Source organism: Alosa sapidissima, chromosome 24 (assembly GCF_018492685.1).
Source record: "Alosa sapidissima isolate fAloSap1 chromosome 24, fAloSap1.pri, whole genome shotgun sequence".
Classification (NCBI taxonomy): Eukaryota; Metazoa; Chordata; class Actinopteri; order Clupeiformes; family Clupeidae; genus Alosa; species Alosa sapidissima.
The window spans coordinates 5,479,372-5,551,460 of record NC_055980.1 but is presented as its reverse complement, the minus strand read 5'-3'; the positions used below and the strand labels follow the sequence as shown (position 1 = coordinate 5,551,460).

The 72,089-nt window shown below is 40.5% G+C and overlaps 3 protein-coding genes across 10 annotated transcripts in view; 2 read left to right on the top strand and 1 right to left on the bottom strand.

The window, feature by feature from the left end:
- The window catches only part of LOC121700437 (sodium-dependent neutral amino acid transporter B(0)AT2-like), an 11,930-nt gene extending 2,538 nt beyond the window's left edge, over positions 1 to 9,392 (top strand). For 4 of the 5 annotated variants that reach the window (XM_042083376.1, XM_042083379.1, XM_042083374.1 and 1 more), the window contains 11 exons: positions 1 to 152; positions 1,125 to 1,282; positions 1,456 to 1,576; positions 3,212 to 3,390; positions 3,741 to 3,851; positions 5,219 to 5,460; positions 5,590 to 5,731; positions 5,943 to 6,144; positions 7,457 to 7,616; positions 7,873 to 8,035; positions 8,230 to 9,392. The exon at positions 1 to 152 is cut by the window's left edge and continues 75 nt beyond it. In XM_042083376.1, the coding sequence (XP_041939310.1) occupies positions 1 to 152; positions 1,125 to 1,282; positions 1,456 to 1,576; positions 3,212 to 3,390; positions 3,741 to 3,851; positions 5,219 to 5,460; positions 5,590 to 5,731; positions 5,943 to 6,144; positions 7,457 to 7,616; positions 7,873 to 8,035; positions 8,230 to 8,547 (1,948 nt within the window). In that variant the 3' untranslated portion in view covers positions 8,548 to 9,392. Of the gene's footprint in view, positions 153 to 1,054; positions 1,283 to 1,455; positions 1,577 to 3,211; positions 3,391 to 3,740; positions 3,852 to 5,218; positions 5,461 to 5,589; positions 5,732 to 5,942; positions 6,145 to 7,456; positions 7,617 to 7,872; positions 8,036 to 8,229 lie in introns of all 5 variants that reach the window. The other variant, XM_042083378.1, reaches the window with a different exon arrangement.
- Positions 9,393 to 19,989: 10,597 nt separating this feature from the next.
- On the top strand, positions 19,990 to 34,191 carry slc17a7b (solute carrier family 17 member 7b). The gene is made up of 13 exons (XM_042083380.1): positions 19,990 to 20,064; positions 26,672 to 26,924; positions 27,198 to 27,316; positions 27,627 to 27,741; positions 28,664 to 28,751; positions 29,034 to 29,120; positions 29,659 to 29,801; positions 30,259 to 30,408; positions 30,726 to 30,858; positions 32,517 to 32,627; positions 32,772 to 32,899; positions 33,231 to 33,300; positions 33,614 to 34,191. Exons 1-13 carry the CDS (start codon positions 20,003 to 20,005, stop codon positions 33,913 to 33,915), a joined length of 1,761 nt encoding a protein of 586 aa, XP_041939314.1. The 5' UTR covers positions 19,990 to 20,002; the 3' UTR covers positions 33,916 to 34,191.
- Positions 34,192 to 37,462: 3,271 nt separating this feature from the next.
- Positions 37,463 to 65,731, bottom strand: LOC121700578. Of its 4 annotated transcripts, none has more exons than XM_042083643.1 (8): positions 65,616 to 65,731; positions 42,388 to 42,429; positions 41,924 to 42,136; positions 41,469 to 41,762; positions 40,759 to 41,040; positions 40,373 to 40,603; positions 39,406 to 39,879; positions 37,463 to 39,324 (listed from the first exon to the last, which is right to left on the bottom strand). In XM_042083643.1, exons 1-8 carry the CDS (start codon positions 65,638 to 65,640, stop codon positions 39,083 to 39,085), a joined length of 1,803 nt encoding a protein of 600 aa, XP_041939577.1. In that variant the 5' UTR covers positions 65,641 to 65,731; the 3' UTR covers positions 37,463 to 39,082. The 4 variants fall into 4 exon arrangements, with proteins under 4 accessions (XP_041939577.1, XP_041939579.1, XP_041939578.1 ...); XM_042083645.1 differs by having other exon boundaries at positions 39,487 to 39,879; XM_042083644.1 differs by having other exon boundaries at positions 37,463 to 39,472; positions 39,554 to 39,879.
- Positions 65,732 to 72,089: the final 6,358 nt, after the last annotated feature.

The following is a 72,089-nucleotide window of genomic DNA, read 5'->3' as shown; positions in this document are numbered from 1 at the left end:
GGTGGACGTCGCTGGTGTGGACGGTACCGAGGCGGTGGTGGCGCGTGATGGCTGGGACAGTAAGCTAGAGTATGTGCTGGCCCAGGTGGGCTTCAGTGTGGGGCTGGGAAACGTGTGGAGGTTCCCATACCTCTGCCACCAAAATGGAGGAGGTGAGCAAGTATCTGTATATTTGTCTCATTTCTGCCATTCCTGGATAACACAGAAGTAGCATAGAACTGCATCTGTCTCCTCAGAAAGGCATTTACAGTATGTGTCTGTTTACATCTGTTGTTGATGAGTGATTTATTGTGGCTGATCTTGATGAGGATGCAATACTGATGTCCTGTATGGAGCTGATTTTCATACAGGATTTGGTGTGTGTGTGTGTGTGCGTGCGTGTGCATGTGTGCGCAGGCGCCTCACAGGCAACGCAGACCATAAGGATTGTGATTAGGCAACGTAGGGTAGCCACTGCAACGAGTCGACACAGAAGCATAAACCAAGCTTTAGGGATGTATGTTAGTGTTTGCTGGAAATATGGTCCGAAATGGGAGCCTTTGTGTTGTGTCTGTGTTTGAGTCTGAGTGTGACCATCACCTCAAGCTGCCATATGCAATGCATATATGCGCTCACGTGATTTCATCTGCACTGAAACGGTAAAGAGTGGTTCCCCTTTAGAAAAGGTAAATTAGGGTTAAACATTAACTGAATTGTAAACGCTTCACACTTTGCTATATAGGCTAATGCTTAACAAACCTGTGATAAATGATGTGGAAAGGATGTGGAGGACAGCTGCAGCAGCAGGTTACTTCCATAGATATTAGAAAGCTTGATAGCATTGGGCTCCAAAACATATGTAAAATAGCGCCGCCATATTGATGGGGGCAACGGAGGCCAATGGAGAAACAGGTGTCTCTGATTGCGGACAAGTGTTGCCCATAGACAGTAAGGTGTTTGCGCCCAGCGTTATGGCGGCCGCGTTCACGTATGCCACCTAATAAAACTCAACGGACAATGCGGTATCTAGCTTTCTAATATCTATGGTTACTTCCACTTGTGCTCCCATTGGCAGTAGCGACTGATCACCAGCAGCGTGACGTTCTGTAGCCTGATGGCTGTCTTGTGTCCTGTCCTCCACCCAGGGGCCTTTCTGCTGCTCTACATCCTGCTGATGTTGGTGGTCGGCGTGCCCCTGTTCTTCCTGGAGCTTGCAGCCGGGCAGAGCATCCGGCAGGGCAGCATTGGTGTCTGGAAATGCATCTCCCCAAAACTGGCGGGGATTGGCTACTCCAGTTGCCTGGTAGGTGCAGACACCATTGTCAGCCTTCAGATTTTCCAGTATGAGCAGTAATCACTTGCGCCCATATTGGCGTCGTGTCCTGTATCCCCATTGCTCATTTTGTTTATTATTAACATCCAAGAGAGTTGTGAGTAATACCCAGAGGTCTCACTTTCTGATCTGTCTTTTGTTAGGTGTGCTTCTTTGTGGCATTGTACTATAATGTGATCATTGGCTGGAGTCTGTTCTATCTGGGGAACTCCTTCCAAAACCCCCTGCCCTGGCAGAACTGTCCAGAGGGTGCCAACGGCACAGGTAAATACCATGGAGGTATTATATTTAACTGGAGAGAATGACTAAGTCCCGCCCCCATTCATTTCAATGGCCCATGCTAGGCTAGCTACTTCAGCCAAAAAAGTTTGAAATTGACCGCAGCCATCTTTACGAAAATGGCGTTTCATGGGTGTTCGTTTCCGGCACCAGCTAGAATTAGCCTATTAGATTCCACGTTACAGACGGAGACAACGTAAGGTACAACGGTATGTCGTTGATGAAGATTGGACATTCCCTCAGAGGAAAAGAAGTTGTTCGCGAACACGCTTCACCTCGTTATAAGCGCAAATTCATTTAATTGGTTGGGATAACATTTTGTGAATGGTGGTAAAGTTTGCCCTGTTTCTGAAGTCCTAGATTATTTAATGTGATGTTCATATGTGATAATAAACAATGTGAATAAATAATGTGTCACTTTAGACTTCACAAATAATGATCCCTAAATACTATATTTGGACAGGTTGTATGACGCAATAGGCTATCCAACGAAAATGACTATTAATTAAGTAGACATGGTATGTAGGAAACATGTGGATAGCTGGGATTTTTGCTGCACCCAGTGTGAATTTGCAGCTTGTTAAGCCTAGGCTACATTTGCAGGTAGACGAAATAAAGCCAATGCCAGTTAAACTTCCGATAGAAGCGCACATCCCTCGGGTATTGTGGTTTGAGCAAGTATAGAGTCTGCAACTGTTGTTTGACATTTGGCTTTTGCCTCGACTGGCAGCCTGAACATTTAAATCAAATGTATAGCCTAATCATGTCAATGTTGCAAGAAAGCAAAGGAAATAAGTCATTGACATTTGTTTAGTTTTAAATCACTTGGGGAGACATAGGTTACATGATCCAGACGTTGCGTTCTACAGAACTACAGCCTGTGCGTTTTAAAATAGTCAATACACAACGTAACGAGTAGGCTAATAATTGGATATAGGTCATTGCTATGCATCAGCCAAAGTGTATGGTCATAGTTAGTTACTTTAAGGTAATTGGCCCCCCGCATATACGGCAAATAATAGCCTAATATGACAACATTAACATTTTTCTTTTATTTACCACATAGTCCGGTAATGCAGCCTAAACCATGTAATGTAAATCCAAGTAGTTAGTTGTTTTATTTGTCGTCTTCCAGAAATGCAAACCAACATGGACACGCGAGGACGCTCGTGCCCAACACTAAACTCGTGCATGAGCTGTCATCTACCAATCAGCATGTAAAAACTGGTGCCGGAAGTTGCAACCATGCAACGCCATGTTTTCAAAAATGTCGGCGGCCAAATGCCATGCTAAGTGGCTGAAGCTAACCCTTCAAATCCTGCCCCCCTGGTAAATACTTCCTATAGCACCAAAAGAAATGGACACACCCCCTACAGCAATGCTGTGTTTCCTCTTTTCATGTGGCTTCCTGCTCAGCGGAAAATATGTCTCCGGGGTAAAAAAAAACCAAAAGAGGCCTAACATCTACCCCCCCCTACAAGTTCATACATGCATGCTATCATTGTTGTAATACTTGTATTTGGTAGAAAGTGTTGTTGTAATAATTGTATTTTGCATGAATCATTGTTGTAATAATCATATTTTGCATTAATCCACGCCTCCTCCCTCCCTCCCTATCAGTGGTGAAGGAGTGTGCTGCTAGCTCGCCCACTGCATACTTTTGGTTCCGAAAAGCTTTGGACATAACAGACTCCATAAATGAGATTGGCCAGTTCAACTCCATCATGACCGGCTGTCTGCTTGCTGCCTGGGCAATCGTCTGCCTCGGCATGTTCAAGGGAATCAAGTCGTCTGGGAAGGTGATTTACCCTCTTTGCAATGCAGATCCCCATTTCAGCACTTACATCCACATACATATGATCCTCATTAAACCCTGAAGATTTCCAGCTCATTTCCATCTCTGAAGTGCTGTCCCCGCAAAGAGACTCTCCTCAGTTACTGTACTTGTGTGGCTTGGCCCTGATCTGACAACAAGTCTGGCCGAGCGGGAGAAATACTGCTCTGAAATGCATCCAAGATCATTACTTTAAACGGGCATGAAAATAATGACGAGAAAGTTATGTGCTGTTGGCAGTGTCTCATGTCTTGCAGTTGAACTAGATTAAAGTTTGTTTGGACCGACTCCTCATCCTTTTCCTCCCTCTCCCAGGTGATGTACTTCTCCTCCGTGTTTCCATATGTTGTGTTGCTGTGCTTCCTCATCCGAGGCTTGCTGCTAGATGGAGCAGTGGATGGCCTCAAGTATCTGCTCTACCCAGAGGTACTACCTGTGTGCAAACTCACACTTTCAGTTACTCTCACTCTCAATTACTCACAGGCCTACTAGCTTGTAGTAATTAGGTTTTGTCACCTTAGAGATGTAACTCGGCCTAACACAATGATAATATGGTGATTTTTGACTTTGTAAAGCTTACTTCTGACCTCTGTCTTTGGCAAATCGTTCACTTAGAGATATGTATCCTAGCTAATTTTCCTACTTAAGTGTCCACAAGCATTTGAGCATAATTAACAAGCTTTTTTGGTTAACCGCATGAAGCAAAAAGTCTCGTAAATTCAAAGCAAAATTTTCCCCTGTGCAATTAAAGTTTTTTTTTTTTTGTGGTTGATCCTTTATGGTAAATGAGGATGAGTTGGATATAAAGGTCACTTGCTAACGGCCATATAGCTTCCCTTGTACACCCTGTCAACAGCCCCATTGACATTGACAAAAGCTAGATAGCTTGATAATTCAGTGCCATTGTAATGTAAAAGCCCAGGGTGCGAAACTATAGTTTTTTTTTTTTTTATTTACCCCTTACAATCATATAAAATAGAATGTTTTGGGGGATGTCATATAAGCAAACGATACAAAAACAGAGAAAACGTGTAAAGTCCTACATAATGTTGGGTGTATGTATAGGGTATCTGGTTTTATAACCATGTTATGATATGTTTTGCTCTATCCTAACTGAGACCTGAGGTGGTAAACCAATCCAGCCAGTGTGGAGGAGTAGCTGCAAGGGGCGGCCATGATTATTTTCCTTTATCGCATTACAGAGGGAAAATGTGATCTGAGAAAACAAAACGGACCCCTCTAGATTGCTCTAGGAGTGTAGATTTATTATGGTTTGCCGTAATTCAAGGTCTTGTGATGGTACATTTGGTGTGAAGAGACATTTCTCCCCCAAGGTCGGATTAGTTGCATAACTTCTGTTGACTTTTAGTTCCTTTTGAGCCTTTTGAATGTACAAAATGATCAAATGCACTCACAGGAACTGTAAAGTAAATTGTAGATATCTTCTTAACAGTAATACATGAATATGGGTTAACATCTTGTTTTATTCGTTGTTTGTCAATGCTTTATGTATGGAAAATAAAATGCAAAAGTGTGCAGTGCACAGAAGATATATTTTACTTTAACTACCCACAGCATGAGATCTATGTGTATTGGCCCTTTTCACAAGTTAAAGGAGAACTGGGACAATTTCACACAGATCTCTGTTTCTCGAGGTCACTGAGGACTGTCGGTACGAGTGAAAACAATGTTGCTACCTTGGTCGAGTCGCTGCAGCCAAATAGCTAGAGTAGCCAGGCAGCTACATTGCTACACTTTGGGGGCATCTTTAAAATCATGTATCTCTCTCTCAGCTGTCGATCTGGAAGGACGTGCAAGTGTGGCGGCAGGCCGCCACTCAGGTGTTCTTTGCGCTGGGCTTGGGCTTCGGGTCGGTTATCGCCTACTCCTCCTACAACCCGCGGCACAACAACTGCCACCGCGACGCCATCATGGTGGCCTCCGTCAACTTCATGACCTCCGTGCTGGCTTCGCTTGTCGTCTTCTCTGTACTCGGCTTCAGGGCCAAGAAAATCACCTTAAGCTGTGTTACACAGTAAGTGTGTGTATGGGTTTTTGTGTGTGTGTGTGTGTGGGGTGTGTGTGTGTGTGTGTGTGTGTGTGTGTGTGTGGTGGAGGGCAGTTGCTTTGCAATCTAAAGTCAGAGTTCCCATGTGTCTTGCAGGAATCTGGAGCTCCTGAAGTTTGAGACGGGTCAACATATTAACATCACTGAGCCCGACGCCTACAATGAGTGGCTTCAGGTGGCAGGCCCCAGCCTGCCCATAAACCTGACCAACTGCACCATGGAGAGAGAGATGAATAAGGTTGAGATTTCCTTTGAGTTATCCCACTCATTCAATACATTCTAACCTTCTCGTATAGGGGACTCGTGTATCCTCTTTTGCTCTCTCTCTCTCTCTCTGTGCGTCTGTCTTTCTCTGTGCATCTCTCTTTCTCTCTGTCTCTCTTTTTCTCTGATTCTCTCATCATGAAACCGATTAACAATCCTCTGTCTCTCTCTCTCTCTCTCTCCAGGGGGTTGAGGGCACTGGCCTGGCCTTCATAGCGTTCACGGAGGCCATGACTCTGTTTCCGGGCAGTCCCTTCTGGTCAGCACTCTTCTTCCTTATGCTCCTCAATCTGGGCCTCAGCACCATGTTTGGCACCATGGAGGGCATCCTCACCCCGCTCTATGACAACTTCGCCTCCCTCGCCAAACGCAAAACCGCCTTTACAGGTACAGGCCCCCCTTACACACACATACACACACACACACACACCCACCCACCCATCTTATCATGTGGGAGCAGCGGTTTCGCCGCCGACTTACAACAACAGAAGGGTCACTCGTACAAGTGTACTTGGCAGTCTGAAACGTTCACATCCAGACCCACTGACTCCCACATGTATAAGAGAAAATACTGTCCACTTTTGTATATTTTTGATAATCTTGTACACTGTGTTAGCACTGTAAAATATTTTGTCCTGTAAGATGAGCTTTAATTCTTCAAATCGAGTTTAGGTACGTTGTCATGGAATATGATTGGTTTTTATGATGGCAACCTTTTTGTATTAGTAAAAGCAGTCTGAAGAGCAGTGCGCCAGAAACGCCATGCACATTAAAAGTATAAACTGTAGCTGTTTTTGGTGTGCAAGTTTTCATTTTTTCCTCTTAACACTTGCTTTGACTCTGCAGCCAACCACTAGTGTTTTTATGAAAAGACCTTCTTAAGTTTGTGACAATATCTTGAGTTTGGTGTGGTGAAATAGCAGGGGTTATTTTAGCTGAACATAAATAGGCTTGGCGCCAGGAGAAGAGAGTCCCATAGGGGCTGGAAGTTCAAAGCAATGGTTCTGCAGGGTCAAAAGTTGGTAGAAGGAAAATAGAATGAAGATCTAGGCACACATGTATCGCCTAATTTGGCGAAGAAGACATAGATGTTTCCTATTCTGAGTTCACAAAAACAAGTGACGTGTAGTTGAAAAGGGGTATGGAAGCTGGACAATAATAGGTTACAGCTAGCTTACTTCTTGAACTAATGCTCAAGACGCAGTCCGGATTGCTTTAAAGCTACACTTCTTCAGTATCCTTTCGCTTTGTCTGAATTATGGAGTTTGAATCAGTGGATTGAAATTTGACACAACATGCCCTCCCTTCATTTTTAATTCAGCTCAAATATACACACAAATACCTCACTGGCAGTCCTGTTAGGTACATGTGTGAAAACAATTTGTAAAAGTTCCTCATTACATTGTTATATACATTGTTAAAGGGGTGGTTCAGGATTTTGGACAAAGGACCTCATTTCCAAGTTAGCAAGTGTGATATTTATCAGTGGAGACCGTTTTCAACACGTTTCATCCAGTCCTTCTAGTTGCAGGTGCTAGGCTAGCGCAAGTCATCAGTATGTATTAGCCTGGCACTAAAAACAGTCTTACCCACTCCACAGTACACCCGAGGCAAATAAATTATAACGCCAGACTATCAATGTAAATATCTGTGTTGCCACCCCTTTAAGCTTTTCTGTTTGTGTGTTTTGTCTTGGCAGTGTTCAGCTGCACATTGGGCTTCCTCATCGGCCTGCTGTTTACCCAGCGGTGTGGTAACTACTTTGTGATGATGTTTGATGATTACTCTGCCACCCTGCCGCTCATCATTGTCGTGGTGTTCGAGACCATCAGTGTTGCTTGGGTCTACGGGGCGGATCGGTAAGAGGGCATTCGCTCGCTCTCTCTCTCTCGCTCTCGCTCTCGCTCTCTCTCTCTCTCTCTCTCTCTCTCTCTCTCTCTCTCTCTCACAAAAGGCATATTTTATGCAGCCAAAATGAAAGGCAAAGTAAATGACACTATGACATCCCTTACTTATGTACAGTTGTGCTCATAGGTTTACACACCCATGCTAAAGTTGACTAAAAAGAGGAATAAAAAATCGTTTGGAAATTGATCTCTGTAATTGTTTTGACAGGTTTCTGGATGACATTGAGAAGATGCTTCTCTGGCGCCCCCCACGGATCTATAAGTACTTGTGGAAGTATGTGTGTCTCTTTGCTATGGTTGGGTTGCTTAGTGCCAGCCTCGTACGAATGGTTTTGCAGCGGCCCACCTACAAAGCCTACAGTCAGGATTTGGTAAGTCTGCAAGAGGTGCTCCTTAGAGTTAGCCATTGATTTGAAAATACAGAAATGCAATAATAAAACAAAGAAATGGAGGCAGATATTGGAACATTTGGTCGTCATGGTCATTTTCATTGTAATACGTTTTAGCGTGATGCCTGTTTAAGTGTATTGATTCTGATCAACACTCTCTCTGTCCGTCTTGTCAGGCATCTGAGGAGACTCTTGAGTACCCTGACTGGGCCCTGGCTGTTCTGTCCATTCTCATCGTCTGTGCCACTCTACCCGTTCCCGTCTGCTTCCTCTACCACACCCTCCGTGAGCACTTCGGCCAACCGGCTGGAGGGGGTGGGACCTCCCACAGCGTGGTGAACGGCCACTACAGACCGTGCAGCACCACAGACCCAGACGCCACGCCAGTGGACGCGCGACTGATGAGCGAAGCTGGAACTCCTTTGACGCTGGCCGAGGACAGCCAAGGGCTCCTCTTTGAGTCGGAAGGGGTGGCGGAGTCAACAGGGCTGTGAGCACAACAGCAAACACTTATTTTTTTAGGAGAAGAGTGAAGGCCCAGATATGTTCAAATGAGAGGATTCTCTGTTTGTATGTGAACATAAAAAATGAGATTACATGACGGATAGTGTAGAGGACTCGGAAAAGTGTCAGTTTACTGAACCGTTGGGCAATTAAGTAGTTACAGAACCTGAAAAAGGTGCCATACTCATGTGTCTGTGAAACACTCTGTCACCTGAGGACAACAGAATGGGGATGAATGGTGCCCGTAGGCACACATTGGCATCTCTGCCAGCCACGTGGGCATCTTGGGTCTTTTTCTTGTATCCTGTTACATTTCACGGTTGCTCCGAGGGCCCAGCCACTTGAATTTCGCAACACATTTCTTGGTTTTACTTTTCCAGACATTTCCAGAGCTGCTGTTTTTGGAGAAACAAGATCTAGCTATTCTTTCCCAGGCTTTTTTCTCTCCTGGAAGAGGGTTCTGCTGTTTCAGTGTTGCATCTGAAGGTTGAGCGCTCGGCTGTTCCCAGGCCAGGCTCCCCCCCCCCCCGACACATATCCACACACACACACACACACACACACACACACACCCCAGCTGGACTCCAACTGCAACTGTGGGGGAAAGATAAAAGGATCTGATCGTTTTCTCTCTATCAGAAGAGATGTGGTTAGTCTGCCAGTGCCTTCCACCATTTTCTTTTTTTGTTGTTATTTTTATTATTATTTTTTTTAACTCCTGAAATATTTTTTTAATGTTTACATATTTGTAGATTTATACAAATATCTAAATTAACTTTTAATCACATGTGTCGAATCAATACCAACATGCAGACGCTAGTGCAGGAGGAAAAACATGAACTTTTTTTGTTGTTATTTTTATTATTATTTTTTTTAACTCCTGAAATATTTTTTTAATGTTTACATATTTGTAGATTTATACAAATATCTAAATTAACTTTTAATCACATGTGTCGAATCAATACCAACATGCAGACGCTAGTGCAGGCTAGGCTTCAAAACATGAACCTGGTCATATGCAGAATCCCAGTAGTATTACCATTAATGTGAGCCATCACTACAGGTTCATACTCAGTCCTTTTTGGTGCTTCAGCTAAGCCAGTGGTTCTCAAACTGGGGGTTGCCAAAAATATTGGAGGGTTCGCGAAATGATTTGCAGTCTGGATTAAAGACATTTAGGTTTTTAGTCAAAGGCTGCCATTGACATAATGCTTTTGGTGTTGACATAGCCTACCTATGAGCGAAGATATTTTCTGCCTCTGCTTCCAATGCCCATCTCACACAGAAGGGGGTCGCGAGACTTGGCCCGTGTTTTTTGGGGGGTCGCCAGACAAAACGTTTAAGAACCACTGAGCTAAGCTATAAAAAACAGCCTTAAGATATGTATGGATGTATGGACACTAGCCATGAACTCCAACCCTACTCTCTGTCATGCTGTTGTTAAACAGAGTTAGGTAATGCTACCATTTACGCTGGTTGAATGGAACACAACTACCATGTATTTAAAGAACATTTTTAACAACTCGGATGATTTTTCTAATGCTTTTATAGATGTTATAATTGTTTTTGTTTCTAAATATATAGTACTACATATCGCTAGTCAAGATCTGTGGGTTAAAACTCAACCGGGCCAAAATATAATGTGCTGAAAGAATGAACAGAAGTGTACTGAACCTGGACTGGACTGAAGAGGGTTTGTTTAAATGTGTTGTCAGAAGTCTGTAATGTGCCTGAATTGAATTGATCAGAATGTATATTGTGTATATTTTTTGGCCTTGATTCAGTGTCTCATTTTAAATTATTTTCAAAACTAAGTTAATAAGGGTTGTCAAGTTTTCTGTAAAATTTAGTTTTTTTATTTCTTTTTTAATTACTTTTTTTTGTTTGTTTTAAACACAAATAGAACATTGGGGTATATAATAACAAGGTTACCCAAAGGTTGGATCATGCAGTAATAATATGTACATATGTTGAAATGTTTTTCTTCTAATGTATTATAATTGACATACATTGCTTACCATAAATTGGTCCTTTGTCAAGCCAGTTGTTCCTTTCATTCTCAATGTTTTTACAGTTGAGGGATTACGATTCGCAGTATTCATCACAACTTAAAGTTTGTTGCCTTGCCACAACTGAGGAGTTCAAAATGTAAATATGCTTTGTCATATTTCAGTGTATTTTTATGTGTACTCAGTGGGATCGTATGTGAGATGTCACCCAGGTGTTATGGAGAAAAGGGGCCATTGTGGGATTCCTGACATTCCTCTCATCCAAGTGTCAGATGGGCTGTTATTGGTGCTTTCAGGTCATTGTATCGCTATCCTGCTTTTGTAAGATAAATACAGGTCTTCGTTTTCTATATTAAATACACTGAGTTTGCATTACATACCCTGGTTTATTGTGCTCTTTGTGGGTTGTCCGGATCACTTGTTTGTTCTAATTTGAGATGGGAGGTACCCCTGACGTCAACTCCCTGTTGGTTTGAAAGGAATATCCAGGATGTTCGGGGAATGCCAGACATTTTACACCTGACTGTTTGTTTAAACTTCTGGTTTAAATACTTTCCTATGTTGTCTTTTGGAATTGGACACCATAGACACTGTAAATGTTGCCTGTCAGAGGTAACTGTAGGTTATGACTGTAGGTACTGCTAACATAATGATCTGCCATTTCAGTCTTAACCCTCTGCATACAGTTTGAATTGTTTAACCATATATGTTAGTCTTCGCTATGCAGATATACTCAATTCATACCCTTCAGCACAACGTAGTGAAAATTAGGCTAATAATGGATACATCGCCCATTATTTAACACGTCACTACTCCTGAAATCCTTACGCCTTCATTTGTTCTGTATGTGAGATTTTAACTTGCACTGGCTGAAGGAGGGCAGCCTGGGAAGTGACTGTACAGTACGTTACTGGAGATTGGCTTGGGACATGCTCCATGAAACTAAGTGGCTGGGGACTGCTGTTGCCTTGGTTGCGGTCCCCACCCGGGGAATAAGGGAAGCATGAGATCCAAACGGAGACAGAAAAGAAAGGAGACATCTCACCTGGACACCTGAACAGCAGCTGTGCAAGCCAGGTGAAGGTAAGGAATCTTAAGAGGGGCCTTCTACCTTTCTACTGAAATAGCATAGTTATTGGCTTTATATGCCCATGTGTCTGTCTGTGTGTTCCAAGATTGTATTTTAGTTATACAATGTGTCTCTTGCTGTAGTTGGAATTGTGGGTATATGTACACGTTACAATGTGTTGAGATTGTGCCATATCAAGATGGTTACACTTGCAATATTGGTATATACAAGTACTATGTCACTATGACGTTTCAATGCAATACATATCTTACAGGTGGAAACACTGATTACAGGTGGTAACACTGATTATCATATTTAAACCCTTTGATTAATAACAGTGTAGTACCCATAAGTCCATGTATGGTGTTCATTTGCTGTCAACACAGTGAATTGATTACAACATTAAGGGTAGGTTACCTTAGGGCAGTAGTCTCTTGGCCAGTAGAAGGTGCTGTTTACACTATGTTTTGCACAAATGATCACTATTTGGGTTGTGCTACTCAATAAGACTGTTTCTAGTAAATAGCATTTCTATGATGTTTCTCTCGACACACATGTTGTGTGTGTGTGTGTGTGTGTGTGTGTATGTTTGTGGGAAAGAGAAAGAGAATATGTGTGTGAGAGAGAGGGAGAAGGAGAGTTTGTGTTTGTGTGAGCTGTTGACTGGTGTTTTTTCTGTCTGTGGTCAGTATGCTACTCGTGGGCCTGTTGGTGCTGGTTGCTGTGTGTCTGACTGGGACACTGGGTCAGCTTCCTGACCAGAACCCTCCTGAACTGGCTGTGAAACCAGGCGCCAAACCTCTTGCGGACTCTTTCCACCCAGGCTATGGGCAGGGTGAGACAGCTTGAGTTCTGCAGCGGTAGTGTGAAGCTGCTCACAAACAAATACAAAGCAAAAATGAAACGTGTGATGATGACATTGTAATGTACGTGTGTGTGTGTGTGTGTATGTGTACACAGACAACCATGCAGGCAAAGACAATGACAAGCTGGGTGTGTTCATTGCGGCTGCTGTGGGAACAGTAGCTCTGATGGGAGTGGTCTATTGCATCTACAGTCAGTTCTACACCAAACATCCCTACCTTCACACCGAGCTGCAAGAGGACTCAGGTACACACACTCACACACACACACACACACACACACACACACACACGCAGACTCACACACACACACACACACACACAGATCATGTGTTGGCTGCATAGCTTGTTTATAAAAAAGAAGTGCATGCAGTGCCAAACCATGTAGAATGCATAACCAGTTTATCCCTACTTTTTTCAACATATTGTTTTACTCTGGAGAAAAAGAAACCTGTTGAGCAACCAATGATATAAGAAGATTACATAAATACACAGGATTAGATGTTAAAATCCCTTGTGCCAAAATCCAAGGTAAAAACACATTCAGAAGCCCCTGCTCAAGTTTAACTTTAAAAAGCACATTACCCACAAATCCGCCATCAAATGGTCACAGACACCAGACAAATGGACCATCCAACAGCAGTATATACAGTAGTATGCAGCTTGACATTGGGGTTATCAAGTGGGCACCCTCATTCACCGATATTTCATTAAGTTAGGCCCACGACACCTCACGAAGGCTTAACAGTGAAACCAGCGTCCTGGAGACACTACCCTCCATGCTGCCAGCATATTATCACATTGAAATATCCAATACCCAAAATACTCTGAACCAGCCCAGGCATGGTCAAGGTTGGCCAGGTTGGTCCGTTCCGTTGATGTGGATTGAACCATAGCCATAAAAACCCTGGCCAACCAACCATCAACCTAGGCACTGCCCATCACAAACACAAAACAAATTAGCCAGTTAGCTTAGGCCCCATCACAAACACAAAACAAATTAGCCAGTTAGCTTAGCCAGTTAGCTTAGGCCCCATCACAAACACAAAACAACTTAGCCAGTTAGCTTACGCCCCATGTTGCCACCATATTACCACAAAAAACAAATACCCTTAACCAAACATAATAGTTATACAAAACTGTCATGGTCACATAAGCACAACATTCATTACATGCCAGAACTACAACCCCAAATCAGAAAAAGTTGGGACGTTGTGTAAAATGCAAATAAAAACAGAATATGATAATATACTCGTAAACCCATATTTAGCAGCAAAAAAGGACATAGACGACATATAATTTTTTTTGGACTATTTCATGGAAAATATATGTTCATTTTCAATATGATGCCAGCAACATGTTTTAAAAAAAGTTGGGACGGGGACATGTTTACCACTGTGCTGCTTCACCTCTTCATTTAACAACATTCTGTAAATGTTTAGGAACTGAGGAGACCATTTGCTAGAGTTTTGAGAATGCAATGTTGTCCGATTACTGCCCGATATATGGATTTCAGTTGCTCAACAGTATGGAGTATTTCTTAGTCATGTTTTTCATTCCATGATGCACCTAATTTGACAGGTCTAAACTGCAGACAGGCCATTTTAGCACCTGGACTCTTCCTCTATGGCAGTGGTCCCCAAACGTTTTCTTCCGAGGGCCCGCTCACTATGCCTGGCTCTAAGAGAGGGCCAGAGATTCGGAGTATATTAGGAAACATAAATAGCTTAGTGCTGTGAACAACAGCAGTCTACCTTAGTTGAATATTCCATTACATTTAATCATAGGCTACTGCAATTTAATACTATTATTAGCTGTGTTTATATTGCCATCATGCCATATCAGTGTAGAATGTAGCTCAAATGAAATAATACTAATAAAAAGACTTTAACATTCCCAAAAGTATTAGCAGGGAGTCCCAAAAGTGTATTTTATCCAAAATGTGTGAACTCTGAACTCTGTGTATTTGCATACACAGCTCAAGTTGTGAACAAGCAATATCCTACAAATAATTTGAAGTTCTCAAACTATGAGAGTTTTATGAAGTGCAGGCAAAAACATCTGAAATGACCACTTTCACTCACCTGATGAGAACTTGTGAATTTGTATGAACATTTGAACGAGTGAATAAAAAATAGAAATAATTATCCCAGAAAGTCCCAGAAATATGACTTGACTTAGTTAGTTATTAAAAATGTATTGATACACTTCTAGAATACTTTGAGCACTAATGCAGTCAGCCTCTTGCATTGTTTGCAGGCCACGTTTCATTCCGTTTTCGATGGCAAACGCAAAACAGCGCCAAAACAACCACCAGTGGACAAAAAGAGTATTACATGTGTACTGTTAAGACTCGCCATAGAGAATGAATGGGGGAAATTACGGAAGTTATAGTTTGACGATGTACTCCCATGCGGGCCAGATGCTATATACCGCGGACATGTTTTGGGGGGCCACCCAAAATGAGGTGGCGGGACGTAGTTTGGGGACCACTGCTCTATGGAGAAATACTGCCTAAATATGTGCAGAATTCATTTTGGCATTGGTTTCCTGAAATATTCAAGATCTTCCCTGGAAAAGACATTGCCTGGATGGCAGTAAATGTTGCTCAAAACCTGTATACATCATTCAGAATTGATTGTGCCTGGCCAGATGTGCAAGATGCCCAGGCACTAATGCACCTCCACACCATTATACAGCGGGGAAAATAAGTATTGAACACGTCAGTAAGGCTATTCGCATGAAATTTTCACCGGTCATTAGTATTAATTTAGGTAATCCACACATATATAAAAATCCAAACATTAATGTCTAAAAGTAGTTATGAGTAAAAAAGTGGAATGGCACAGGGAAAAAGTATTGAACACGCCAAGAAAATGCAGTACACAAAGGCAAGGAATGGCAAGGAACAAACTGGAATCTAGTACTTTAGAGAAATTATCCCTTCTATCTGTGCAAATTGATATAAGCTGGGTTAGTATATACTGGTAGACTATAAAAAGGTTTTTTGTTACCAAGGTGTCACACAAGAAACATTTCATGATGGGTAAAAGCAAAGAGCTCTCCCAAGACCTTTGCAACCTTATTGTTGCAAAACATATTAATGGAACTGGTTACAGATGCACTTCAAAACTTCAGAATCATCCAGCAAGCAGTATTGAAGCCATTATCTGCAAGTGGAAGGAACATCAACTGACCATGCACATGATCTCCTTACAATATTTCTGACCAGGAAGTCAGAGGGATAGTCAGAAGAGTAGCCCAAGAGCCAAGGACCACTCGGAGAAAGCTCCAGAAAGACTTGGAGGCAGCAGCCGGTACAATTGTTGCAAAGAAAATCATAGGTAATGCACTCAACCGCCATGGCCTCTATGCGCACCATGACTCTATTTCTGAAGAAAAACATGTCAAAGCTCTTGCTACACAACATTTGGACAATCCTATGAATTACTGAGAGAATGTATTCTGGTCAGGCGAGAGCAAAATTTAACTTTTCGGATGTCATACTACACACCATATTTGGAGGAGAAATGGCCCTTTGCATCACCCTAAAAATGCCCTACCAACAGTGAGGTTTGGAGGTGGTGGCATCATGGTGTGGGCTGTTTTTCATCTCATGGTACTGGCAGACTTCATACAGTTGAAGGGATGATGAATGGAGTCATTTTGTTCCGGGAGAATCTTTACATCCACCAGGATGATGAGGATGAGACATGGCTAGACCTTCCAGCAGGACAATGATCCAAACCATTCAGCAAAGGAAACTCTCAATTGGTTTCAGAGAAAGGAAATCAAGGCCCTGACTTTAATCCAATTGAACAGTTTTGGAAGTTAACTAAAAATCAGGATTCACAAGGGGGGGACCCCTGGAATCTTCAATATTAAAGGACTATCTGTTTAAAAGAATAGGCCAAAATCACACCAGAATACTTGCGTGTTCAATACTTCTTTCCTGTGTCATTCCACTTTATTACACATAACTCTACCTGTAATGGCTATTTGCCCTTACGTTAACAAAACAAAATCAAAACAAATCAAATGGCCATATCCTGGCACTGTGGATTAGGCTTTACGCAGGTCAAGAAAAACAATTCAAAGTCCATACAAGAAAAGGCATTTCAATGTTGGTTTATTCACCGTTTCGTCAGCAAGTTACAGCCAGCAAACACAGCCTTCAGCTCTCTGATCCCTGGTAAAAAACCATATGCCCCGGTGCCCTTTCAAACACATCCCACTTGACCTACATATATGTAAATTTGCACCTGACGGTCCATTCAATTAACGTAAGCTTAAATTAAACTATAATAAAAAACAAAATACAAATAATAAAGAAACATAAACCCAGTTTAACATTAACAAATAATAATAATAACAAATATGAATAATTATAATAATAATAAATCAAGGATGTTAAATACTAAAGAAAATTAAACCACAAATAGCTCCAACACTACCTATGGACTTTAATGTTTGGATTTTTTATATGGGTGGATTATCCGAGTTAATAATAATGTCTAGTGAAAATTTCATGCAAATAGCCTCATTGGAAGTATACTTACTGAAAAAAATGTTGACGTGTTCAATACTTATTTTCCCCGCTGTAGATACTGGGTTTTGAACTGTGCACTATAACAAGTTGGATAGGTTGGATACTTGGATAGGCCCTCTCCTTTTCAGCCCAGATGAGTCCATGATTTCAAAAAGAATGGCAATTTTTGATTGGTCTAACCACTGGACCTTTTTTCACGTTACCTCAGTCCATTTTAAAGAAGCTCAGGCCCAGATAAGAGGGTGGTATTTTCTGTATCATGTCTCAATACAATTTTGGCTGTTGTATGTGCACATAGACAATGGTTATCAGGGATTTTGCTGAGCCCATACAACGATACAATGACTTTCTTTACAGAAACAGGTCTGGTTTTGATGCAGTGCCATCTAAGGTGCAAAGATTTCCCTGGATTCTCTGAATGTTTTAACTATATTACTGCATGTCCTATAGATGATGAAATCCCCAAATACTTCACAATTTCATGTTAAGAAGCATTAAAATTACATTGTTTCATCATTTGTGCACACAGGTACACAGAGGGATAAATACTCCTACATCTTTACTTCTAAGAGACCCTGCCTCTCTGGGATGCTCTTTTTCATACCCAATCGTGTTGCCTTAATTACATTCATCCTTTTGTTTTCTTTATCATTACACAACTTTTCCAGCATTTTGTTACCCCCAACCTTTTGAAACATGTTGCTGGTATCAAATTCAAAATCAAAGTCAAAGTCAAAGTCAAAGTCAGCTTTATTGTCAATTTCTTCACATGTTCCAGACATACAAAGAGATCGAAATTACGTTTCTCACTATCCCACGGTGAAGACAAGACATATTTTACCAATTTAAGTCCACAGACAAACATAACATTCAAGTAAACAAAAAAGTAAGTAAATAAGAGGGCACATATAAAATGAATGAACGAAAAATGAACATATATGTTCCATGAAATAGTCAAATTTCTAATTTTCAACATTTGATATGTTGTCTGTGTCCTTTTTGCAACTAAACATGTGTTTAAAAGATTTGCAAATTATTAGATTCTACATTCAACTTTTTTTCTGATTTGGGGTTGGGGTACAACACAAATTATGAATTCCCATAATTTGAGTGTCATAGGATTACATACATTTAGAAGGAAAGAAAGGTTGTGGATGTGAAAATATGGTCACCAGACAGAGTTGTACAGTGTTTTGCTCTCATAATGCTTCATTAGGCTTACTGTACATATGTGCCATTGATGATTTGTTTTCTTTTGTCCATTAATATTCTCTATCAATCTCTTGCACGGCTGCCTCCTTCAGATACCCTTGACCTGCAAGAGCCCTACTCTCCCTCTGTCTTCCCTGGCTGCGAGAGCCGCATGGAGAAAGGCCTGGGCAGAGGAGTGGAGAGATGGAGAGACAGGGGGAGGGAGAGAGGGAGGGAGGGCTACGGAGCCCTATCCGACACCCCCTCCATCATCACGCTCCCTCCAACTCTCTCTCCCCCTCCCTCTGCCTCCTCGTTCGCCTCGCTGTCCCTCTCTCCCCCGTCCCCGTTAAAAACCATCTCAGCACAGGACCTGGAGAAGAGCTTCCTCTGAGTCGCCCCTTCAGTTGAGCTGCCACACACTAGAGTGACTGTTGTATCGGTCACTAATGTCTTGTGACCAGCAAGATTCGGTGATAAATACCAACTCTCAAGGAGTAGCACTTCTTCAGCTTTACTGCAACTTCAAGTGCTGTTGCTTACACTAATGTTGATTGTACAAAAGTAATGTACTGACTTAGCAATTGTAGTGCCTTCCTGATTGATTACACAGGCCTATAACCAAACACAGCAAATAGAGATTAAGTAGTGTTGCGTTATGTTCCGTTACAGTGCTGTCTACTTCACAGAACACCCTTCCCTTTTTCAACCAGGCTCATTACAACTCTATGGTCTGCCGCAACAATATCAGCTGACCAATAGATGGCGTTATGATGTTGCTGTGAACTTAGGAGATTTACACATACAAGATTCATGAAGTAATGTTTGCTGTTCAGTAGTTTGTAACAATGCATTTATGACAAATAAATGTAGACTTCGCTACCATCAAATACTGTATACCATCAATCTTTTGAGATTGTATGTCATGTTAAATAGCAAATTTAAGAACATTGAACTTTGTGGATTCTGAAGTGTACTGATTTGATAGGAACTCGTAAGTGAAAATGTAGGCATGCAGTTCTTGTACCTTAGCATTAGTAAGATCTGCACCTCTGTGGGCGCATTTTCAGCTTATTAATGGGTCTGTTACTTTTCTCTATGAAGTTTGGGTTCTAGTGCACCCCATGGAGTGTCCATAGCGCGCGTGCATGTGTGTTGCGAGCCGGGGTGGGGGTGAGGGGTAGGTACAGGAATAGATGTTAAGACTCAATGCTTCGCGAGCGGAAGTGACAGACCCATGGTGTAGATTTACTATCAGCGCCTGTAAGCCGCTTTCAGGACCACGGTCAGCGACAACCCACCTCCGACACCACGCTATCTCTCTTTCTAATGCCCCCCACCCGGCCTTTTGTATCCCCTAGAATTCATTTTACCAAATGTATTATTAACCCTTTTGCATAGTGAAATGATCAGGATCAAGTAGTCTACACCGTTTTTTTATTGCTTCTTCAAAGTACGTCCCTTCACAAATCGGTCACAATCACGCACAAATTTCAGAGTAATTTATTCAACTATGAGAAAGTGAAGGAGGAGTGTATCAGTCGACAGGGTGGGGGGATGGGGGTTGGAAGTTCAAACTCTGACTGGACCAACATGTTTGTTGTGGAGGAGAACTGTAAGGAACAGCGCACGGCTTAACTGTGCGCAAGTGATCGCGAGGTGAAGGGCGGGGAGAGGGGGGAGGGGGGCAGAGCTGCGTGCGCGAGCGGGAATAGGAGTGCGCGCTGGACAGCAGCACACCGGTCGGAACCTGGAGTTACAAGGATGGAGGTCCGACCAGATCGGGCAAAGGCGGTAGCGGCCAAGACACTTGGGAAATTATACAGGTGAGGTTGTTTTTCGCTTTCTTGCACAGTTGTGGATTGAAGATTGTGCACATCTTGTCAATTAGTCCCATGGAAGTTGGATGCGGCAGGTCATTAGTGGTACTTCGAGTAAGCGCAATCTCACGTCATCCCATCTACAGATACTCTACGTTCCTTTCGTTTTTAAAGTTTCATTCGTTTGATTTTCCTTCTGTTAAGACAAGTTTCACTTTTATTAGATTTCTTATTTGCTTGTGGAGAATGTCGGACGACAAAGACCTCTAGTGGAGATCAAGGTGCCGAAGGGCCCGGATTAGTGAACTGCGGGTGAGGTGACCCGACCAACAGCTGCCGGCTATTAGCTCTCATTGTGGTTTAGCCTTTCCCCCTTCTTTCATTGAAAAATAGAAATAAACGTCAATTTGTCACAATTGTTTAAGTTAATTGTTTATACAGCAATAACATTAGCCTACCCCATAATGCACATGGGTAGTTTCATTAAGCTCTGGAATATGCTTGATATTAAAATAATTGAACATTTATACATTTTCAATATATAGTCTTTCTGATATTTAATTTGTCTTGTGTGAAGTAATTAATGGGCAAACCGGACACTGGCCCTAACTAGATTAAACGCACTTTAACGCTATTAATAACGACGTCGCACAAACCTGTGCATGGTGTCACTTGGCTTGCCAAGTTTGGACATCTTTCCCTTCCCGACGAGTTATTTACCTCATTGGAATTTTAGATTACAGATGCCAGTCAATGATTCTATTGCTTTAGTTGAGGGTTTTTTTCTAAGTGCATGCATTAAATAGCCAAGTCGTTTACAAAGGCGGCATAAATACAAAAACGAAAACATAATACGCATAAGAAATGGCTCAGTCCTTTTGTCTTGAATAATAATTTTAAATAAATAAATAAATACATACATAACCGCAACAACATAGGTATAGCCGACTTGTGCAATGCACTCTGAAGCAATAGACATACAACAAAAGTGTTTTACCACACTTAAATGTATAGAAAAGTACATTATGTTCGTTTTATTATGGTGTAGACCTATAGGCCTAGATTCACTAATTTAGTGAATAACCCTGTATGCGAGCAATGAAGTTTATACCTTAGGCTACAAGGGACTTGTAATTTCCCACTATTCTGGCCGAAATTTCTTGTCAGACAAATAGGTGCTCTTAGAGAAGTTTGTTTGCCAATACATGGTGGAGAACAATGTCGGATAAATAACACAGCATCAATGCGCTTTCACTGAAACGAGCCCTCATCCTTTGATATGTTTTCAGCTATTCTACTGCATAGTCAATGGGTCAGAAAGTTAAACTGTACATGCTCATTGTATATAAAACACAGATTATTATGTTACTCAGTATTAAATATTATTCAACGAACTATAGTTTAATAAACTAACATTAAGGAGAGACCATACGCTTCTGTTCTGCAAAAAAGAGCAAATGAATTGGCTATACTGGCAACGACCACTTCTGGTGCATCTTTTATTCTAGAGAGTCTCCTAAATTAATGGCACGACAAAAGGAATATTCGGTCCTTTGCACTTTTCCATTCTTGTCTCCCCTCTCTTCTTCCTTTCTCTCATGCGGTGTAGACTTTCTGACTTTCAATAGGGTACTATCTATGCACGTGGACTTCACGATTCCCCCACCCTCGAGATTTGACGGTGTGTCTAAACGCATAAATCCGCTCCAGAAATAGACCTAGCTACCTCCCTGCTGTCGGCCATCGCAAATCCAAACCCCTCCACCAATCTCTCTCTCTATCTCTCCCTCTCTCTGTTGTTGCTCTCTTTCTCATCCTTGCACGACACCTCCCTTCTCACTCACGCGGGATTACCATAACTTTGCGGGCGTGGCCGTGGCTCTGCACAACCATTCTTTCCTCTCCATAAGCAGGTAGCGTACATTTTTGAGCGATAAGGAGTCGCCCTTTTAATGATTATGTTTCATATATCATATCGTCGATCGATCACGGCTGGTTACCTATTTAAAAACCCTAGCCTACTCCTTGCCTAAAGCCCATTAGGTATTGTTTTGGCATTAACAGGGGATTCCAGCTAACTTGGCACAGTATGAGAACACGTTTAGCCTACTTCAGCCTCGTCTTAAGGGTTGCTCCCCATGGCCTATATCAAGACCCATTTCCACCGAGGGAGTGGTCCCTTGGTAAAAAAAAAAAAAAAAAAAAATCTATTTGTCCAACTGAATCTCGGACCTTCAGTCAGGCATTGCTCATGTTGTACTAACCGGCCTGGCATTAGTTGAGCTGAGTTGATTTGGCGGTGCACGAGCCAAAAGTAGAAGGGCGTGGGTGTGGGGGCAGATTTGTGATGCCATTTCAGTGTATACTCAAGTTATTATCTATTTATACATTCTTGAGAAAAAAAACCTTTCAGAGGTGCAGCAAACACTTCAGCTCCATAGAGAACTCAATGTCCCACCTCTCTCTTCTCCCCTCTCACATCCCCCTCTCTCCTCCTCTCTCCCATTCCCTCTCTCTCATTCCCTCTCTCTTCTCCTCTCTCCCATTCCCCCTCTCTCCTCTCCCATTCCCTCTCTCCTCTCTCCCATTTCCTCTCTCTTCTCCTCTCTCCCATTCCCCCTCTCTCCTCTCCCATTCCCTCTCTCCTCTCTCTCATTCCCTCTCTCTTCTCCTCTCTCTCATTCCCTCTCTCTTCTCCTCTCTCCCATTCCCTCTCCCTTCTCTTCTGTTATCTCCTCTTAAAGGTGTCATATTCCTTAGTTTACAATGGTTGTTGGCATTGTTGTTGGCAAAAGATGTTTTGGTTGTTGGGGTTAGTTTAGATGAGAGTGTACTGCATTGGTGAGCACTATAGTCAAGTGAGAGAGGCCTCCTATACAAAAAATAAACAGTCTTTTCAAGTTGTTGAGAAATTCCTTGCCGTTCATATGTTGGAATGCAGTATTTTGGACATGGAAAACTGCATTGCAAGAGCATTGTACTACACTTTACTGTGTAATTCCACATTTGTCCTATAACTGCAGTTATTTTTTAACGTTATAGGGAAGCCTATGATTGGCATTATGTTCACAGTGACAAAGGGTAGTTGAAGAAGAGACTAATGAACCTCTTAATATGATAGATTTGTGAGAAAGAAAGATGGGGGAGGGGAGAAGTAACAGAAATAGGAGTTGAGCAGATTAATAATGCATCTGCAGAGGAGCATTACTATTTAATCAATGTTAAAAAAAGCCAGCAGCAACCCCATGTTAACCACTTGTGTACATTAACTGAATGTCTCTGTGTGTGCCCATGTCCTACCACTTGTGTTTGTATTTGTGTGTGTCTGTGTGTGTGTGTGTGTGTGTGTGTCTGTGTGTGTGTGTGTGTGTGTGTGTGTGTGTGTGTGTGTGTGTGTGTGTGTTTGTCTGTGTGTGTGTGTGTGTGTGTGTGTGTGTGTGTGTGTGTGTGTGTGTGTGTGTGTGTGTGTGTGTGTGTGTGTGTGTGTCTGTTTGTCTGTCTGTGTTTTTGGTTAGATCTTAAAATTTGCAGTATCGTTGTGTGTTGTTGGTGTGGCATCATCTGTATGTGAAAGGTATTGTAGGAAACATATTGCTGTGTTTTATGTAAATAAGTGTTTATGGGGAATAACTGTAAAGTGTTAATTGTATAAACTAAATTTAATATGAGTAGTTTTGGGGTGATTCTCCAAAAAGTGTATACATCATTAAAAGTATACGTTATTATTTCCGCCCTGTGAAAAGTAACCCGTTTCACTACTCTTTACATTACTTTGGCATTACTCAGCAACATGGCCTGAGGATGTAATGTCACATAATTGCCTGTTACTGATAGCCTGTGACATTAACCTTTCCAAATAGTATCCTAATATTTTACAGATTAATAAAGTAGCACTATCCTTGTACTATAAAAGTGATTTTGAATTTATGATCAGTAATGTGTTACAGTACAGCGGAACAGACAAATGTAATGTGATTACAGTGACATATTCCTCTGGAATGCTATGCCATACTGCTTTCAAAGCATTTTCTATAGAGGTTGTATAGTATTTGGTATTAAAGTTGTTTTTCTCATCATTATGGTCAGTGGGTAACTGACAAACTGTTCAGACAAATATTTTCTTAGTTGTTTGTTGTTAGACTTAAGGTGAGTGAAATGCAAGAGAAGTAATGTATGATGATGATGATGATGATGATGATGATGAAAGGTGCTGACGTGCAGTATAATAACAAGATGTCAGGTTTTTAAGGTACATTTATGAGGTGTTTTTGTGGATATGATTAACTGAATAAAGTTATGAAATAACATTTACTCACTGTAATTCTGTCCTCTTATTCTAAATTTGTTTATATATAAGTTTGTCATTGTGTTTGTTTATTAATTTCAGACACCCCGTTGTGGGGTGTGGAGGAGCATTATTATGTTCTATACCTCCTTCTTGATTTATTTACTCATTTAATATCATAATTTTTAGGTATTAACTTGATGTCAGCTTTAGGTGTTGGTATGGTTACTTACCAGACATAACCGCTAATGTGGTTGCATCTGTTTGAATCAATGGCTCATTTCAGTGTCTTTCTCCACTGAGGACTCAGCTGTTATAAAGATAGGAGCTGTTTATTTAACTGCAATATATCATCTTTCAAATGATATAGGGTTTCCCAAGCACTGAAGACGTGTCTTTTCAGGGTAATGGATAATACGTTTTATGTGAAGTACATTTATGGTGGAACTGGTGACACACTATTAAAACACAGTGATACAGTGACAAGCAAACAACCAAGTTAAACAGACACACTGTATCGTACAGTGTGTCTGTATGGAATTGTAGAGATAGTCATTGCCTAGCTTTACTATACAGTATTTCTATATGAATGTTCTAGGGATAAGGATGGATGAGATAGTAAGTACTGAGGTTTGTGTGGGTCTTAGATGTTTGAAATTAATGATGGGTAATTGTTAGATTGTTGGTGTTGAGGTTTGTCTATGTAGTTGGTATGAGGGTCCTGAATGGTTTGTGAGGATGTGTGGTGTTGGTTTGGTAAGTGGTTTGGTGTGATTATGTTGGCGTTGATTAGTCTGGTCTGAGGGCTATTTTCTGAATGGGCGGTATCTGCCAGGGCTCTGGCTATGTGTGGTGCTGTTGCTGAGTGTGCAAGTATATTTGTGAGGCTGTGAGTCTTGAGGTGTGTTGAGGCTTGCCCGGCCTCATGTCTAATGCATGGCTCTGGCTGGCTGACAGCCCGATACATATTTGATGGCTCCCAGACGGGCTCCTGGCAGTGAGAGTTTGTCTGCTTACCCAGTCAGCCACAGAGCAGGAGTCAGAGGGGCCACGGGAGAGGAAAAATGGAAGGAAGAAGAAAAGAAAGCATCAAGATTTCATGTCAACAGAAAGACAGACTCTACAAAGTCTGCTAGACAGACACAAAGAAAAACAAGATTGAGAGACTGAAAAGAGGCAAGGATAGAGATAAGATATCGACAGATTTGATGAAGAGATGAAGAAACAGGGAGAGAGAGAGAGAGAGGGCCAGAGACAAGATGGAGAATGCAAGATTGTGAAGGCAGGGGAAGTGGAGGAGGGTCCTGAGGTGAACTGTGCATCTTAACAATCCGATCAGGCACACACAGAGTCCTCATGGGCTGCAGAGCTAGTCTCCCCGCAGTGCAGCGCTCTAAAACACGACCCAGCATCATCCACTCCCATACGCTAAAAATATCCGCTATACACGCGCTGGAGCGCCACCATTACTGATGCTCAACCACTCAGAGTACACATCAAAGCTTTATCGACCCGCAAAGATACAGCCCAAAAAGTTTTTTTCCCTTTAAAAAAGCAAGTGAATGGTCTCTGATTTCTGAGGATATTTCATGTGTCAAATAAAGTGTATCTTTTTTGTGTAAATGAATGCTAATTCTCTGTGGATTTTTTTTCTCTTTGCCTCTGGGCATGAATGTTCTCTTTTTGAAAAGTACTAGAGTTTTGATATTGGCTGTTACCACTGAAGATTTCTGCCCCTTGTATTAACTAATATGGATACACAGTCAGGTTTCCCACAAATAGGAAAGGTAAAATTTACATTCCAGGTCCTTGGATGTAAATACTGCTGTGCTACATATCAGATGCATTTTTATATGTAAAACTATCACTATTTTAAAGGAAATTCTGTGAATATGCATGTATTTGATTAAACATTGGTATCATTATGGTTTTAAAAGAGGTTTCTTGGCTTGGTAAACTTGGATCATACAGAAATGGTAAACTAGTTTTTCAAATTCTTTTTGTTACTTGCCTTTTCACTGTTTTACCATCTAGCACCTACCATCTGTGTTTTATACTCAATACTGTCATTTTCTATGACGTCAACTGTGAGCTGGCCAGGACAAGACTCCTCTGAAATAGCAAACCTGTGTACTCTCCTTACTTACCAGTAGTGAGTCAAAAAAAACTCCTGACGTCAGCGCACTTAAGTAGGACAAACTTATTTATTCCTGTTTGATGTCTTCGCCAGTGATAAATCAAAGAAACAGGCCCGGATGTAAGAATCCAAAGCACCTACAATGATATACCACCCCTCTCCTTCCGCCCCTCCTCTCCTACCTCCCCCAGGGTCCTCGAGAAGCGGCAGGAGAATGGCGAGACCATTGAGCTGTCGGCGGAGGGCCGTCCAGAGCTTGTTGAGGAGAAGGAGCTGCCGGTGGTGGACTGCACCTGCTTCGGCCTGCCGCGGCGCTACATCATCGCCATCCTCTGCGGCCTGGGCTTCTGCATCTCCTTCGGCATCCGTTGCAACCTCGGCGTGGCCATCGTCAGCATGGTCAACAACCACACCATCTACAAGGGGGACAAGCCCTACATAGTGGTGAGGGAGAGCGCTGGTCTTTTGTGCCAACACTTTGTGTCAACTGTGCAAACATTCATTTAGCCCTTTCTGTGAAATGTGTTCTGCTTTGGCAATGTGAAATGAATATTTGTTACCAAAGTGCCAAAGTGATGCTTTTATAATCAAAATAGAGACTTTTGAAACAGAATCCTAAATAAAAGACAGATACAGATATCGGATACAGTATCAATGCTAGTCATTCCCTTCACACCCTCTCATAATCTCTCTCTCTCTCATTTTCTCTCCCCTCAGAAAGCCCAGTTTTCATGGGACCCGGAGACAGTGGGCATGATCCATGGCTCATTCTTCTGGGGTTATATTGTCACACAGATCCCAGGCGGATTTATTTGTCAGAAATTTGCTGCCAACCGGTGAGTTTACAATCACTGGAAACAACTGATATGCAGTCAGTCTCTGAATATAGCACACATTTATTATTATTTATATATTTATATTCACATTTATTATTAATTGTTAATAATCCACTACTCTTATTGTCACTTTGATGTCTAAGGCAAGCTGCCATTCCTATTTGCTGCCCGTCAGAGTGTATTGAATTGCTCTGTTATGTATCACCTTTCCCATGCATATAATTCCACTTATTCCTTTTTTATCCCTGTTCTCACTAACTCATTTCTCTCCTCTTAAGTCCTCATCTCTCTCCTGTGTCTCCCTCCGTAGGGTGTTTGGCTTTGCTGTAGTTTCCACTTCCATCCTGAACATGCTGATTCCTTCAGCTGCGCGGGTCCACTTTGGCTGCGTCATCTTAGTTAGGATATTCCAGGGCCTTGTTGAGGTACTAGCCCATCAGTGCTCACCTGATAATTCCTCAAGTTTTCATAAACAAGTTAATAGTGTGGTGAAGGGTAGCTTTTAACAATTCAGAATCATAGCCAAACTCAAGTCTGTTAGCCTAGCTTAGCGTAATTCTCTGCAAGAGGGTTATTCCAGTTAACTGGTATAACCCACTTCAGATGAATTATGCTAAGCTAGGCAAATGGTGTTCAACTAGGTTATTGGATGCACAGTGAAGGGTATGTGTCCTCTCATCTAAATCTGGACGGCAATTTAGCAAAACAAAGAAGTTTGTGTGTTCCTTTAAGTCTAATTTAAAAACATATCTTTTTTCTCTGGCTTACTCATGGGAACTATTTGTTGTTGGTCTATTTGTTTCCTCAACTTTATCCATATTTTATCTGCCTTTAATATTGTACATTATTTTGATTCTCATATTATATTCCTCTTAGTCTTTTTTATCTGATAATTATTAATTATTCTCATGTAGCCTATTATTTTTTGTCGTATATCATCTGTCTAACTGTAAAGCACTTGGACTCAACAAAATGTGCTATATAAATAAATGACCTTGGCCTTAACCTGACAGTCGATGCCAAAGTATGGTCGATCAGGGGCTGGAGGGAGAGGGAAAGTGTGTGCAAATGAAACAGGCAGGTGCAAGGTTAGATGTACAGTACACCATAGGGCTTTTTACCTGCCATATGTTCTCCCTTCTGTTTTCTTGTTTGAGTGTGGTGTATTGCTGTGTTGCTGATGATATGGTATTCAGAAGTACAGAAGAACCGATTGGGGCTGATGATCCCCTAAAATTCACCACAGCATGTGTGCAAAGTTCAGTATAATAGGACATTATCTAAAAGCTGCATCCCAAAATTGTGCTAAACTGTTTATGTCTCTGCTCTCTTACTTATTTATGCCAGGGTGTGTCTTACCCAGCGTGCCATGGTATCTGGGCTAAATGGGCTCCACCCCTGGAGAGAAGCCGATTGGCAACAACAGCCTTTTGCGGTAAGTGCTGATGGGTGTAGATGCCTGTTTACTGATGCCACATCTCTATGAATCTCCTGTTTTGTAACTGCTATCTCATATCGAACAGCTCACAGCTGACTGCATTTGTAAAGCCAGAATTCTGTTGCCTTTGAAACGACATTTCTTGTTCTGACACTACATGTGACACCAGTTTTATGAACTGTATATTTTGTTTGTTTGCTTACATGGCTCATCTGTCTGAGCGCTTCTGCATGTGTGTGTGTGTGTGTGTGTGTGTGTGTGTGTGTGTGTGGGCCTCAGGTTCCTATGCGGGAGCTGTGGTGGCCATGCCTCTGGCTGGTGTCCTGGTGCAGTATGCTGGCTGGCCCTCAGTGTTCTATGTGTATGGTGAGTCAGAACCACTCGCTCTAAGAGGATTAATGAGTCATATGAAGAAACGTTCCGCTCTCATTCAGAGTTGAGAGGTTAATGTCCATAGCTACAGACATAACACTTCTGCCATTCTAGGAAGGGACGTCTGGGAAGCAATGCCCACTCTATTTGTTTGTATTGTCTACAACAAGTGCTGTAGGCAGAGTATCCACGGTCCTGTAGTTGATAATCATTCATTGAAATACATGAAGACCGACAGAGCACATTCATGTTGTTGGAACTTACATCACTCTTAAAACGAATGTGTTGAAAACAACACAACTTGCGTTGTTTTTAACACATCTCTGTGTCCAGATAGGGACAACACATTCATTTTAAGAGTGATGACATAGGTGGGCCCAAGTCTGTCTATGCCTCCCCCCTGCATTGCTTTTCTTTCCTCCATCCTAATCTCACTTGTATCCTTTTTATCTGGTCTCTCCACAACACCACTCCTCCTCGTTGTGCTCTCCACCCTCCTGTCCACTCCTCCTACCCCACCTGTGCTACTCAGGGACCTTTGGGATCATGTGGTACATTTTCTGGATAATGGTGTCCTATGAGAGTCCCGCTGCCCATCCCACCATCACTGCGGAGGAGAGGCAGTACATAGAAGAGGCCATTGGAGACTCCGCTGGCTATTCCAACCCACTGCAGGTCCAAACCCTACAATGCATGTCCACCATTCATAACATATGAATTAATTTACAGCAATATGATATCTCTGTTATTATATTAATATAATACACTAGTATTTTTATTAATATGGCACAAGAGCTCAGCACTACACACTAGTAGTGGATTGTAGTGCTGAGCTCTTGTGCCACAAACTGTTGCTCTCAAGCATGGTATTGGTAAGGTCTAATAAGACCGTGGGAAAATCCAGTGCTCAGTAATTACTTGTATCACTGAGTGCAAGGCTTTGAGAGGATGCTGCATCTCTAATAAATAATAATCTATCTAACGCACAAATTCACACTAAGTTGTGGGAGTAGATTTGTGCTCACATTCACTTATACTGCACACTCAATGAAGGTGTGTGCAAGTATTAATAAGCATTATACACTATGTGATGGCTTGTGAGTGTTTACCTCTTCTCCTCTCCGCTGTGTAGAAGTTTAAGACTCCCTGGAAGCAGTTCTTCACCTCCATGCCTGTGTATGCCATCATTGTGGCCAACTTCTGCAGGAGCTGGACCTTCTACCTACTGCTCATCAGTCAACCAGCATACTTTGAGGAGGTGTTTGGCTTCGAGATTAGCAAGGTAACACACGCACACATACACGCACACATACACGCACAGGCACACATACACACACACACACACACACACACACACACACACACACTCTCTCTCTCTCTCTCTCTCTCTCTCTCTCTCTCTCTATCTCTCCAACACAAATAACACACACACACAGACACACACACACACACACACACACACACACACACACACACACACACACACACACACACACACACACACACACACACACACACACACACACACACAAACACACAGACTGCCGTGATAATGCGTCTACGTTGGATTGTAACTCAAGCACCTGTTCCTTTGTCCAGGTGGGCCTGGTCTCGGCCCTACCTCACCTGGTCATGACCATCATAGTGCCCATAGGGGGGCAGCTGGCCGACTACCTGCGAGAAAACAACATCATGACCACCACCAATGTCCGCAAACTCATGAACTGTGGAGGTGAGACAGAGAGAGAGAGAGAGAGAGAGAGAGAGAGAGCGAGAGAGAGAGAGAGAGAGAGAGAGAGAGCCTGTTTGCTTTTGTTTGTGTAAAGCACATTGAATGACCTCTGTGTATCAAATGCGCTATATAAATAAAGCTGACTCGACTTGACCTGACAGGGTCTAAAATATATAGAGCCAAAAAGAAGACAAGAGAATGAATGAGCACAAGTGAAAAACAAAGATGTATTGACAGAATGAAGTAAGTTTGTGGCTGACACTTCTTTGAAAGTGTCTTAGTATAACTTAAAAGTGAGACTGTTTTAGAATGGAGAGATCAATCAGATCAGTGTGTAAGGGCCAGGTGACAGAGAATAGTTCTGCCTTCCTCTGTTTTCCTGTTTCCAGAAAGCAAAGATATTTATACCCAGCTGTCATGGTTTGGATGCAGATTTAACCTTTGTTTGACAACAATGTGTTAAATAAAAGAGAGACCTTGAGAATATGGTTTACTGAAATATACTGTATATACCACCTTTAAGATAATGCTTCCCACAGGCTTTTGAGTATGGTGGAGGGAACACGCTTGAACCCTTTAAGGGGGCCTTCTGGGGGCATGGTCCCCAGGAAGAAAATTGTTATATGTATCAATCTGGTAGCCTTGAAATCTAGATGCACCCTAGCGGTTGCTGCCAGGGCTATCAATCTGGTGCACTTTGACAACAAATTAAGAGGTTATATTTCTTTATTCATATTATATGTATATTCATGGAGAATTTTGTGCTGTAAAATAGTTGTTTGGGAATTCAACCAAAAACACACTGGTGGTGTGGTTGACCTATGAACGGAGAGGAGAGGATTTCTTAGGCAGCATGGTAGCTAACAAGCTAGATTGAACAAGCTAGTTATCCAACAAGCTACAAAGATTGGCTGACTTATGGGTGGGGGGTGTGGGGTATTGGGTGTTCATAAAATCTTGCAGATGATGACGAATAACCAGATGTTTCTGGTCGTCTTTAATTCTTGTATACCCGTAGCCTTGTTGTCTGTGTGAGTATCATTCTACAAAGAGCTCTGGTGCGGCACACACACACTTGTGAGGCTCAAGAGAGTGGGCTGCCTGACAGTGATGCGATGACGCAGAGCGTTGAGAAGAAGTGCAAAACAAGCTACACACTTGTGGTCACATGAGCGCACAGCACACTCCGCTATCAAAGCCTGTCAACAAGCAGTGTTCTCTTGCATGTTCTCAGTGTTCTCTTCTCTAGCAACTATAGCTATTGTGTGGCATGTGGGAGCATCAGTGTTTGTGGTTAAGGTGTTCCTTATATTGCTAAATCAGCTAATTGATTTGGCCTAGTTATTAAATGACCTTTACTTAGACTCTTTGTTTCCATAATTGTTTTGCATAAAAACGTAGACCTGAATTGGCGGCAACAAAAGAGTCACCAGTGAAAAGAAAGTAATTGAGCATCGATATGCGGTCTGTTGAAATATTTTCTGTCCATGATAAAACTATGTCGGGGCAAATTAAATTATGGTAAGCTGCTGATGTCTTGTCAGTTGGTGGGAAACACTGCTCCAAAAAGGAACCACAAACTATCATGGCCTTGAATGACCTGATATCTAACATTGATGGGACAAATTCAGGATCCTCATTTGTTCTATGTTCTTTAGGTTTTGGGTTGGAGGCCACATTTCTATTAGTGGTGGGGTTCTCTCATACCAAAGGAGTGGCCATATCTTTCCTGGTTTTGGCTGTAGGCTTCAGTGGATTTGCAATATCAGGTACGAGCATCAACACTTGTTTAACAACATATTTACCCGGATAATTGTGGGTGATTGTTTTTGCTTTGTCAACATCAAGGCAGGTTTCATATCGTAATACTTTGTTTAGATGCAATGCTGATTAATGTGTATGTGTGTGTTCAGGGTTTAATGTGAACCATCTGGACATCGCTCCACGTTACGCCAGCATCCTCATGGGTATCTCCAACGGTGTCGGCACGCTCTCGGGCATGGTGTGTCCACTCATTGTGGGCGCCATGACCAAGAACAAGGTGAGGAACTGACCTGTCAAGATATCCCATTTCTTCAATTCTTGAAAGACTTCTTTTGCCCTTCTGAAGTGTGAGTACTGTGATCAACTGTCACGTTGCTGTCTAGATGAGATGAAGCGCTTGTTTAATGTGACTCCGCTCTGTCATCTGAGACTAGAGCTTCTCTCTCTCAGTCTCTGCAGTCGCATACTGTACTGTCCTCAATCTCTTTAGATTACTGTCTCTCAACACCCTCATCTCTCTGCCATTAAAAAAGTCGCTCTTTTTCTTTCACCCTTCCTTCCTTCCTTCCTTCCTTCCTTCCTTCCTTTTTAACTTCTCGCACTCTCAGACGCGAGAGGAATGGCAGTATGTCTTTCTCATCGCCTCACTTGTGCACTATGGTGGTGTGATCTTCTATGGTGTGTACCTCCCATTATCTCTCCGTTCAATTCACCTGTCTCTCCCTCTGCTTGAGTTACTGTCCATAGGTTGGATTGTTTAAAGACATAAAAGACTTTTATTTGTGATCGTCATATGTCATAATGTTGTCCAATTTTTCATTTAGGTATTATGCATTTAGTTCATGTGATATGCTATTGCCATATGACATACAGTGTGTAGTCCGATTTTTAATTTATTTATATGCCCAGTTTCTGCTAAGGATTAAATCTGGTCAGGATAAGTAAGGCGGAGGTGGAGATGTTACTTAGGTCACTTCTCTCTGATTCCCAGGAATCTTTGCGTCTGGAGAGAAGCAGCCGTGGGCTGAGCCGGAGAACATGAGCGACGAGAAGGTGGGAATCCTGGGAGAGGACGAGCTCGCCGACGAGACGGAGGAGCTGTACAGGACGTCTGGCGGCGGAGGCTACGGGGCCGTGAACCAACCGGACAACCCGAACGGAGGTGGGGGAGGGGGCGGTGGTGGCGGCGGAGGGGGCTGGGTGTCCGATTGGGACAAGACGGAAGAGTACGTCCAACCCACAGGAACCAACAGCTACCTGTATGGAGGAGACGACGACAGGGAACTGACGTAGACAGAGCGGTAGAAGGCCAGAGAGGGGTAACAAACAAAGGGTGGAGGGTGGAGGGTGGAGGTCAGGACTGAAGTGTATGAAAAGACTGAAATTGGAAAAAGTGGGGAGAGGGGGGCTGAACAGATTAAATGACAAGAAATATGAGAATGAGTGAAGCCAAAGATTACACAAAACAAAAGATAGAAAACATACCTTAGAAGAAAACAATTGTGTGTTTGGAAGTGTCTCTGTGTGTGTTTGTGTGTTTGGAAGTGTCTCTGTGTGTGTTTGTGTGTGTGTGTGTTTGTGTGTGTGTGTGTGTGTGTGTATGTGTGTGTGTGTGTATATATGTTTGTGTTTGTGTGTTTTATGAGGATGTTTTGTGATTTAATGTGTGTCAGAGCATCTCACAGCAATGCTCCACTGCTAGCTCACCCTGTTACCCCTTTTGATTCTGATGCCCCTTTCTTAAGTAACTATGGGCAGTTTATATTTAGTTGGACCTCTTTTATGAGGTACCCTAACCACTGTTGCAAGCCTCAATCGATAGGAGAAATGAATTGGTCAGAAAGAGGAGGACTGGGAATATCCCTGTCAAGGAGGAAAGGAGTGTATTTCTCTTGTGCCAATACAATACTCAGTGTGGTTTGAATGTGGCATTGGGCCCTACAAAATGTAGAGTAACAAAAATTCGCCCCTCTTAATATATGATGCATTCTACATTCCTGCATCTTTGCTTTAAGTAGCCATACTATATTGACACATCTTACTGTAGATTTATAACCTGTACTGAAATGGTGCAGCAATTGAAATTAGGCATTTTGGGCTAGATAAACAGTGCCTAGAGAAGAATTTCTAATATGATAGATTATCGTATTGATTCTGTATATTGCATTTTTATGTTTTGCAGTGCAATAGCATCTTGAACACCAGTGTAGATCAGAGCTTGAATGTTTGTCATACTAAATTGTTGTTTGTTTATTTGTTTGAAGTTATAATTTGCATTATTTTGTCACATATATGAAACCATCGGCCTATCAAGCGAATCTGTGAGGCCTGCTGATGATGAGAGGGATGAAAGGAAGAGTGATGGAGGTCATTTAGTTCTTACCGTCCAATCACCCACTCCCACACATACAAACACATAGAAAAGGTAATTAGCTGAAACAGTCTGATCCAATCACAGAGTCTTTACTTAATGACTGACAGCAAGCGTATCCACACAGATTTCAGTTAAGGAGGGTTGTGTTAGTGTGTTAGTGCAACTTAATACCTCTCACCTAGAGAACTGAAATGATACTTTCCTTCCATCTCTCTCTTCAATGCCCCCCCACTTTCTGACACCCAACTCCCTCCCTCTTCTATTTGATCTCTGTCAGTAATCTGTTCAGCTCCGAACATTTGAATCTCTCTCCTGATGTATAGGCGTCCTGTGCTTTGGCACGGTTAAAAGGGGTGTGTGTGCTGTGTGTGTGTGTGTGTCTGTGGGTGTGCACCTTGTTTGTATTTAAGGAGAGAGCACGCACCCACCCACGCAAACCCACATACACTAATCTATGTATCTTATTAAATCAAATCAAATCATAAGCAATAATCGCCCTCCTGGAGTTTGCACCCACCAGCACTGTTCACACGTACACTCTGGGCGTTGCTATGACACCAGGGCCAAAGCTGAGCACCATTTCTATTCAGAGTAGTTAGGGAGAGACGTCACTGGACGGTTAACACGTATCCAGGAGTTTGCTCACAGTATGCGGTAAGCCTTCCTCGTTGTGTCCAGGAGGGGGCGCAGTAGAGTCTTCAGCCACTTCCTCTACGTGTGCTTTCTTTTGTTTCTCTGTAAATTTTACTATCAGGTTTTATTATTATTATTCAAATGTTTCTTCTTTACAGTTACATGTAAAAAATGTATATGTAAAACAACATGTACATGTGAAAATGAAATGTGTAAAATAACAGAAGAGATATTTATTATGAATAATAATATTATTTATTACTAATACTGAACATAATGACCACTGTCATGATTTGAATATTATTTATTTTGTCTTTTCAACCTTTGCAAGTTTGTATACTTGTAGATGGTGTGTACATTGGGAACACACTTCCAGTGTTTCAAAATAAAATTCTGTACTGTAGTCTGGTCCTAACTCTGAATCTTTCTTTCCCTCCCCCTCTCTTCCCTCCATCAGTTTTTTAGACTAATGGAGGTTTGATCCCTCGTTCCTGATCTTCAGGGTCAAGTTACTTTTAGATTCCCCGCTTTTTCATCCCGTTTATTGATCCGATGAAAGCGATACTCCCACAGAGAGAAGAGAGAAGGTTATCCTGCTGTAATGTTGCATAGCAGCTGCAGTCAGAGCAAACACACACACACACACACACACACACACACACACACACACACACATACACACTCTTACACAAGACTTGCTGAATATTTCATAGTGCCGTTGGCCAGGGACTGCTCTTCACTTTATAGAGAGCAAAAGACAGAATCATTCCGTTTTGGTCTTTGGGTTTGTCTTCATTTTTCAACCAAAGGCACGGGCTCTACATTCCTTCCCTCTGGTGTCTACGTTCTTTCCCCCTATGCACAACAAAACTGTATGCAGGTTGGGTTAACTCAGTTGCCCACTCAGATGTTTCCATACATGATTTTGAGGATTTAGCTCCCTCTGCTGGTTAAACATGGAGCAGCAAATACCACATACTTCTGCACAAACTCCTCTAATCTCCTGCCAATAGTTCATGCTGCACAGAAGTCTCGTCAGTTAGCTCTTATTACAAAAACTGCCCAGCATGACAGAACTAGGACTCAAATAAAGTTATGTTTTTAAAACATCTGGTGCTCAAGTCATGTACAAACTGGGTTTCCACCTGATTCATTCATACATTTTAAGGCCATTCTTGAAAATGTAAGTATGCAATGCAATATGCAATTAGAGGAGCACTTTCTACCTGCTGTGCTATGTGAATTAAAAAGAAAGACCATGCTGCTTAAACCAGGAGTTTCGAACACCTGTGGGTTCAAAATGTAAACGTATACAATGCAGTTTGAGGTATTTTTGATGACTCTAGAGCTCCCCATAGAGTTGTGATATATTTATATTTTACTTTGCCTTTGTAAATAGCCTATTTCTCGTGGCTTGTTCCCCCCGCGCACAATTAAAATGCTTTTATGTGACTTTCCTGTTTTAATGGTCAAAATTCACATTAAAAAGATGGATAGAAACAGGGCTACAGATGAGCAAGAGCTGTAGAAACTGGATTGAGAACCTATTTATGGAACACAAGTCATACAGTATACCATTAGAGACTTTACCTCCCTCTGGTGGTTGAAGAGTGAAAGTGCATACAATTTGCAGATGATATCTTAATGTACGTTAGAAGGCTTTGGTTGCGACTTCCTTGACCTAACCTGGAACCTGATTTTTATCAAACATCTCTGCAGGGGTCTTTTTCATGTTACCAGACACATTTAATAATAGTTGTGTGCCTAGTTAGTTTAAAAGTTTCCACTGTCCAGTCTTTGGTTTTGTTTAAAAAATGAAGTGCAGACACTGCATTTCTCTAAATAAATTCTTTATTATTTGCCATTTGTATATTTACAGCTGCAAGCTATCACTCTGTAATAGTTACTCTGTTACACTGTACCAGTTTAACAGTTTGCCATGCAAATTTATTCATACCGAACAATTCGTATACACATTGGTAATTCAAAGTCATTTTTAAAAAAAATAACAGCAGATAAAAAGTGCTTAATAAATCACAGGTATCATTTGACAGGTAAAACACACATTTTAAACACATAATTTGAATAAAAAATGTTGAAACTGGATATAGTATAAGATATAAAAATAAAAGAATAAACTATTACATAAAACAGAACAGATAGTTCTTAATAAACACTCTGTTTATATAAATCGAAGGCTTCATTTCAAAATATAATTTCAAAAAGTTTAAACCTACCCACCTCCAGCCCATCTTTTAATAACTAAACGTCACTTCCTATTTCCTCCTAATATGTTTGCCTGTGTAGTAATACACAGCATCACTGCTATTCTGCAGTGAAGAAGAAGAAGGCTGCACTTTTACAAACGTGTTTATTGCACAGGCGCATTTCGGCTTAGCGCCTTCCTCAGTTCCTTGAGCACACTGCCAAGCCGAAACGTGTTACTTATACGTTTGGCCAAGCACTCTCAAAAATAAATAAGAAACTGAGTGAAGCCTGCTCTACCACACAATTCACATTCAATTTTCTGATCATATGAATGTCCACATGTCTGTTGTTTCGTTGGTTTAAGAATACAGTTGCAAAACAATGGTAATGATGAAAATATTGATAATAAAATGAGATGTATTAACTTATTAACTTAAAGCATATATCTTGTGCTTTCTGCCTATGTTCTATCTGCTGTGGTGCATTTAAACCTCCACCTCCCACCCCTGAAACTATAAATGTGAAAAGCATATATTTTGTTCTGTCTGCTTCATGTCAACCATTAGTATCATTGAGCAATATTTAGACAGAGAAAGCATCAACTAGTTGACTACATAGGAAAAGCCTGACTTGATCTGGCATTCTTGTCAGAGTTCCTCCACAGGTCCTCAGTGCATCATTAAAACAGCACAAAGAATCACTCGCTCACCGCTTCTAACAATGGAACCCACTGCACCCGCAAACCCATGCACATCTGTAAAGACCCGACCCACCTCAGCCAGCATCCTCAGCCCTCTGCCGTCTCGTCTGGTGAGCACTCCAGAGCCCTGCACGCCCGCACAATCTGACCACAGAGCTGTCACACTGCCAAACTCTTTCCTGTTCTGTGCAGTATTTACATAATGTGCTACTGGCCTCTCTTTCCCCCAGCACCGGGCATAGTAATGATATGGATATATTATTAATATATAGTATAGTTTTATTTTGATAACTTATAACCTAAGTGTATTTCATGTATAGCCTTAACTAGGCATATATGTATACGTGTGGCATTTATCAGCTTTTCTTGTGTTTTGGAAATTTTAGGATATTTAATGCTTTGTTTCTAAATTGGCCAATGCAATGGTTCTACAGTATGTCATCTGTGTAGGTATGTGTTTGAGAGTATGTATGTTTTTGTGCCTGATCATTCATATCACTTCAGCCTGACCAATCCCTCTTTTCTGACCAATCCTTGTCTTCTGATCAATCCCTCTCTTCTTCCTTTTTATCTTTTATGGTCTTTCTTTTCCCTCCACCTCCGTCATTCTTACTGTCTGCCTCTTTTTTCAGCTCCTCATAGCCCCCATCCCCCCCATCGCTCCCCAGCTTTTGGTACAACCCTTTCTCCTCCGGTTCCCCACCGTCGCCCCCATCCCCTGCCGTTGGCTTTAAGGTTTCGTAGGTGTCATTCTGCTTAGTGCCCTTCAGAGCTTCATAACCCCCATCTGCACCCTGGCTCCCAGTAGTCTGCAGACTGTGGTAGACTTCAGCCTGCGCTTTGCCCTTAAGTGCCTCATACCCCCCATCTGCACCCTGGCTCCCAGTAGCCTGCAGTGTGTGGTAGACTTCAGCCTGCGCTTTGCCCTTAAGTGCCTCATACCCCCCATCTGCACCCTGGCTCCCAGTAGCCTGCAGTGTGTGGTAGACTTCAGCCTGCGCTTTGCCCTTAAGTGCCTCATAACCTACGTCACCTCCATCCCCTGTCCTGGCCCCCCCAACAGCCTCATAGCCTCCATCAGCACCGTCGTCCGGCCTGGCTTGCACAGTGTGGTACTCATCTTTGTCTGAGCCTTTCAGGGGCTGGTAAGCGTCATCCTTCGTGTCATCGTCGTCCTCAGCACCCTTCTTCCTCCTCACGCTCCTCATCGGCACGTCCCCCTGCAGGGCAGATTGCCCGCGCCGCTTAATACGGCACACCAATGCAATTGCCACAAGCAGCAATCCTGCTATAATGAGTACCACCACAAGATAGATTACTGGGCTGCCACCGGGAAGGACCTCTGAGGGGAAGAGAGAAAGTGATAATTATGAAATACAATAACAAGAAAATGGTCTCATTTAGCAATCCTACTATTTGATATCTTTGAAAATCTACTTAAAGGAAAAAATAAGCTAAGAAATAGCGTTAATAAATATGGGCAAGATGACCAATGGATGCTACAGGGCATCTCTACAGGACATATATTGGGCATCATGGGCAAAATCCTGGCAGAAGAATTGAAGAGTTCAGATGCAAAACCCTCCAAATCCGTCTGACCACTTTTCTTTTAAATGAGCATTTAAATTCAGGCTCCTATAGGTTTTTGCCTATAAATCGATATTTCAGACCAGGAAGATAGTGGTATTTAGTGGGTTTTGAAGTAAAATTATTTGATTAACGTATACTATGTGTGGAGAGCATCCACTCTCCATCTTTATCTCATTTTTGACGTAGGTGGCATTTAGAGGCTTTTGCATCTAAACCCTTCAATTGAAAAAGTTGTGTTGACTTACCAATGTTTTGGAATTTACTGGGGCGAGAGGCGCCATCGCCCCAGACAGCTCGGCAGGCATACTTTCCAGGCTGGTCATAGATGAGTCTGCTTGTCTTCTCATCACGCCATGTAAGGTCCATAGCATTGGGTTCCCGATGGTACCAATAGAAGCTTGAATTAGTTGGACAGTCAGAACAGGTACACAGTAGAGCTGAGGCATCCTTAGTAATGACGGCTGTTCGTGGACGAGCTGCGAAAGACACCAAATCACACGTGTTAAGCCCGGCTGCGCCTTCTGGGAACCAGTGTGACTTTTTCATCTGACAAACTTGACAAAAGCACCTCTGCATATTGCAAAATATACTGAGACACAAGCATAAAGGTTCATGCATTTAGGTGAGGTACCTCTGATAATTAATGTTTGAGGATCTGAGGGCACATTTTTCTTTAAGGCTCCATGAGGTTTTATGAAAATGTATCTGTAGGAGGCTGTGCATCGGTAGGAGCCATCGCTTCCATCAGTGACAGAGATCTCGTAAGAACCATCCGTAGCAGGTCCGAGCATTACGTCGTCCTTGAAGAATTTCGCTGCCTCAATTTTGGCACCTCCTCTGACCTCACACCTCAGTGTCAGAGGTTCCCCCAGCACGGCAGGTTCAGTGGGGATCTCTAACAACACCTCCATATCTGGGAGAGACACAGACAAGCTGGTTAGAATTAGCTGTTTGGTTGGTATGCTTACTGATGGTTTCTTACTGCAGAGATTTCCTTATGTGTGTTCAACAGCAGTGTGTTCAAGGATTGGTATTCCCCCCTAGCTTTCATTTTCACCATACTGGGTCCCCCTGTAGTGTCATTTGTCAGTGTGCAAGGTTCCATCTGACTGACATACACACTGGAAAAGGTTCATTTTCTGAGCCACTCCACCAAAGTTACAGGATGTAAACCTGGATGTTCTGGATGCAGAGTGGCAATGAGAGAGATTCAATTGTCCCTATTATAAGTCAGTTGTCCATCTTTGTCAAATATATCCTTTCTCACCCAAGAGTGGCAACATGATTTTGATGCACAATTAATTATTGCTTGCTAATAAAACTTAGTTTTTTACACATTACCTGAGCTCCTGAGGCTGATGGAATTGCTGCGTATTGTGTTTAAATTCTCCGTTCCCTTTTTCTTGCACCAGACAATCTCTGGAGTCTCTCCTTCAACTGTAGCATAAAATTGCATGGTTTTCCCGGCCATTATATCTTCTGGAATCATCAAATTATACTCTTGATCATTTCGGAGAATACGGCAGATCCAGTTTGTTAGGCCCTCATCTGAGAATAGTTGAAGTAACGAAGATTCATTCTTGTTGACCACTGCATGCCCAGATACGACCGTAAGGAATGCAGGGGGGAGATAGTCTGATATAGGTAGAGTTGAAGCAGGTGGGATGAAAAGAGAACGGAGGCAGACATTAAGACACATTATGCAAAGCAACATTTCAATAAGAATAGAGTGTTCCTTTGTATTTGAGGTACATCATCTAGAGGTGCCTGGATATTAAAGTATTTGAAGTGACTACCTAGAACATCGATTCTGAAGATGTCACTCTTCTCTGTAGCTTTACACTGATAGTTTCCAGAGTCTTTTGATGACACAGCATTCAGGATCAGAATTTGACTGCTTGACGTGTGGGGTTTATCATTGTAGAGCCATTCACCAGTGGGCTTCACACTACATTTCAGCTTTACAGTGTCCCCCCAGTACACACGGCCATATTTTGGGATCATTTTGACTGAGAGCAGAGAAGTATGTTCAAGAGAGTGAGAGGAAAAACAGAGAAATTAAATGTTAGAGGTGTGAGTCAATAAGTCAGATTGTTTGTTTTTTGACTCAACATTTAGTGGGTAAGTGCCTGCATGTACATTATACCCTTACACTAACAAATGCTGTCCTTCATGCATTCCTTAAAGCACCATGTGCTAGGGAAGAGCTTAGTATGTTCAAAGTATGTCTCATGATGTGGTCTGAAAAGTGCATACTCACTTGTAGGTTTGGCTTTAACCATGAACCAGCAGACTGTCACAGCTGTATTGGAAAGAAACATAAGAAAGGCCAATGCTATACAACACACATAATCCCCAACCCAAAACCATCATAATGTCAGCATTTAACAAAATGCAAAGCTTTTCTTTGCTTTTGTAGAAAGAGTGAGACCCAGGAAAAGATGGAAACCTACAATGAAATGTGGCCCAGAATTGCATAAAATGTTGACATCCCTCCTGCTGTCGGATTTAAACACAGCAAAGTAACAATCCATGCCATCAAAGGTCCATCAAAGGTTAGTTTAAAACTGGAGTTACAAGGCATAAGGTGTGACGGGTGGCAGGACTGCACATGTCCACTATGTCACATGCTTTTTGGCGAATACCCAAAAAATAGCAATATTCAAACCTGAATATCTCCGATGAGCAACCTCCTTTTTTCAAAATTCTTTCTGCACATGAAAGGGCCATCTGTGGACTTCATAAATCAAAAGAAAAATGCTCGGCCTTTTTATTATTTTTGTTGCTGTAACCGCCTAAATAGTGTGATCCAGCCAGTGATTTCAAATACATATCTACTTCAATGATTGGTTGAAAATAATGCTTAGGTCATTTATGGTGGACAAATGGAGATATATTATCATCAATCATGTCTGCTGATCAAATCTAAACTACATTTAATGTCCTGAGTGTAATATATTCCTTAAGGTAGCTCAAAATGACATCATCGGGTGACATACACCAGTATACACCGTAGGTCTAATTTTTGCAAATGTGATATCTCCAACATATCTCAGGGCTAGAAACAGTCACTTGGACTCAAATAATAACTTGTAAGATTTTGATAGTCAAAGGTCAAAGGTCAAGGTCACTGTGACCTTATGTACATCCCATTGTGGTGAATAAATGGTGCTTTCTATTTGCCTTGTACATCATCGTACACCCACTCGTACAACATGTACCAATGAGTGGCTATAGGAACGCCTTTCTCTCGAGCCACGAGGGGCATTAGCAGGAGGCTAGTCATTGTTATTGTTTTGTGCTACATGTAGCCTCTAGCTAAACGGCTGGAAAACAAATTGTTACATTGTATTGCAGGCACAGCAAAACCGTGCAATGCATGAATTGGCGACCGGATTGAAGCAGCAATGTAATCTAGTGTGTAAGAGCATTACATCAACATTAACATGACCAACACAGTACATATGCAAAAAAAATACATGTCATCTCATCTCAACTATGGGCGCAGCCATGTTTGTTGTAAGGTCGTACGTCCACCTCGGGGTACCCTCAAGTACTCCGAGGTAAAGTGGGCGTGCCTGCCCAAAATGCCGCAAGAAAGCTGGGTAATTTACACTTTCCAACTCGGGCAGCGAATTTACGAGACAAATAGAAAGCACGGAAACCTCTAAAAATCCCTGACATAATTGCAAATGTGATACAAACATTCACACTGGCCCTTTCTGAAACCAATCCCTACCTACTCCCCTAAGTTACGGTGTGCACTCAGGTGGGAATCAACCTTACAGCTAAATCGAGTCCTCCATGTAAATGGGAAAATGTTGGAGTTCTTTTATCACTTTTGGGTGCTATAGGCTAGTTGGAACTGCTCACCTCAATGAACTATGATAAGCTATGCTAACAGTGGGTGCTTCAGACTAAGGTACTGCACACACACAGATAAAAGGGTATGTACAGTATCATCTTATCTAACAGGGGCAGAGACAATAAGATAATTTCCCAAAATGTTGGCGTGTTCCTTAAACACTTGGTTAGGAGTGCAAGTGGCTAGGGAGAGAGTGTAACTAGTTTCGGAAAGGGCCTTTCACTCACAGATAACAAATTAATTTGAATTTGATGGTCAAAGGTCATAGGTCAGGGTCATTGTGACCTCACATTCTTGTGAGGAATGCCTATAGGAAGTTTTTTTTTCTTTCAAATTCGGCACACACAGTCACTTATACTCAAAGATGAACTGATTTGATTTGAGTGGTCAATGTTACTGTGACCTCTCAAAAAAACAGCATGGGCCTACTGTATTTTTACACCTTGAACACAATATCCTGGAAACACCTTGAGGGAGTTATTTGAAATTTAGCACAACTTAGGCCCTGTACACACATAACCAGATATTTTATGTTTGGGTCTTTCGTCCACACATAAACAGTGTTTTAGCCCACACAGATATTTTTTTAAAACCTTCTAAAGAGAATGCTGGTTTACTTGGATCTGTATCTGTGGACATCCAAAATGGAGATTTTTACGAACAAGTATATACGTATACTTTTGATCCCGTGAGGAAAATTTGGTCTCTGCATTTATCCCAATCCGTGAATTAGTGAAACACACACACAGCACACAGTGAACACACATAACAGTGAGGTGAAGCACACACTAATCCCGACGCAGTGAGCTGCCTGCTACAGCGGCGCTCGGGGAGCAGTGAGGGGTTAGGTGTCTCCGACCGTTCCTACTGGTCGGGGTTCGAACCGAAGGGTTGCCGGTTCGAACCCCGACCAGTAGGAACAGCTGAAGTGCCCTTGAGCATGACACCTAACCCCTTACTGCTCCCCGAGCGCCGCTGTAGCTACGAAACAAGTAAAGTACCTCGATGCAGGGCTGTAGTACTCGAGTCCGGTCTTGGACTCGAGTCCGGACTCGAGACCGTTTTTCTATGGTCTCGGACTTGTCTCGGACTCGCTAGTATTTGGACTTGGTCTTGTCTCGGTCTCGGCCACTGGTCTTGCCAAATATGGCTTTTGGTCTCGACCGAGTCCAGGTGTCTTTAGGGCAATCGAAATTAACGTGTCAATCGCCGCGATTAATTTTGAAATACATAATGCGTTACAAAATATTAACGCAATAGTGTTTACCTTTGTGGGGGGCTGATGTCACGTAACGGAAGCCGCAAAACCTAAAACCGCAAGCTCGAGTTTATTTTACTGTCTGTGGAGTTAGCTGAAGAGGAACCAACATTTAGCCAATAAATAGTAGCTTTGCTGCAAACTGCTTTTCACTCTTGTTAGATCGTTTAAAATGTCAAAATGCACCAACATCAACAGTTACATAAAGATGATACTTTTCGGGTCCTCTCCATTAAGATCCAACTTGAACTTATGCTACTCCATTTATTTGAGAGCGTGTCTGAGCGCACACGAGAGGGAGAGAAAACGATTGGCAGGCTCCAGCTGGCTTGTCGTTGTTGATAATATCTCCTTTTTAATATAATAAACTTATAAAAAAAAAGGCAACAAAGACGAGGAGAGGAGATTGGGGATTTATCCGATTTCCACTACTGACCAGTTATAAACTGTGAGAGCCAGGGCACTTTGACATGTAGGTCATTATGAGAACGTGGCCACAATGGGCTTAAAGTAACAGTGCACCATTTACAAATGAGTTAAACAGCATCAAATGTGTAGTATTTCTTAAGAAATGAATACTTTAAAACACAATTACTGTGTCAGTATTATCATTTAAATAATATAAAAGTGTTTTACTTTTACCTTTGTGGTTACTCATTAATTTTGTGATTTATGTTGTATTTAATATGCCATTGAAGAAGCTTTAGTCTTTAGGAACTTTTTAATTGCGATTAATCGAGATGAATTCATTTCAAAATATATATTTTTAATCGTTTGACAGCCCTATAATAATATTGGAGGAGAAGGAGAATGGCTACACTTACAAATCCTGGGTGTTGTCACACTGTTTTTGCTTTTAGATAATAATAATAATAACCCAAAATGATTGTCTTGATACTGTCATGCATAAGACTTTTTTTTCCCTATCCTGGACTCGGTCTTGACTCGGACTCGAACCTTTTTGGACTCGGTCTTGTCTTGCACTCGAACCTCTTTGGACTCGGTCTTGACTTGGTCTCGACTAGTCCTGGTCTTGGACTTGTCTTGGACTCGACAAAGGTGGTCTTGACTACAGCCCTGCCTCGATGTCTATCCATCGTAAAAATATGTCTGTAGACCCTGCTTACAAGTTGTTTTAAAGCCTCTGATATGGTATAACCACCTAGCTTCATGTTAGGGTCCCACAAGGAAATCTGTCTGAAACATTGAAAACATGATAATGTACATTACTTGTGAATCTGTTTTCATTGCATGCCACATGACCAGTGGATAAAGTGGGATTTGGCAGGTGGGGGAACCCTAAAATCCAGTGTCGGTGCAACGGGGAAGAATGACTCACCGTTGGACAACATATTGAGTATCGTGGTGTAGCAATACTTTTTGGACAAGAATTGATAGCTTCTTGGTCACCTCTGTACACACGAAAATTAACTCCCCAATTATTTTAACAATATAATCGTGCTGTATCGTTGGTATGAAAGAATATATTTATTATTAAATTATCCGAGGTGGCGGAACTGCGTTCCTCCCACTTTAATTCCTGCATATGACCGCTGTCTGCTGTGTTGGGCTAATGGGACAGTGCTAATTGAGTAATGCCAAGCTAGATTAACATTTTCCAATGAAAATGGAAAATTTTTCATATGAAAAATAACAATGTTATTATCATGTGATAATAACAATAATAACAATACTCTGTGTTTCCAGGATATCATGTTGAAGTTGTAAAAATATTATTTAGTGAATAGTGAAATAGTTTTTTTTTGTGAGGTCAGAGTAATATTGACCTTTCACCACCTAAATATAATCAGCCACAAAACTTCTGTTAGACTTTTTTTGAGGACGGTCACTGAAAGGAGCTGTAACAAATATCGGAGGCTGCTGAAAAGGCAAGCCAATGGCTATGGCACTCACATGCTATTTGGGGTCATGTTGTAACCTGAATTGACTCTGAGACGCTGCTGCTGTGTTTCTGGAGTGGTAGTCGTTGGTGCCTACATCAAGGGCTTGCATGTCGGCTGTGTATGTTGTTGATCAGATCATAAGTGTCCACAGTAATGAAGAGGAATGACTGGAGAATTTATGATATTGCTTGGTATGTTGGTATGTTGCTGATCGGATCATAAATGGCCATAGCAACAAACAGGAATTTGTGACAATGGTTGGTAGTTGGTATCTAAATATGTGTTGGTATTTGTTGGTGTCTGCATCAAAGGCTTGCGATTTGACTGGGTATGTTAATGATCAGATAATAAACCACCAAAGCAATGAAGAGGATTGACTGAAGAATGTGTAGGTATTTGTGGGTGCCCACATCAAGGGCTTACAGTTGGTCTGGTTATGTTGCTGATTGGATCAGAAACTGTGGGAGCAAAGAAGAGGAATGACCAAAGACTTTGGTGGTACTTCTTGGTGCCCTCATTAAGGGTTGGTGTTTTGTTTGTTGTATAGTTGCTGATGGGATCATAAATGGCCACAGCAAAAAAGATGATTAACTAAAGAATTTGTTGGTATTTTTGGGTGCCCACATCAAGGGACTGCAGTTTGCTTGGCTGTGTTGCTGATCGGATCATAAACGGACACAGCAAAGAAGACAAATTACCAAAAAATATGTCGGTATTGGTTGGTAGACAACCTATCATGAGTGTGGAGGGAGCTGGGTCTGAGATGCCAGATACCACTGTTGAGCCTTCTGGAGGTCACCGATGAATGACGAAGACAAAAGTGCAAGTGAATATTTGTACCAAATTTGAAAAAACATCCCTACAGGCATTTATGATATATAATTTTCTCAAGAATGCAAGGTCCTTGACCTCGACCTTTGACCACCAGATTCAAATATTTGTTATCTGTGAGTCAAAGTGAATATTTGTATCACATATGAAATTATGTCAGGGATTTTTTGAGATTTATCCACCACAAAGGGATATACATAAGGTCACAGTGACCTTGACCTTTGACCTTTGGCTACCAAAATGTTACAAGTTATTATTTGAATCCAAGTGACTGTTTCTAGCCCTGAGATATGTTGGAGATATCACATTTGCAAATATTGGACCTACGGGTATACTGGTGTATGTCACCCAATGATGTCATTTTGAGCTACCTTAAGGAATATATTGCACTTAGGACATTAAATCTAACTTGGATTTGATCAGTAGACATGATTGATGATAATATATCTCCATTTGTCCACCATAAATGACCTAAACATTATGTTTCAACCAATCATTGAAATAGATATGTATTTGAAATCACTGGCTGGATCACACTATTTAGGCGGTTACAGCGACAAAAATAATAAAAAGGCCGAGCATTTTTCTTTTGATTTATGAAGTCCACAGATGGCCCTTTCATGTGGAGAAAGATTTTTGAAAAAAGGAGGTTGCTCATCTGAGATATTCAGGTCTGAATATTGCTATTTTTTGGGTATTCGCCAAAAGGCATGTGACATAGTGGATACGTGCAGTCCTGGACTGACACCAGTCACACCTTACGCCTTGTAACTCCAGTTTTAAACTAACCTTGGATGGACCTTTGATGGCATGGATTGTTACTTTGCTGTGTTTAAATCTGACAGCAGGAGGGATGTCAACATTTTATGCAATTTTGGGCCTTTTTTGAGGTTTTTTGGCCTAAAACAAGGACGGGGGCCTAACTCCCCCTGGGTTGTTTCAAATGTTGTACTATTTTGGCTTTTTGAGTTTTTAGGTGTTAAGTTTCATCAAAATCGGTGACGTAGCATGTGTCTCCCCCGCCTGGTCCTCTCATGGACACACTCTTAATTCGGCCTTTTTTACAATCATTTTCAAAAATCACTTCTTTAATGTCAAAGTGAAAGTACATTTCTACAAGCAAATGTATTAAAAATATAAAATGCAAAATTAGTGATTGCATAAATATTGATTGCCTGAGTGCAGTGAATGTGTATAGGAAAGACACTGGACTGGAAGGTCCAGTCACTGGTCAATCATTATGTTTCCTGGCTATAATTCTACCATGAAGACAAAAGAACACTCCAACCAACTCAGACAAAATGCTATTTAAAAGTATAAAGGAGTAACCTGACTCTCACCAGATGAAGCGGAACGAAATTCATCTGGCGAGAGTCAGGTTATAAAGGAGGGGATGGATACAAAAAAGTTCAAGTCACTGAACATCCCCTAGAGCGGTCTTTCTTAACTGGTGGGTCGGGACCCAAAAGTGGGTCGCGGTCGGAACCGTTCTGTGTGGGTCGTAGCTTGTGGTAAAAACAACAACAAAAAACCGCCCATTTGCTTTTATATTTCATGTATCATTTTATTATTTCATGTAACCGTATTGCCCCCCCACCCCTCCGTTTATATAACTCAATAAACAGTTGATCACAAAAAAAACATAAAACACCCATTTAAAATGTCATATCTCATCAGATCTAATGTTGGACCTTTATTTTGATAGACTTTATTCGTATGTTAATCATTGCCATGGACATAGCTAATGTTTATGTGACAGGTCATGTTAGATACAAGGATACAAGGATACAATGAAGTTTATTGTCACATGCATATAGTTACTGGAAGTAAGAAATGCAGTGAAATTATGTCTGGTGTCAGCCTATTTGTGCATTTATGGGGGGGGGGGGGGGTAAAAAGTGCAGTAGAAGGGGTTTAGTAGATTAAGTGGCAAGGGCTGCATAAGAAAGGTGGGGGAGGATTGGGATTGGGCGGGGGGCACCAACAAGGAGCACCCAAGAACAACAGGGGCAAGGAAAAACTCCCTTACCAAGGAAGAAACCTTGGGCAGATCCATGGCTCAAGGGGCTAACCCAACTGCCAGGGGTCTTGGTGTGTGTGTTGGGGGGATGACAGGGGAGATGGGATAGTGTGCTGTGTATGTGGGGGAGAGGGGGGGGGGGGGGGGAGTGTACTGCAAGTATGGTGAAGGGACTTACTATTGCAAGCAGAGTACTGTATGTATGATGTATGTGAGTGATGACAGTGAAGATGTGTGTGTGGGCGGGAGGGGAGTGGAGCAGTGACTGTGTGTGTGTGTGTGTGTAGTGTGTGTGTGGTAAATATAAAGGTGTGTGTAGTGTGTGTGTGGTAAAGATAATTTTAGTGGTAAATGCAAATAGGCTACGACTCTGAATATTTGAAGTACAATATGGATTCACATAAATTGAGAACAAAATGGGACAGAAACCCCAGTGTGTGGTGTGCAGTGAATTGCTGGCATATGAAAGCATCAAAACTAAAATGCTACATGGAAACAATTACCCTTGTCAAAGACAAACTTGTCGAATAGCCTACTTTGAAAGGTGACATCAGGAGTTAAAGACTTCACAAATGCCAAACATCAGCATGTTCCAAACAAGTAGGCCTACAGGCGCTTTGCATGTTTATGTAGCTTACCGCAGGGCTGGCTCTAGGCAGGGGCCAGGGTGGGCTAAGCCCACCTAAGCATTGTGTCTTGCCCACCAAAACAAAATCAAGAAACATTTTTTTCAGTTGTGCATCTGCGCAGTGTGCAGCCTCAAACCCAGCTTGGATGTACATGCGTTGATGTTGAGTGTAGAGGTAGCTAGCTGGTACATAGTTGTGCAGTAGGCCTATGTGTGTTAGGTAAACCCCCCTCCTGATGCATTAAAGGAAAACTCTGAGAAAAAACCCTGAAAACAATCAGTGCTACCAGGCTCGATTTGCTGCAGCCCTAGAGCCCCAGGCAGCTACAGTACTACACTCTAGGATTTTAAAGATGCCCCCAGAGTGTAGCACTGTAGCTGCCTCGCTGCTCTAGCTGTTGGCAGGGATGGGCAAAAATCAAAATGTATTTTAAAATAGAATATAAAATACCATAAGTTTGTCAAAGTGTGTCAAAATAAGTGTATCACAATAAACTACAAAATACATTAGCCACACCATGTATCAAAATAAAATACTGTAATTTTGTATTTTGAAAGTTCTAAAAATACATGGAGCTTGATATCACTTTACAAACTTAATATCTGTCTATTTAATCTATTCCTTCATCAGTACATTGACTGTGTTTATTAAGTGGACAGTGTTTGAAATCAATAGTTTTTTCTGCCTACAGTATGAGACATGCCATAACCTGCAAACAGTCAACAGATCAACTATGCTGACCTGCCTGTTACATCTCATAGCCTAAACACTGTTATCAGAGATGCACTCAAGAAGTCACTGAACTTGTCAAGCGATACAAAGTGGAGACAAGTCTCTGACATTGTCAATGCATGACCATATTGGGCAATGTTACAGGGCGACCACATAACCGGTTCCATATCTTCCAATTGGATGACTAAAGTTCTAAAAAAAACTGATCATTGAAGTTCCCAAGAAAGGGAGCCTTGGGAGGTTGGTATGAGAGGGAGTGAGTTGTGTGTGAGCAACATACAATTGACTAATTACTGGATCATCTTCCTGAATCTCAATATTATGATCACAACAAGTCTGGGCAAATTACTAAGTCAGCACCAGTCAGAGGCTACATTCATTGTTTTGCATTTTTATCATCATATCGCTAAACATAGGCTTTACCAAACATATTTGTCAGTATTTTTAAACTACAAGCATTCACACCTTTAAAGTATGTTGATACAAAATACGAATCCATTTTCGTCAACAAAATAAAATACAAATGACAAAATACTATTTTGTATTTGCAATACTTTTATTTTATTTTAAATGTATCAGAAATACTGCCCATCCCTGGCTGTTGGCAATTTTGATTCAATTTCACCGCTTTTCTATGTTTGCTCACCCAGAATTTCTACCAGCCCACCCAAATGTAGTAGAACCGGCCCTGCGGCTTATAGGCCCATGGGCTTGAATGCTAAACAAAATTCTATAGGGCTTAAGGGTCGCGAGACTCGCGACTTAATGAACAGGGACATACATTGTGGGTCCTAAAGCCAGACCAACTAAAAACCACTGCCCTAGAGTTCAGTGAAATCCATCATTAAGTCATGTAAGGAATATGGCAAATGTGCAAATCTGCCTAGCAGAGCACCAGGCCGTCACCACAAACTGAGTGACCCTTCAAGAAGAATAATGGTGGGGGGAAGCCACCAAGGCATCTCTATGACATCTCAAAAGCTTCGGCAGCTGAAATGGGAGAAAACATTGCCCAAGTTCTTCACCAGTCAAAGATCTATGGGTGAGCGGCACAGCTCTGATTAAATCTCGACTAAAGTTCGCCCAAAGGTATGTGGGAGACTTCAAAGTCAAATGGAAGATTTGTTGGTCTGATGAGACCAAAATTGAGCTTTTTGGCCATCAGACTAGATGCTATTTTTGGTGGACACCAAAAAATTAGCAAAGAAAATGGAATAAAATTGTAGTATCAAGACGTGCACGCCTAACTGAGACCTATCCATTGCAGGTTCCATGCTTTAATTGCGGCCAAAGGTGCATCTAAATGCTGAATAGCCTATTTACGCAATCACTTATTTTGCATTGCAACTTTTTCATTAAGAACTTTGTATAAATCTGCTTTCACTTTGACATTAAAGAGGGGATTTTTGTAAATTATTGTTAAAATCGAAACGAAACATTCTGGCAATCTAAATGAAAATCAATGGTTCCGTGTCATCCTTGTGGGGCTACATGTTTTTGTGCAGCCCGGTTTGGGGGGGAAGCGTAGAGGTAGAGGAAGGACAGCACAACAGTGGGGGGTCGCCTACACAGCTTCATCACTTGGTTCGTTAACCTACAGCATTGGCCAAAAGTTATTACAATGTTGTCAGATATTAGGTACGGATGCATTGCTGCCACACTAACATAAATAACTAGAAAAGCATTTCCTGAAGGAAATACAGTGCATGAAAATGCAAAAATATGATGTAAAATATCATACAGAGTAAAAACAAACTATATTGGTTGCTAAGTAGATGAGGTTTACTATAGTTGGAATGACTGAACAGTTAAATAGGTGGATTGTTTAAATGGTTAAATTATTTAGGTAGATAGTTGACGATAACTGACAGTTGGAATGGCTCTAATGTTTGCTAGCAGTTATACTAACTATGTTAACAAAGATAATAATATTAACAAAGTTACTATGCTAACTAGCATGCTAACACGCTAGCATGCTAACTATGCTAACCACATTACTTAGTTAACTTAGCTAATCGTTTTTAGCAGTTTTGCTAAAAATGCTAATTAGCATGCTAATATGCTAGCATGCTAACTATGTTAACCACGTTACTTAGCTGACTTAGCTAATCGTTTTGAACAGTTTTGCTAAAAATGCTAACTAGCATGCTAACTATGCTAACCACGTTACTTAGCTAACTTAGCTAATCATTTTTAGCAGTTTTGCTAAAAATGCTAAATAGCATGCTAACATGATAGCATGCTAACTATGCTAACCATGTTACTTAGCTAACTTAGCTAATCATTTTTAGCAGTTTTGTTAAAAATGATAATTAGCATGCTAACATGCTAGCATGCTAACTATGTTAACCATGTTACTTAGCTAACTTAGCTAATCATTTTTAACAGTTTTGCTAAAAATGTTAACTAGCATGCTAACATGCTAACTATGCTAACCATGTGACTTAGCTAACTTAGCTAATCATTTTTAGCAGTTTTGCTAAAAATGCTAACTAGCATGCTAACATGCTAACTATGCTAACCATGTGACTTAGCTAACTTAGCTAATCATTTTAAGCAGTTTTGCTAAAAATGTTAACTAGCATGCTAACATGTTTGCATGCTAACTATGCTAACCATGTGACTTAGCTAACTTAGCTAATCATTTTAAGCAGTTTTGCTAAAAATGCTAACTAGCATGCTAACATGCTAGCATGCTAACTATGTTAACCATGTTACTTAGCTAACTTAGCTAACTAGCTACAGTGGGTAGGAGTCATAGTTGATGATAAGTAACAGTTACAATGGCTGAACAGTTAAAAAGTTCAGTAGTTTAAAGGGTTAAATTGTTTAACAGTGAAATATTGTAGTGAGGACTTTTATTTTGAAACAGTTTTAGGCAGAGGAAGCAGTTGAACAGGATGTGTAGTCTTAATAGGGCCAGTTTGTATGCTTAAAGCCTGAGACTGGCAGTTGGTCCAGGTGGCCCGAACACCTGCCATAGGATTCTAATTGCTTAACGGCCGTATTGTGATGTCATAATCATAATGTTAAGTCAATGGGGAAATTTTGATTAGTTTTTAATTAATAGTTTAAAAAGTATAAAAGTTACAAAGCTGAAAAATACATAGCACCCATGTCCTAAGTAAGACCTACGTAACATAGTTTGAATGAAGTTTCTACGTTAAACGGTTGAAGCTGCATTAAGTGCGTTAGAAGAAGAAGAATAATAAGAACTAGAAAAGCATTTCCTGAAGGAAATACAGTGCATGAAAATGCAAAAATATGATGTAAAATATCATACAGAGTAAAAACAAACTATATTGGTTGCTAGGTAGATGAGGTTTAATATAGTTGGAATTACTGAACAGTTAAATAAGTGGATAGTTTATATAGTTAAATGATTTGCTTGGAACATAAGGTTTAATATAGTTGGAATGATTGAACGGTTAAATAAGTGGATAGTTTAAATGGTTAAATTATTTAGGTAGATAGTTGACGATAACTGACACTTGGAATGGCTCTAATGTTTGCTAGCAGTTATGCTAACTATGTTAACAAAGATAATAATGTTAACCAAGTTTCTATGCTAACTAGCATGCTAACAATGTTAAAATGCTAAGTAAGCTAAGTCACATGGTTAGCAAACTTAGCATAACTGCTAAAAATAATTAGCTAACTATGCTAACTAGCATGCTAACATGCTAACTATGCTAACCATGTTACTTAGCTGACTTAGCTAATCATTTTAAGCAGTTTTGCTAAAATGCTAATTAGCATGCTAACATGCTAGCATGCTAACTATGCTAACCATGTGACTTAGCTAACTTAGCTAATCATTTTAAGCAGTTTTGCTAAAAATGCTAACTAGCATGCTAACATGCTAGCATGCTAACTATGCTAACCATGTGACTTAGCTAACTTAGCTAATCATTTTAAGCAGTTTTGCTAAAAATGCTAACTAGCATGCTAACTTGCTAGCATGCTAACTATGCTAACCATGTGACTTAGCTAACTTAGCTAATCATTTTAAGCAGTTTTGCTAAAAATGCTAACTAGCATGCTAACATGCTAACTATGCTAACCATGTTACTTAGCTAACTTAGCTAACTAGCTACAGTGGGTAGGAGTCATAGTTGATGACAAGTAACAGTTACAATGGCTGAACAGTTAAAAAGTTCAGTAGTTTAAAGGGTTGAATTGTTTAACAGTGAAATATTGTAGTGAGGACTTTTATTTTGAAACAGTTTTTGGCAGAGGAAGCAGTTGAACAGGATGTGTAGTCTTAATAGGGCCAGTTTGTATGCTTAAAGCCTGAGACTGGCAGTTGGTCCAGGTGGCCCGAACACCTGCCATAGGATTCTAATTGCTGTGATGTCATAAAGGCCCAATGTTAAGTCAATGGGGAAATTTTGAGTAGTTTTTAATTAATAGTTTAAAAAGTATAAAAGTTACAAAGCTGAAAAATACATAGCACCCATGTCCTAAGTAAGACCTACGTAACATAGTTTGAATGAAGTTTCTACGTTAAACGGTTGAAGCTGCATTAAGTGCGTTAGAAGAAGAAGAAGAATAAGAATAAGAAGAAGCCTAGGAAGAACAGTACAGTGCATTTTCATGCACTGTAATAAGAAGAAGCCTAGGAAGAACAGTACAGTGCATTTTCATGCACTGTAACTAGAAAAGCATTTCCTGAAGGAAATACAGTGCATGAAAATGCAAAAATATGATGTAAAATATCATACAGAGTAAAAACAAACTATATTGGTTGCTAGGTAGATGAGGTTTAATATAGTTGGAATGACTGAACAGTTAAATAAGTGGATAGTTTAAATGGTTAAATTATTTAGGTAGATAGTTGACGATAACTGACACTTGGAATGGCTCTAATGTTTGCTAGCAGTTATGCTAACTATGTTAACAAAGATAATAATGTTAACCAAGTTACTATGCTAACTAGCATGCTAACAATGTTAAAATGCTAAGTATGCTAACCATGTGACTTAGCTAACTTAGCTAATCATTTTTAGTAGTTATGCTAACCATGCTAACTAGCATGTTAACATGCTAACTATGCTAACCATATTACTTAGCTAACTTAGCTAATCATTTTTAGCAGTTTTGCTAAAAATGCTAACTAGCATGCTAACTATGCTAACCATGTGACTTAGCTAACTTAGCTAATCATTTTAAGCAGTTTTGCTAAAAATGCTAACTAGCATGCTAACATGCTAGCATGCTAACTATGCTAACCATGTGACTTAGCTAACTTAGCTAATCATTTTTTGTAGTTTTGCTAAAAATGCTAACTAGCATGCTAACATGCTAGCATGCTAACTATGCTAACGATGTGACTTAGCTAACTTAGCTAATCATTTTTTGCAGTTTTGCTAAAAATGCTAACTAGCATGTTAGCATGCTAACTATGCTAACCATGTTACTTAGCTAACTTAGCTAACTAGCTACAGTGGGTAGGAGTCATAGTTGATGACAAGTAACAGTTACAATGGCTGAACAGTTAAAAAGTTCAGTAGTTTAAAGGGTTAAATTGTTTAACAGTGAAATATTGTAGTGAGGACTTTTATTTTGAAACAGTTTTTGGCAGAGGAAGCAGTTGAACAGGATGTGTAGTCTTAATAGGGCCAGTTTGTATGCTTAAAGCCTGAGACTGGCAGTTGGTCCAGGTGGCCCGAACACCTGCCATAGGATTCTAATTGCTTAACGGCTCTATTGTGATGTCATCAGCCCATGTTAAGTCTATGGGGAAATTTTGACTAGTTTTTAATTAATAGTTTAAAAAGTATAAAAGTTACAAAGCTGAAAAATACATAGCACCCATGTCCCAAGTAAGACCTACGTAACATAGTTTGAATGAAGTTTCTACGTTAAACGGTTGAAGCTGCATTAAATGCGTTAGAAGAAGAAGAAGAATAAGAAGCCTAGGAAGAACAGTACAGTGCATTTTCATGCACTGTAATAAGAACTAGAAAAGCATTTCCTGAAGGAAATACAGTGCATGAAAATGCAAAAATATGATGTAAAATATCATACAGAATAAAAAAAAACTATATTGGTTGCTAAGTAGATGAGGTTTAATATAGTTGGAATGACTGAACAGTTAAATAGGTGGATAGTTTAAATGGTTAAATTATTTAGGTAGATAGTTGACGATAACTGACAGTTGGAATGGCTCTAATGTTTGCTAGCAGTTATGCTAACTATGTTAACAAAGATGATAATGTTAACCAAGTTACTATGCTAACTTGCATGCTAACACGCTAGCATGCTAACTATGCTAACCACATTACTTAGCTAACTATGTTAACAAAGATAATAATGTTAACCAAGTTACTATGCTAACTAGCATGCTAACACGCTAGCATGCTAACTATGCTAACCACGTTACTTAGCTAACTTAGCTAATCATTTTTAGCAGTTTTGTTAAAAATGCTAACTAGCATGCTAACATGCTAACTATGCTAACCACATTACTTAGCTAACTTAGCTAATCATTTTAAGCAGTTTTGCTAAAAATGCTAACTAGCATGCTAACATGCTAGCATGCTAATTATGCTAACCACGTGACTTAGCTAACTTAGCTAACTAGCTACAGTGGGTAGGAGTCATAGTTGATGACAAGTAACAGTTACAATGGCCGAACAGTTAGTAGTTTAAAGGGTTAAATTGTTTAACAGTAAAATATTATAGTGAGGACTTTTATTTTGAAACAGTTTTTGGCAGAGGAAGCAGTTGAACAGGATGTGTAGTCTTAATAGGGCCAGTTTGTATGCTTAAAGCCTGAGACTGGCAGTTGGTCCAGGTGGCCCGAACACCTGCCATAGGATTCTAATTGCTTAACGGCTCTATTGTGATGTCATCAGCCCATGTTAAGTCTATGGGGAAATTTTGACTAGTTTTTAATTAATAGTTTAAAAAGTATAAAAGTTACAAAGTTGAAAAATACAAAGCCCACATGTCCTAAGTAAGACCTACGTAACATAGTTTGAATGAAGTTTCTACGTTAAACGGTTTAAGCTGCATTAACTGCGTTAGAAGAAGAAGAATAAGAAGAAGAAAAAGCCTTGGAAGAACAGTACAGTGCATTTTCATGCACTGTAACTAGAAAAGCATTTCCTGAAGGAAATACAGTGCATGAAAATGCAAAAATATGATGTAAAATATCATACAGAGTAAAAACAAACTATATTGGTTGCTAGGTAGATGAGGTTTAATATAGTTGGAATGACTGAACAGTTAAATAGGTGTATAGTTTATATAGGTAAATGATTTACTTGGTAGATAAGGTTTAATATAGTTGGAATGATTGAACGGTTAAATAAGTGGATACTTTAAATGGTTAAATTATTTAGGTAGATAGTTGACGATAACTGACACTTGGAATGGCTCTAATGTTTGCTAGCAGTTATGCTAACTATGTTAACAAAGATAATAATGTTAACCAAGTTACTATGCTAACTAGCATGCTAACAATGTTAAAATGCTAAGTATGTTAACCATATTACTTAGCTGACTTAGCTCATCATTTTAAGCAGTTTTGCTAAAACTGCTAACTAGCATGCTAACATGCTAGCATGCTAACCATGTGACTTAGCTAACTTAGCTAATCATTTTTAGCAGTTTTGCTTAAAATGCTAACTAGCATGCTAACATGCTAGCATGCTAACTATGCTAACCATGTGACTTAGCTAACTTAGCTAATCATTTTAAGCAGTTTTGCTTAAAATGCTAACTAGCATGCTAACATGCTAGCATGCTAACTATGCTAACCATGTGACTTAGCTAACTTAGCTAATCATTTTTAGCAGTTTTGCTAAAAATGCTAACTAGCATGCTAACATGCTAACTATGCTAACCATGCTACTTAGCTAACTTAGCTAACTAGCTACAGTGGGTAGGAGTCATAGTTGATGACAAGTAACAGTTACAATGGCTGAACAGTTAAAAAGTTAAGTAGTTTAAAGGGTTAAATTGTTTAACAGTAAAATATTATGGGAGGACTTTTATTTTGAAACAGTTTTTGGCAGAGGAAGCAGTTGAACAGGATGTGTAGTCTTAATAGGGCCAGTTTGTATGCTTAAAGCCTGAGACTGGCAGTTGGTCCAGGTGGCCCGAACACCTGCCATAGGATTCTAATTGCTTAACGGCTCTATTGTGATGTCATCAGCCCATGTTAAGTCTATGGGGAAATTTTGATAGTTTTTAATTAATAGTTTAAAAAGTATAAAAGTTACAAAGCTGAAAAATACATAGCACCCATGTCCTAAGTAAGACCTACGTAACATAGTTTGAATGAAGTTTCTACGTTAAACGGTTGAAGCTGCATTAAATGCGTTAGAAGAAGAATAAGAACTAGAAAAGCATTTCCTGAAGGAAATACAGTGCATGAAAATGCAAAAATATAACGTAAAAAAATCATACAGAGTAAAAACAAACTATATTGGTTGCTAGGTAGATGAGGTTTAATATAGTTGGAATGACTGAACAGTTAAATAGGTGGATAGTTTATATAGGTAAATGATTTACTTGGTAGATAAGGTTTAATATAGGTGGAATGATTGAACGGTTAAATAAGTGGATACTTTAAATGGTTAAATTATTTAGGTAGATAGTTGACGATAACTGACACTTGGAATGGCTCTAATGTTTGCTAGCAGTTATGCCAACTATGTTAACAAAGATAATAATGTTAACCAAGTTACTATGCTAACTAGCATGCTAACAATGTTAAAATGCTAAGTATGTTAACCATGTTACTTAGCTGACTTAGCTCATCATTTTAAGCAGTTTTGCTAAAAATGTTAACTAGCATGCTAACCATGTGACTTAGCTAACTTAGCTAATCATTTTAAGCAGTTTTGCTAAAAATGCTAACTAGCATGCTAACATGCTAGCATGCTAACTATGCTAACCATGTGACTTAGCTAACTTAGCTAATCATTTTTAGCAGTTTTGCTAAAAATGCTAACTAGCATGCTAACTATGCTAACCATGTGACTTAGCTAACTTAGCTAATCATTTTAAGCAGTTTTGCTAAAAATGCTAATTAGCATGCTAACTATGCTAGCATGCTAACCATGCTACTTAGCTAACTTAGCTAACTATCTACAGTGGGTAGGAGTCATAGTTGATGACAAGCAGACAAACAGTTACAATGGCTGAACAGTTGAAAAGTTCAGTAGTTTAAAGGGTTAAATTGTTTAACAGTGAAATATTGTAGTGAGGACTTTTATTTTGAAACAGTTTTTGGCAGAGGAAGCAGTTGAACAGGATGTGTAGTCTTAATAGGGCCAGTTTGTATGCTTAAAGCCTGAGACTGGCAGTTGGTCCAGGTGGCCCGAACACCTGCCATAGGATTCTAATTGCTTAACGGCCGTATTGTGATGTCATAATCATAATGTTAAGTCAATGGGGAAATTTTGATTAGTTTTTAATTAATAGTTTAAAAAGTATAAAAGTTACAAAGCTGAAAAATACATAGCACCCATGTCCTAAGTAAGACCTACGTAACATAGTTTGAATGAAGTTTCTACGTTAAACGGTTGAAGCTGCATTAAATGCGTTAGAAGAAGAAGAAGAACTAGAAAAGCATTTCCTGAAGGAAATACAGTGCATGAAAATGCAAAAATATGATGTAAAATATCATACAGAGTAAAAACAAACTATATTGGTTGCTAGGTAGATGAGGTTTAATATAGTTGGAATGACTGAACAGTTAAATAAGTGGATAGTTTAAATGGTTAAATTATTTAGGTAGATAGTTGACGATAACTGACACTTGGAATGGCTCTAATGTTTGCTAGCAGTTATGCTAACTATATTAACAAAGATAATAATGCTAACCAAGTTACTATGCTAACTAGCATGCTAACAATGTTAAAATGCTAAGTATGCTAACCATGTGACTTAGCTAACTTAGTTAATCGTTTTTAGCAGTTATGCTAACTATGCTAACTAACATGCTAACAATGTTAACCATGTTACTTAGCTGACTTAGCTCATCATTTTAAGCAGTTTTGCTAAAAATGCTAACTAGCATGCTAACATGCTAGCATGCTAACCATGTGACTTAGCTAACTTAGCTAATCATTTTAAGCAGTTTTGCTATAAATGCTAACTAGCATGCTAACATGCTAGCATGCTAACTATGCTAACCATGTGACTTAGCTAACTTAGCTAATCATTTTTAGCAGTTTTGCTAAAAATGCTAACTAGCATGCTAACATGCTAACTATGCTAACCATATGACTTAGCTAACTTAGCTAATCATTTTTAGCAGTTTTGCTAAAAATGCTAACTAGCATGCTAACATGCTAGCATGCTAACTATGCTAACCATGTGACTTAGCTAACTTAGCTAACTAGCTACAGTGGGTAGGAGTCATAGTTGATGACAAGTAACAGTTACAATGGCTGAACAGTTAAAAAGTTCAGTAGTTTAAAGGGTTAAATTGTTTAGCAGTAAAATATTATAGTGAGGACTTTTATTTTGAAACAGTTTTTGGCAGAGGAAGCAGTTGAACAGGATGTGTAGTCTTAATAGGGCCAGTTTGTATGCTTAAAGCCTGAGACTGGCAGTTGGTCCAGGTGGCCCGAACACCTGCCATAGGATTCTAATTGCTTAACGGCTCTATTGTGATGTCATCAGCCCATGTTAAGTCTATGGGGAAATTTTGAGTAGTTTTTAATTAATAGTTTAAAAAGTATAAAAGTTACAAAGTTGAAAAATACAAAGCCCACATGTCCTAAGTAAGACCTACGTAACATAGTTTGAATGAAGTTTCTACGTTAAACGGTTTAAGCTGCATTAACTGCGTTAGAAGAAGAAGAATAAGAAGAAGAAGAAGAACTAGAAAACGCAATTCCAGGGAATTACCAGTGCATGAAAATGCAAAACATATGGTGTGAAATATATTGTTAAAACAGATGATGTGCTAATTGGCAACCAACATGATGAGGTTTAATATAGTTCAAATGACTGAACTAGGTAGATGAGGTTTAATATAGTTGGAATGACTGAACAGTTAAATAGGTGGATAGTTTAAAAGGTTAAATTATTTGCTAGGTAGACAAAGTTTAATATAGTTGGAATGACTGGACAGTTAAATAAGTGGATAGTTTAAATGGTTAAATTATTTGCTAGGTAGATGAGGTTTAATATAGTTGGAATGACTGAACTAGGTAGATGAGGTTTAATATAGTTGGAATGACTGAACAGTTAAATAGGTGGATAGTTTATATAGTTAAATGATTTGCTTGGTAGATAAGGTTTAATATAGTTGAAATGATTGAACGGTTAAATAGGTGGATCATTTAAATAGTTAAATTATTTAGGTAGATAATTGACGATAACTAACAGTTGGAATGGCCCTAATGTTTGCTAGTAGTTATGCTACTATGTTATCAAAGATAATAATGTTAACCAAGTTTTTTTGCTAAAAATGCTAATTAGCATGTTAACTGCTAGCATGCTAACTATGTTACTTAGCTAACTTAGCTAATCATTTTTAACAGTTTTGCTAACTATGCTAACTAGCATGCTAACTATGTTAACCATGTTACTTAGCTAACTTTGCTAATCATTTTTAGCAGTTTTGCTAAGTCTAGTCTCAGGCTTAGCTAACCTGCCATAGGATTCTAATTGCTTAACGGCTCTATTGTGAATGAAGTTTCTACGTTAAACGGTTGAAGCTGCATTAAATGCGTTAGAAGAAGACTGCTAAAAATGATTAGCAAAGTTAGCTAAGTAACATGGTTAACATAGTTAGCATGCTAGTTAGCATAGTTAGCAAAACTGTTAAAAATGATTAGCTAAGTTAGCTAAGTAACATAGTTAGCATGCTAGCAGTTAACATGCTAATTAGCATTTTTAGCAAAAAAACTTGGTTAACATTATCATGCTAGTTAGCATTTTTAGCAGTTTTGCTAAAAATGCTAACTAGCATGCTAACACGTTAGCATGCTAACTATGCTAACCACGTTACTTAGCTAACTTAGCTAATCATTTTTAGCAGTTTTGCTAAAAATGCTAACTAGCATGCTAACACGTTAGCATGCTAACTATGCTAACCATGTGACTTAACTAACTTAGCTAATCATTTTTAGCAGTTTTGTTAAAAATGCTAACTAGCATGCTAACATGCTAGCATGCTAACTATGCTAACCATGTGACTTAGCTAACTTAGCTAATCATTTTAAGCAGTTTTGCTAAAAATGCTAATTAGCATGCTAACTATGCTAACATGCTAACTATGCTAACCATGCTACTTAGCTAACTTAGCTAACTAGCTACAGTGGGTAGGAGTCATAGTTGATGACAAGTAACAGTTACAATGGCTGAACAGTTAAAAAGTTCAGTAGTTTAAAGGGTTAAATTGTTTAACAGTGAAGTATTGTAGTGAGGACTTTTATTTTATTAACATGCTAGCATGCTAACTATGCTAACCATGTTACTTAGCTAATCATTTTTAGCAGTTTTGTTAAAAATGCTAACTAGCATGCTAACATGCTAGCATGCTAACTATGCTAACCATGTTACTTAGCTAACTAGCTACAGTGGGTAGGAGTCATAGTTGATGACAAGCAGACAAACAGTTACAATGGCTGAACAGTTGAAAAGTTCAGTAGTTTAAAGGGTTAAATTGTTTAACAGTGAAATATTGTAGTGAGGACTTTTATTTTGAAACAGTTTTTGGCAGAGGAAGCAGTTGAATAGGGTGTGTAGTCTTAATAGGGCCAGTTTGTATGCTTAAAGCCTGAGACTGGCAGTTGATGCAGGTGGCCCGAACACCTGCCATAGGATTCTAATTGCTTAACGGCTCTATTGTGATGTCATCAGCCCATGTTAAGTCTATGGGGAAATTTTGACTAGTTTTTAATTAATAGTTTAAAAAGTATAAAAGTTACAAAGTTGAAAAATACAAAGCCCACATGTCCTAAGTAAGACCTACGTAACATAGTTTGAATGAAGTTTCTACGTTAAACGGTTTAAGCTGCATTAACTGCGTTAGAAGAAGAAGAATAAGAAGAAGAAGAAGAAGAAAAAGCCTTGGAATAACAGTACAGTGCATTTTCATGCACTGTAATAAGAAGAAGCCTAGGAAGAACAGTACAGTGCATTTTCATGCACTGTAAAAAGCCTTGGAATAACAGTACAGTGCATTTTCATGCACTGTAATAAGAAGAAGCCTAGGAAGAACAGTACAGTGCATTTTCATGCACTGTAATAAGAAGAAGCCTAGGAAGAACAGTACAGTGCATTTTCATGCACTGTAATAAGAAGCCTAGGAAGAACAGTACAGTGCATTTTCATGCACTGTAATAAGAAGAAGAAGCCTAGGAAGAACAGTACAGTGCATTTTCATGCACTGTAATAAGAAGCCTAGGAAGAACAGTACAGTGCATTTTCATGCACTGTAATAAGCAGAAGAAGAATAAGAAGCCTAGGAAGAACAGTACAGTGCATTTTCATGCACTGTAATAAAATGCCTAGGAAGAACAGTACAGTGCATTTTCATGCACTGTAAAAAGGCTCAGTATTATGTAATTACGTGAAAAGTTTATTGTTATAACAATATCGTTTTCATGTTTTAACAAGATATGTATCACGTTATTAGGCTACATGAAATTGTCACGTTATTTCATGATACTATTTTCATGTTATTTCAAGATATATTTTTAGGTTTTTACAAGATATATATCACGCTATTATATGAAATTATCATGTTATTCAAGATAATGAAACTAAACGAAACGAGAGGCAAGAATAGGATATGCTCGTTTACATGACTCAATCAAATTCTATTTTAAGCTCGGTTTAAGACATTCTCGTTATTGAACACGGTAGATGATATTGTTATAGGCCTATAGCCTATTATATGCGAACACCCAAGCATTGTCCTCTGCACCTGTGGCTCGGCTTCCATATTTATCACGTTTTTACATGAAATTATCATGTTATTTCAAAATAACGAAACTAAACTAAACGAGGCCACGAGAGCTCATGCCATGTTTATTTTCCAAATGTAAGTATCTTATTATTGATATTACGCCATTTAATCCAACATATGTTTTTGTGGGTGAAATCAAACAATCATTTCTATCTGGACATTTTTATGATCTGATATCAAGACAGTTTAGAGATTTCATGAATTGCTATTTCTGTAATTATACGGTATAGTAAGTATAGTAATAGTAAGTACTACTGAGAGAGAAAGAGAAAGTGTCATGAGGGAAGGATTTAGATAATCTTACCTGTGAGGAAGATGAGTGTCCTCATATTGTAAAGAAATGAAGATCATTAAGGGAACAAAAAACCCCTCTGACTGGCTTGGAGAGGAAAAAAGAACTGTCAATGAAAGAAGAAAGCCATAGCCTTTTTTCCAGGAAGTGGCTGTATTAACCAGTGACCAACACCCATTCTCATTTTGACCTCAATCTGCAGACTCATGTAGAACTATTGAGAGAGTGAAACAGAAGAGAAATGAAAGATGCTCGATTTACTATCATACACATAGGCTGAGCCAGGAACAGGGAAAATCACAATAAAAACACCTATTACTATTCTTTTGCGTGTCAGATATGGCAATAAAGTGCAATATCAGATATGTGTTTAAAGAATGCCTTGATGATTTTTCATCTTTCACCACAGACATTACTAGTTTCTCATATGTTTTCCTTATACAATGCACATAAAGCTCAGAAACACTCAGAAACATTATTGCGATGTTTTTTTTATGAGCAAATGGTTTAATGGTGGGGCTTTTGTGGCCTACTGGTTAGGGCTTCGGGCTTGGAACTGAAGGGTTGCCGGTTTGATCCCCTATATATATTTATATATATATATATATATATATATATATATATATATATATATATATATATACTTATATTACTTTTTCTGCTGTAAGTGCATGTTGTGTGTGATGTCTGTATGCTACTGAGACCTTGAATTTCCCCTCAGGGATCTATAAAGTATCTATCTATCTATCTGAAGTGCCCTTGACCAAGGCACCTAACCCCTCACTGCTCCGGGTTAGTGTGTGCTTCACCTCACTGTGTGTGATCTGTGAGTTCACTAATTCATGGATGGAATAAATGCAGAGCTCAAATTCCTTGTATACTAAGTATACTTGGCCTAGAAACCCGATTTACATTTACATCCTTTGGTAATATGGATAAATACACCTGTCGTTTCCACAACCAGGCCAGGCAACAATATGCACTAATATGTAAGTCTGCAGTCCAGGATGACACCCCACAAAACCACATGCTTTCACAGCATGCCATTAATTTTTATATTACCAAAGGCACACGTTAGTATGCTACCAAACTTTCATGTCTTTAAAGTAGTTATCCAGCTACTTTTATAAATAAAAAAAACTTGCTTAGTGCTGCTTAAAACTTTAAAGTGTTTATGAGTATTTCATTTAGAAATATACACTGGAGAGATGTTAAATTCCTAGTGCTATACAGTAGGTAGGGGAATTCACACAGCGGCCAGTCAACAGTCAAGCCTATTTACTGTCAAAAACAAAGTGACTAACAAATGAACTATTGTGGGCAGGCTTGGAATTTCACCATTCTGGGGGCAAGGCCACTTGGCCTTCAGTTGGGCATATTTGGTGGGGGGCACAAAGGCCACATGTCAGGGCACCAAGGCCAAAGTTAACTATACAGTAGTAGGCTATAAAAATGATCAAAGTTGTATTTAGCCTATTCACTGCAGTAGACCTGCATCACTGTATGAAACAAAACCATGAAACATGACATATTACATAGAACTGTAAATCATCTGATCATCTAATATTTACAGATATCTAGGCTATATATAACATTTATTTTATATTTGGCCTGTTTTGAAATCATGTATTGAACAATGTAAGCACAGCGCAGCTTTAAGAAACTCAAATAGCCTAGATGCATGCTTAGCATTTTGTGATCATTAAGGCTACTTTCACAAACTCTTTTATTTCACAAACTCTTTATATAAAACATTTATTTTGTATTTGGCCCGTTATGAAATCATGTGGAACAATTTAAACACATTGTAAAACTTAAAGCCCAAATTTGGAGACATCCATGTATGTCGAACTTTACTGCAAATTCAAAACTGTATTACTCTGGAATGGCTAACTGTATAGGGGACTGCTTTACACCTTTGTGTTCGGTAAGGTCTCCTGTTTATTCTGATATATGGTTTGTCATGTGTTAAAAGAAGGGTTCGTAAAGTATTCCACTGAGATAAATGGGTAGGGAGATCATGGGACGCAAAACCTTCAGTAGAATGTATGATTAAATTGAATTATATTATTTACTTTTCTCGCGAACCGTTCAACACAGCAATTATCGGCTAACATCGTTTAAAAGCTGAGAAAAATCTCTTTCATGTGATACTTGAGATGTCTGTGTGATGAATAGGCTACTTCGCAGTAGTTCAACTGAGAATGGGTGAATTTGGACGCACTTTCTTTCTTGCGATGTCACTTTCTCCACTGCGTAAAAGACTAAATTAATTTGCGCTGTGAATGCTAAGATAATTTTGACAGGCCACAGGCTAAATAAAAATCGCTATTAGTAGGACGCAAAGCAGAATATTGAAAGAAGGGGGCACCAAGGCTACCCTGATTGTGGGTGAAAAACATCACAAACAGAACAGCTTTCAAGAGCATTTCACTGGGATTATCAAACAGACACCTTTCTTCATGAGGTTTTTCATAGAATTAGGCCAGTCAGTGACAGTGGCATCTGGCATCCCAGAAATACATGTAAGTCTCAAATAATGTGCTTTTTTCACTTGTCAGTTTATTGCAGGCCACACAAAAGAGGATGTGATGCAAGTTAGTCTGATACAAATTGCAAATCTTCTCTGGCCTTGTGCATGTATGTAAGTTATGAGTCACCAAGATTTAGCCTTTCAACACTGTCTTTATATTTTGGGAAGTTCTCAACAAAGAACCCCTTTCTATCCAGTAAGAGCTTTGGTGGAGCAGGATCATGTTGTTTTTTTCACACATGGGGTTGGTTATGAGGTGGTTTGGTTAGGTGTTAAGTATATTTACTTTTTTGATCCCGTGAGGGAAATTTGGTCTCTGCATTTAACCCAATCGGTGAATTAGTGAAACACAAACAGCACACAGTGAAGTGAAGCACACACTAATCCCGGCGCAGTGAGCTGCCTGCTTCAATGGCGGCGCTCGGGGAGCAGTGAGGGGTTAGGTGCCTTGCTCAAGGGCACTTCAGCCGCGGCCCACTGGTCGGGGCTCGAACCGGCAAATCCTCCGGTTACAAGTCCAGAGTGCTAACCAGTAGGCCATGGCTGTGACATGACTGTGGCCAAGTGTGGTGTGAAAGAAATGATGAGGGTGGAAGTGTCCTATTTCTGAGAATGTGAGTGTGTGAACACAAACCTCAAATTAGTCAGCATGACAAAAACAGTAACTGATCTACATTAGCAATTGTCCAGCACAAAGTACTACAGAATTGTGCTTTGTCAGTTTTGTGTTTTCACTATCATTCTGACTGTTAAATCATCCTTAGGCCCCATTCAGACGCAAACGTGGTGTGTGCATTGCGTGTCTGTTCTATGGCTGCTGCGCCTACTAAAACATCTCTTTACTGTCTCTTTTGAGTGGAAATGCTTCCAACATGATCGCTGGTCGCGTGAAAAATAGATGCCGGTGCCATTTCTAGCATGCATGCATTTTCAGACGTGCGTGTTACTCAGGCAGTGTTCACACTCTAACCTGTTAACATGGGCGCCAAAATGTAGCTGCAGCTGCCACATTTGTGGTCTGAATGGGGCCTTACAGTCAGATTCAAATTGTTGCTAACTTTCGTGCCTGAGAACACACTGCATATCAATATAAGTTAGTTCCTTTGGCATGACAAAACAGAAACAACAATAATAAAAAAAACCTAACCTACAGTTAAGTCCCAGAATTAGGATCTGAGGCACTTAGTGTCATTTTAATGGCGATCCTGAAAAAGACAGGTAGTCCATATGGTATTATTTAAAAATATCTTTGTGGCACATTTCTCAACAGGAGACTCTTTAGAAACTCTTTAGAAATAACACTTCCCCTAAATCTATTCATATTTACCTCCATCATTACTGGGAAATTGTTTCCCCGCAAGCATGTCCTCACAATAATTTTTAAAAAAATGAAATTCATCAAAATATCTTAGTGCACTTTTAAAAACTATGATTGTGTGCAATATACTAACATCTATGGGCTTCCTCTCCCACATCGGTAGCCATCTCATGACAACTGCACGGAGTCAAAATAAAATTCACTGTCCGTTTTGACTCAGCAGAATTATACAAAGTGAAAATAGACCATTTAATCATCCAGTGATTTGGATGGGCTCCAGCATGTTGTGGTCTTATCTGATGTCCCCGACCCATGTTACACATTTTCACAAAGTTTCATGAAAATCGGGCCAGTAGTGCCTGTAGCAATCCCACCAATAAACCACCTAGCCTGGCTATCGCCACCACTTCTCAATGAGACGTGGTCTGGGAACCAAACGTTCATTTTCTCGTATTTGAAAAAAATGCCCAGATCCGTTTATTGGGTGCCACGGATGTCTATCAAATGCGTCTGTGCATAGCTCGTCATCGTCTTGCTTTCCCCCCTGTTCTGTGATTGGTTCCCTATCTCAGGCGAAAATTTGCTCCATGGTCTCCAGGCTGCCTTAGCAGCGTGAATCAAATCGCGCGCAAGGCAGCATGGGAACACCCAGGCTATAAACCACCAGCCAACCAGTAAACATTTCTTCTGTAATATATTTAATTTAAAAATGAATTAAAGTGACTAAATTGTTAAAATGAACTGCTACTTTTTAATAACGTAATGTATATTGTTATTCAATGTTATTTTGTCACTTTGGATAATAGTGTCTGCTATGTAATCAAGAAAATAAATGTAAACAGATCTGAGGAAGTCACTAAATGACTAGAAGGAGCCTTTTTAGTCATTTAGGTTATGCCAGCTGCCAATAGAGTGTGTATTTAAAAAAAGCAATATAGTTATTCCGTGTCAAATCAGGCAAAATCCCTTAATATCACTCTTTTTGCACTTTTTTCCAAATCTAGGGCATTGAAAATCAATGAGAATGCCGCACAAACTTTTAATGGTTCAGTCATACTGAGAACATGTTTGTCTTCCACCCTACAAAGTTTGGGCTGCCTGGCTATAAATAATACTTTTCATTATTAGTGCCCAAACATTACTGTATATCTGTTTCGACCTCACTCTGACCGTCACTACGGTCTAAAAAAGGGAATGATCACCTTCGTTCTGCCTATCACCGAGACCATACAGTATGTCAACAAAGTCATGCCCATGACCTCCGGAAGCAGAACGACTCGAGCTTGTAAATAGCGGAGATTGCTCCCGGTTCAGTCTCTCACCTTGATCGCCTCATCTGAGACCTGTGAGACGTGAGTACGTACTTCACTGCTTTCTTGCTTCGTGTTTGTTAGTCTGCATGTGGCTGTAACCTGTGTTTTTTTCAGGAAAACTTCGTTTAACTTTGTTTAACTTGTTGACGTCTTTCCTGAGTTCACCCCATACCGCACGGCGGAGGGGCTAGTGTGAGCATGCTGCCTGCGTTCGCGCACTGCTGCAGGCCACCGTTTTGGTGTTATTTTCCCTTTTGTGTGTGCCAGGTTTCCGGGTTGTTTTTTGTTAACTACTGTGTACCTTATCCGTCTGTTCGCGGCTAGTTGGGCTTGGTGTGAGCCTGCTGGGTGCGTTTGCGCACCGGCGTGGGCCGCCGTTATTATTTCTGTTTACTGCTCTGGCAGCCGGAACCTGTGTGGGCCTGATCAGCGCGTATGTGCTCGGCCGCTTAGGCGCTAATGTTCCTGTGTGCTTCTTGTTAGCTTTGTTGTTGTGTGCTAGGCTACTTGCAAAGGTAAGTTTAGCTGTTTGTGTCTGCTAGGTGCAGTCTTGCACGAGGTGCGGGCCGCTGTGTGTCTTTTTTCCAGTTGTCCACTGGTGTACGTTGGCGCGTGCATTCGCGCACTGGTCGCCACCTGTATATCTGTGTGTACCCCGTCGCTGCTGTCCGCAGCTAGCTGGGCCAGTGTGAGCCTGCTAAGCGTGTCCGCACGCTGCTTCAGGCCACCCGTGTACTGTATTACACCACTGCTGTATCTCTTTACGGGCTGCTGCTTGCAGACCCGGTGCGTTGAACGGCCAAGGTAAGTGCCTTAGTGTGTTGTATTGCATTGTGTTTTTCTGTGGTAGGCTATGGCGGCACACTACTGCAGAGTCTGTAGGGCCGCGATGGCCCCCGATGACGGGCACAGAGAGTGTCCCGCTTGCCTTGGGGCCGCCCACCTCCTGGAGGATGTCGACAGCCCCTGCAGTGCAGCCTGTGACGTTCCTAGGGAGGAACGGCTCCGCCGGGCTGACCAGGCATGTGGCCACGTGCTTGAGGGCAGACGGGACAGGCAGCGCTCACCCGACCGACTGTCCCACTCTCATCGGCATGGCCGTAAGCATACGCACAAGCGTAAACGGGACCGGCAACATGAGTCCTCTTCCAGGCATGGCCAGGTGGAGGTCCCTGGACCTGCTAAGCGCCCGGCTCCAGCTGCCGTGACCGAGGGTGATGGCACGGAGTCGCTTCAGATTCTCTCAGCCCTCCAGGCTCTGGCTAGGAGGATGGACTGGCTGGAGGGTCTCCAGGGCACGTCATCCTCTTCTCTGCCCCCTG

Bases quoted from the DNA above. Each gene is read 5' to 3' on its own strand.
- LOC121700578 (XM_042083642.1), bottom strand. From the start codon at position 65,640: ATGAGGACACTCATCTTCCTCACAG. The intron at 42,137-42,387 runs GTGAGTATGCAC...CTCTGCTCTCAG, and splicing joins GGTTAAAGCCAAACCTACAA to TCAAAATGATCCCAAAATAT. The intron at 40,604-40,758 runs GTACCTCACCTA...TGTCTTTCGCAG, and splicing joins TCAAACATTAATTATCAGAG to CTCGTCCACGAACAGCCGTC.
- slc17a7b (XM_042083380.1), top strand. From the start codon at position 20,003: ATGGAGGTCCGACCAGATCGGGCAAAGGCGGTAGCGGCCAAGACACTT. The intron at 27,317-27,626 runs GTGAGTTTACAA...CTCCCTCCGTAG, and splicing joins CAGAAATTTGCTGCCAACCG to GGTGTTTGGCTTTGCTGTAG. The intron at 32,628-32,771 runs GTACGAGCATCA...GTGTGTGTTCAG, and splicing joins CAGTGGATTTGCAATATCAG to GGTTTAATGTGAACCATCTG.